Below are 72,089 nucleotides of genomic sequence, written 5' to 3'. Positions count from 1 at the left end.
AAATGTTGAACTTGGCATGGTATCATCATTCAACCCGCATAGCATGTGCAAAAGAGTAGAGAGGGTCACGGCGAAAACTGGACGCACCTCGTGTACAAACTGGACAATCTCTTTCGGAGTATCAGGGTTTCCGACGAGAACTCATCTGTTACACAGGCACTTCAATGTTTTTTAAACTTATTTGAACTCCAGCCTACTTTTGCGTTCAGTATGCATCATTCAAAGCGATGTCATCAATTTCCAACACGTTCCGACATCATTTGCTGTTTTTCAGTTATTTAACGATTTGTTTAGAGGGCTAAATGACGGTGAAATTGAAAATCGCTACAAAATGAACTCTGAAAATGTTGAACTTGGCATGGTATCATCATTCAACCCGCATAGCATGTGCAAAAGAGTAGAGAGGGTCACGGCGAAAACTGGACGCACCTCGTGTACAAACTGGACAATCTCTTTCGGAGTATCAGGGTTTCGGACGAGAACTCATCTGTTACACGGGCACTTCAATGTTTTTAAACTTATTTGAACTCCAGCCTATTTTTGCGTTCAGTATGCATCATTCAAAGCGACGTCATCAATTTCCAACACGTTCTGACATCATTTGTTGTTTTTCAGTCATTTACCGATTTGTTTAGAGAGCTAAATGACGGTGAAATTGAAAATCACTACAAAATGAACTCTGAAAATGTTGGAACTTGGCATGGTATCATCATTTCACCCGCATAGCATTTGCAAAAGAGTAGAGAGGGTCACGGCGAAAACTGGACGCACCTCGTGTACAAACTGGACAATCTCTTTCGGAGTATCAGGGTTTCGGACGAGAACTCATCTGTTACATGGGCACTTCAATGTTTTTTAAACTTATTTGAACTCCAGCCTATTTTTGCTCTCAGTATGCATCATTCAAAGCGATGTCATCAATTTTGAACACGTTCTGACATCATTTGCCATTTTTCGGTCATTTACCGATTTGTTTAGAGAGCTAAATGACGGTGAAATTGAAAATCACTACAAAATGTAACTCTGAAAATGTTGGAACTTGGCATGGTATCATCATTTCACCCACATAGCATGTGCAAGAGAGTAGAGGGGTTACGGCAAAAACTGGACGCACTTCGTGTACAAACTGGACAATCTCTTTCGGGGTATCAGGGCTTCGGACGAGAACTCATCTGTTACACGGGCACTTCATGTTTTTTAAACTTAATTGAACTCCAGACTATTTTTGCGTTCAGTACGCACCATTCAAAGTGACGTCATCAATTTCCAACACGTTCTGACATCATTTGCTGTTTTTCAGTTATTTAACGATTTGTTTAGAGGGCTAAATGACGGTGAAATTGAAAATCGCTACAAAATGAACTCTGAAAATGTTGAACTTGGCATGGTATCATCATTCAACCCGCATAGCATGTGCAAAAGAGTAGAGAGGGTCACGGCGAAAACTGGACGCACCTCGTGTACAAACTGGACAATCTCTTTCGGAGTATCAGGGTTTCCGACGAGAACTCATCTGTTACACGGGCACTTCAATGTTTTTAAACTTATTTGAACTCCAGCCTATTTTTGCGTTCAGTATGCATCATTCAAAGCGACGTCATCAATTTCCAACACGTTCTGACATCATTTGCTGTTTTTCAGTCATTTACCGATTTGTTTAGAGAGCTAAATGACGGTGAAATTGAAAATCACTACAAAATGAACTCTGAAAATGTTGGAACTTGGCATGGTATCATCATTTCACCCGCATAGCATGTGCAAAAGAGTAGAGAGGGTCACGATGAAAACTGGACGCACCTCGTGTACAAACTGGACAATCTATTTCGGAGTATCAGGGTTTCGGACGAGAACTCATCTGTTACACGGGCACTTCAATGTTTTTTAAACTTATTTGAACTCCAGCCTATTTTTGCGTTCAGTATGCATCATTCAAAGCGATGTCATCAATTTCGAACACGTTCTGATATCATTTGCCGTTTTTCGGTCATTTACCGATTTGTTTAGAGAGCTAAATGACGGTGAAACTGAGAATCACTACAAAATGAACTCTGAAAATGTTGTAACTTGGCATGGTATCATCATTTCACCCACATAGCATGTGCAAGAGAGTAGAGGGGGTTACGGCAAAAACTGGACGCACTTCGTGTACAAACTGGACAATCTCTTTCGGGGTATCAGGGCTTCGGACGAGAACTCATCTGTTACACGGGAACTTCATGTTTTTTAAACTTAATTGAACTCCAGACTATTTTTTCATTCAGTACGCACCATTCAAAGTGACGTCATCAATTTCCAACACGTTCTGACATCATTTGCTGTTTTTCAGTTATTTAACGATTTGTTTAGAGGGCTAAATGACGGTGAAATTGAAAATCGCTACAAAATGAACTCTGAAAATGTTGAACTTGGCATGGTATCATCATTCAACCCGCATAGCATGTGCAAAAGAGTAGAGAGGGTCACGGCGAAAACTGGACGCACCTCGTGTACAAACTGGACAATCTCTTTCGGAGTATCAGGGTTTCCGACGAGAACTCATCTGTTACACAGGCACTTCAATGTTTTTTAAACTTATTTGAACTCCAGCCTACTTTTGCGTTCAGTATGCATCATTCAAAGCGATGTCATCAATTTCCAACACGTTCCGACATCATTTGCTGTTGTTCAGTCATTTACCGATTTGTATAGATAGCAAAATGACGGTGGAATTAAAAATCACTACAAAATGAACTCTGAAAATGTTGGAACTTGGCATGGTATCATCATTTCACCCGCATAGCATGTGCAAAAGAGTAGAGGGGGTTACGGCAAAAACTGGACGCACCTCGTGTACAAACTGGACAATCTCTTTCGGAGTATCAGGGCTTCGGACGGGAACTCGTCTGTTACACGGGCACTTCATGTTTTTTAAACTTAAATGAACTACAGACTATTTTTGCGTTCAGTATGCATCATTCAAAGCAACGTCATTAATTTTCAACATGTTCTGACATCATTTGCTGTTTTTCAGTCATTTACCCATTTGTTTAGAGAGCTAAATGACCGTGAAATTGAAAATCACTACAAAATGAATTCTGAAAATGTTGAAACCTTGCATGGTATCATCATTTCACCCGCATAGCATGTGCAAAAGAGTAGAGAGGGTCACGGCGAAAACTGGACGCACCTCGTGTACAAACTGGACAATCTCTTTCGGAGTATCAGGGTTTTCGGACGAGAACTCATCTGTTACACGGGCACTTCAATGTTTTTTAAACTTATTTGAACTCCAGCCTATTTTTGCGTTCAGTATGCATCATTCAAAGCGACATCATCAATTTCCAACACGTTCTGACATCATTTGTTGTTTTTCAGTCATTTACCGATTTGTTTAGAGAGCTAAATGACGGTGGAATTAAAAATCACTACAAAATGAACTCTGAAAATGATGGAACTTGGCATGGTATCATCATTTCACCCGCATAGCATGTGCAAAAGAGTAGAGAGGGTCACGGCGAAAACTGGACGCACCTCGTGTACAAACTGGACAATCTCTATCGGAGTATCAGGGTTTCGGACGAGAACTCATCTGTTACACGGGCACTTCAATGTTTTTTAAACTTATTTGAACTCCAGCCTATTTTTGCGTTCAGTATGCATCATTCAAAGCGACGTCATCAATTTCCAACACGTTCTGACATCATTTGCTGTTTTTCAGTCATTTACCGATTTGTTTACAGAGCTAAATGACGGTGAAATTGACAATCACTACAAAATGAACTCTGAAAATGTTGGAACTTGGCATGGTATCATCATTTCACCCGCATAGCATGTGCAAAAGAGTAGAGAGGGTCACGGCGAAAACTGGACGCACCTCGTGTACAAACTAGACAATCTCTTTCGGAGTATCAGGGTTTTCGGACGAGAACTCATCTGTTACACGGGCACTTCAATGTTTTTTAAACTTATTTGAACTCCAGCCTATTTTTGCGTTCAGTATGCATCATTCAAAGCGATGTCATCAATTTCCAACACGTTTTGACATCATTTGCTGTTTTTCAGTCATTTACCGATTTGTTTAGAGAGCTAATGACGGTGGAAATAAAAATCACTACAAAATGAACTCTGAAAATGTTGGAACTTGGCATGGTATCATCATTTGACCCGCATAGCATGTGCAAAAGAGTAGAGGGGGTTACGGCAAAAACTAGATGCACCTCGTGTACAAACTGGACAATCTCTTTCGGAGTATCAGGGTTTTCGGACGAGAACTCATCTGTTACACGGGCACTTCAATGTTTTTTAAACTTATTTGAACTCCAGCCTATTTTTGCATTCAGTATGCATCATTCAAAGCGATGTCATCAATTTCCAACACGTTCTGACATCATTTGCTGTTTTTCAGTCATTTACCGATTTGTTTAGAGAGCTAAATGACGGTGAAATTGACAATCACTACAAAATGAACTCTGGAAATGTTGGAACTTGGCATGCTATCATCATTTCACCCGCATAGCATGTGCAAAAGAGTAGAGAGGGTCACGGCGAAAACTGGACGCACCTCGTGTACAAACTGGGCAATCTCTTTCGGAGTATAAGGGTTTTCGGACGAGAACTCATCTGTTACACGGGCACTTCAATGTTTTTTAAACTTATTTGAACTCCAGCCTATTTTTGCGTTCAATATGCATCATTCAAAGTGATGTCATCAATTTCCAACACGTTCTGACACCATTTCCTGTTTTTCAGTCATTTACCGATTTGTTTAGAGAGCTAATGACGGTGGAATTAAAAATCACTACAAAATGAACTCTGAAAATGTTTGAACTTGGCATGGTATCATCATTTCACCCGCATAGCATGTGCAAAAGAGTAGAGGGGGTTATGGCAAAAACTAGACGCACCTCGTGTACAAACTGGACAATCTCTTTCGGAGTATCAGGGCTTCGGACGAGAACTCATCTGTTACACGGGCACTTCATGTTTTTTAAACTTAATTGAACTCCAGACTATTTTTGCGTTCAGTACGCATCATTCAAAGCGACGTCATTAATTTCCAACACGTTCTGACATCATTTGCTGTTTTCAGTCATTTACCCATTTGTTTAGAGAGCTAAATGACCGTGAAATTGAAAATCACTACAAAATGAACTCTGAAAATGTTGAAACTTGGCATGGTATCATCATTTCACCCACATAGCATGTGCAAAAGAGTAGAGAGGGTGACGGCGAAAACTGGACGCACCTCGTGTACAAACTGGACAATCTCTTTCGGAGTATCAGGGTTTTCGAACGAGAACTCATCTGTTACACGGGCACTTCAATGTTTTTTAAACTTATTTGAACTCCAGCCTATTTTTGCTTTCAGTATGCATCATTCAAAGCGACATCATCAATTTCCAACACTTTCTGACATCATTTGCTGTTTTTCAGTCATTTACCGATTTGTTTAGAGAGCTAAATGACGGTGGAATTAAAAATCACTACGAAATGAACTCTGAAAATGTTGGAACTTGGCATGGTATCATCATTTCACCTGCATAGCATGTGCAAAAGAGTAGAGAGGGTCACGGCAAAAACTGGACGCACCTCGTGTACAAACTGGACAATCTCTTTCGGAGTATCAGGGTTTCGGACGAGAACTCATCTGTTACATGGGCACTTCAATGTTTTTTAACCTTATTTGAACTCCAGCCTATTTTTGCGTTCAGTATGCATCATTCAAAGCGACGTCATCAATTTCCAACACGTTCTGACATCATTTGCTGTTTTTCAGTCATTTACCGATTTGTTTAGAGAGCTAAATGACGGTGAAATTGAAACTCACTACAAAATGAACTCTGAAAATGTTGGAACTTGGCATGGTATCATCATTTCACCCGCCTAGCATGTGCAAAAGAGTAGAGGGGGTTACGGCAAAAACTGGACGCACCTCGTGGACAAACTGGACAATCTCTTTCGGAGTATCAGGGCTTCGGACGAGAACTCATCTGTTACACGGGCACTTCATGTTTTTTAAACTTAATTGAAATCCAGACTATTTTTGCGTTCAGTACGCATCATTGAAAGCGACGTCATTAATTTCCAACATGTTCTGACATCATTTGCTGTTTTCAGTCATTTACCCATTTGTTTAGAGAGCTAAATGACCGTGAAATTGAAAATCACTACAAAATGAACTCTGAAAATGTTGAAACTTGGCATGGTATCATCATTTCACCCACATAGCATGTGCAAAAGAGTAGAGAGGGTCACGGCAAAAACTGGACGCACCTCGTGTACAAACTAGACAATCTCTTTCGGAGTATCAGGGTTTTCGGACGAGAACTCATCTGTTACACGGGCACTTCAATGTTTTTTAAACTTATTTGAACTCCAGCCTATTTTTGCGTTCAGTATGCATCATTCAAAGCGACATCATCAATTTCCAACACTTTCTGACATCATTTGCTGTTTTTCAGTCATTTACCGATTTGTTTAGAGAGCTAAATGACGGTGGAATTAAAAATCACTACGAAATGAACTCTGAAAATGTTGGAACTTGGCATGGTATCATCATTTCACCCCCATAGCATGTGCAAAAGAGTAGAGAGGGTCACGGCAAAAACTGGACGCACCTCGTGTACAAACTGGACAATCTCTTTCGGAGTATCAGGGTTTCGGACGAGAACTCATCTGTTACATGGGCACTTCAATGTTTTTTAAACTTATTTGAACTCCAGCCTATTTTTGCGTTCAGTATGCATCATTCAAAGCGACGTCATCAATTTCCAACACGTTCTGACATCATTTGCTGTTTTTCAGTCATTTACCGATTTGTTTAGAGAGCTAAATGACGGTGAAATTGAAACTCACTACAAAATGAACTCTGAAAATGTTGGAACTTGGCATGGTATCATCATTTCACCCGCCTAGCATGTGCAAAAGAGTAGAGGGGGTTACGGCAAAAACTGGACGCACCTCGTGGACAAACTGGACAATCTCTTTCGGAGTATCAGGGCTTCGGACGAGAACTCATCTGTTACACGGGCACTTCATGTTTTTTAAACTTAATTGAAATCCAGACTATTTTTGCGTTCAGTACGCATCATTGAAAGCGACGTCATTAATTTCCAACATGTTCTGACATCATTTGCTGTTTTCAGTCATTTACCCATTTGTTTAGAGAGCTAAATGACCGTGAAATTGAAAATCACTACAAAATGAACTCTGAAAATGTTGAAACTTGGCATGGTATCATCATTTCACCCGCATAGCATGTGCAAAAGAGTAGAGAGGGTCACGGCGAAAACTGGACGCACCTCGTGTACAAACAGGACAATCTCTTTCGGAGTATCAGGGTTTTCGGACGAGAACTCATCTGTTACACGGGCACTTCAATGTTTTTTAAACTTATTTGAAGTCCAGCCTATTTTTGCGTTCAGTATGCATCATTCAAAGCGATGTCATCAATTTCCAACACGTTCTGACATCATTTGCTGTTTTTCAGTCATTTACCGATTTGTTTAGAGAGCTAAATGACGGTGAAATTGAAAATCACTACAAAATGAACTCTGAAAATGTTGGAACTTGGCATGGTATCATCAGGGTTTCGGACGAGAACTCATCTGTTACCCGGGTACTTCAATGTTTTTTAAACTTATTTGAACTCCAGCCTATTTTTGCGTTCAGTATGCATCATAATAAAACAGAAAATAAATAAAACAGGAAAGACAAAAACTATATAAAAAAATTACTCAAAAATAAATAGCAGAAAATCAATAATGCAGAAAAGAAAAAAACTATATAATTTTTTTTATATTCACAAAGAAACTTAATACAGCAAAAAAAACTACTCTGAAATAAATAGAAGAAAATTATGTAAAAAATTGTTGGGGCGCTGCCCAGTGGGTCTGCCAGACCTAGGGTTTGCAAATATAGGCCCAGAAGGGCCAACAGGCTCACAGGGCAGCGCGCCGAAGTTTGGCCCAGAAGCATGCTATATAGAGAAGTTCGAAGGAGCAGCCGCGACTGGGTTTATAAACCAGTGCGGCTGCCCTTCGCTCGGCGAGGTGGGACTAAACATTGTGCACCGCCGGTGGCAGCGCACAACCATTAGTACCGGTTGGTGGCTCCAACCGGTACTAATGAGTGGGCCTTTAGTACCGGTTGGAGCCACGAACCGGTACTAAAGGGGCAGTTTCCCGCCCCTTGGCCTGGCGAAAATTGGCCTTTAGTACCGGTTGGTGGCTCCAACCGGTACTAAAGGCCCCTCCTATATATATGGCACTTACGAAAAATTCAGTTTCATCGACCACCACTTCTTCTCCAACTACTTCGCGCGACATCGCCGCCATCGCCCATCGCGCGCCGCCCTCGCAGGCCCCGCCGCCCCCGCCGCCCGTCGTCGCCGTCACTGCCGTTGCCCCCGCCAGCCGTCGTCGCCGTCACCGCCGTCGCCCCCGCCGCCCGTCGCCGCCGCCCCGTACTACGTCGCCATCTCGATTGCGCCGTCGCCCTCGGCCCGCCGCTCGTCGTCCCGCCGTCCCCGTCGCATCGCCGTCTCGTGCCGCCACCCGTACGCCGCCGCCCCCCGCTCGTACACACACACACATATACACACACACATACACACACACAAAGACACACACACACACATATTGTTTTTACTTATTTTCTGTTTTCTGTTGTTTAGATTAATGTTAGATAAATTACGTAGATAAGAATGTTAGAATGTTAATGTTAGATGAATTATATGGAAAAGATGTTAAATATTAATGTCAATTTTAGATGAATTAGCTAGATATTAATTAGGTATATATATGAGATTTGAACTAGTTGAATTAATATAACTAGTTTATTTTTAGTATGAAAATTAATAGAACAAGTTTATTTTTAGTAAGAAAATTTACGTATATGAGATTATTTGAACTAGTTGAATTAACATAACTAGTTTATTTTTAGTAAATGCTTAGTTGAACTAGTTGAATTAGTAGAACTAGTTTATTTTTAGTAAGAAAATTCAGGTATATGAGATTTGACGATCTAATTAAAATATTACTATATATATAGCTACTTTATATATTTTAGTAAGAAAATTAATAGAACTAGTTTATTTTTAGTAAATTCTTAGTTGAATTAGTTGAATTAATAGAACTAGTTTATTTTTAGTAAGAAAATTTGGATATCCGAGATTTGATGATCTAATTAAAATATTACTATATAGAACTAGCTACTTTATTTTAGTAAAAAAATTAATAGAACAAGTTTATTTTTATTAAATGCTTAGTTGAATTAGTTGAATTAATAGAACTAGTTGAACTAATAGAAGTAGTTGAATTAGTTGAATTAATAGAACTAGTAAGTGTTTAATGTTTCACCTATATGAACATAGGAAATGTCGTCTGACGACGAAAAAGATTTCATTAAGTGCGAATACGGTGAAGACCAGCGCGGTCTATGCGACATAAATTTCCTTGTTGATGATAGGCGCTTCAGCATCAAGCTGGATGAGACCTTCGAAGTGGATACAGTAAGTCACAATGACAAGTCTTTTTTCGTAATTAAGCATGACTTATATATGCTTCATTTGCTTCAACTTATAATTTTAAATTTTCACTATTCTACTAGCGCATCCCCTGCCATGCAAGAATTTTTGTCTTGAATAAGATAGGTTTTAGTGCTATGGAAACTATGGAGGTAAAGAGAGTTTACCTGAAGACCGAGCATGGTTATACTTTCAACATCAAATTATACAATGCAGACCCATACACCTATTTTGAATGCAAAACTTGGCAAGCACTATGCAAGGCTTATGCATTTGAGCCTGATATGGTTATCACCTTTGATATTCGTCCGGAAGATGATATTGAAGGTAATAGAGACATCTGGGTCGATGTGTAGACGCCTCCAGTTCTACCATTATGTGAGTTTCTCAACCATATTTATGTCTTGATATTGTTTATTCAAAAATAGTTGACAACTAATTTCTATTGACAGCTTATTTCCATTCAAGCAAACATGTCCGGCGCTTGGTAGACAGGACCTACTACTGTCCCGGAGCTGAACTAAACTGCGAGGAGATAAGTCATTATGTTTCATGGCTTGAGGATCTTCATACTGTTAAGACAAATTTTCTTCCTGCACTTAGAAATGTTAGTACTCAAAACGTGCGACCAATAGTGATCGTATTGAACTACGGTCACATCTATTTACGAAAGATGGTAAGATTTTTACTATTTGTCCTCGGTGCATCTTTTGCATACATAATTTTTTTGCTAAACTTTCATTGCTAAGTATATTAATTACTATACGATGTTCTTCAACGGGGACTCCCGATGACAGTTGTGCCTCAGTGGATCGAGACTAAAGGTCACATGTCAATGGTTAGCTTATGGCCAAGATATCTACATTGCACATGAGTGCATTCAGGATTTCTAAAAGCGATGAATGCTTAATAGTGAAAGATTGGAGCAAAATTGTTAACGATCGCAGAGAAGTACTAGGGGGCAGCAATGAGAAGCGCAGCCCACGATTAGGAGACAGGTTCATCTGCATGCTCCAGTATGATGAATCAGGAGAGCTATACAAGTTCTATGCTATTTTACCTGAGAGAGAGCAGCAGGAGTGATTTAGCTAGTTCATGCTCTTAGTACTTTTGTCCTCTCATGTCCGCGTTCTTCGTCCTGAACATAATCTCAAAGGATGATTTGCTTTTGTGGTGTTATGAACGCTTATAATATGATGACCATGTTGAACTCGATGATATCTTTGCTTCTGGTACAAGTGAATGTTTTTTCTTTAAGCTAGTGTTGGTGCTGATTAGATAGCGGTAATGACTATGATGATTAAACAGTGGTAATGACGACTATGATGATTTTTAGCTACCTAATTTACTGTTGTTGATGATATGATGCAAGAGTTTTTATATTAATATGATGATGATGATGATGATGATGAGTTATTATATCATTTATAAAAGAAATCACAGATTAGTTTCAGCTGGATGGATCCTAGCTAAGTGATCAAGTATATGCCATATCCATATTATACTTGATCACTTAATAATAGGTGATTAAGTATAATATGGATATGGCATATACTTGATCACTTAGCTAGGATCCACATGCATCCAGTCGAAACTAATCTGCGGTACTTTCACCTAATGATTTAACAACTAAAATAATCACTAAATTAAATTGAAAACACAAAATTAAAGGAAAAATAAAAAATAATACCAAAACACACCCAAACATTTAGTACCGGTTGGTGTTTCCAACCGGTACTAATGTCCTGCACGCACCCGGGCCTGGCTCGTGCCACGTGGTGGCACTTTAGCGCCGGTTCGTGATGAACCGGTACTAAAGGGGGGGCTTTAGTCTCCACTCTTTAGTGCCGGTTGCAGAACCGGCACTAAAGGCCCTTATGAACCGGCGCTAAAGCCCGGTTCTGCACTAGTTCCATGGCCGCGACCTCGCCGCCGTCAGATCCCCACCCCTCTAGTACTAGTATTAACGTAGTATGTGGTATGAACTATGTTTGCAGTGTTTGATCATGTAAAATCTATGTATGAACGAGGTGCAATTTCTCCCGCGAAAGTGTTTTTTCAAATTATGTAGTCTTAGATACGGTTTCTGTTCGGCCGCGCTAGTTTTCGTCCCGCAAATGAGATCTTCGTGAAACTGCAAACGCGTTTTGCAGGTCAAGTTTTTGCGGGGTCTGCTAGATAATGAGCGTCCTTCTCCTCCACGGCGTCGTCCATGGCCGCGACCTCACCGCCGTCAGATCCCCACCACTCTAGTACTAGTATTAACGTAGTATGTAGTTGTGTTTGATCATGTAAAATCTATGTATGAACGAGGTGCAATTTCTCCCGCGAAAGTGTTTTTTCAAATTATGCAGTTTTAGATACGGTTTCTGTTCGGCCGCGCTAATTTTCAACCCGCAAACGAGATCATCGTGAAACTGCAAACGCATTTTGCAGGTCGAGTTTTTGCGGGGTCTGCTAGATAATGAGCGTCCTTCTGCTCCACGGCATCGTCCATGGCCGCGACCTCGCCGCCGTCAGATCCCCACCCCTCTAGTACTAGTATTAACGTAGTATGTAGTATGAACTATGTTTGCAGTGTTTGATCATGTAAAATCTATGTATGAACGAGGTGCAATTTCTCCCGCGAAAGTGTTTTTGGAAATTATGCAGTTTTAGATACGGTTTATGTTCGGCCGCGCTAGTTTTCGACCCGCAAATGAGATCTTCGTGAAACTGCAAACGCGTTTTGCGGGTCGAGTTTTTGCTGGGTCTGCTAGAGTTGCTCTTAGGCCTTTATCCCGCGCTACTACTAGGGCTGTCCCTAGTAGTGCCACCACCCGCTCCGGCCATGGGCGTGTGACCGGCTAGGAGGCGAGCACGTCCAGGATCTAGCGGGGGTGGAGCGCGCACCAAGTAGGGACGATATGCAACAGCCCAAGGCAAGAAAGCTCTGGCCCCAGCCCGCAGGTTTTTTTTTGCCCCCATGTTATGTCATGGAAAAATTTGCTATCTCGATTGGACTTGATTATAATGGCACAAGGATGAGATGTGTTTCTCTAAAATCTCACTACATTTGGGTCCATCCCAATTGAATATATGTACCATGCACACACAAACTCGGAGTTTACAATGGACAACAATAAAGAAGCATGGAAGTCGATGATACCACTACAATTGAAGATTTTCACATGTATCTTTTGAGGGGACTTGTGCTAATGAAAGACAATCTCACTATTCGCAACTGATAGTGAAGCAAGATTTCTAGTTTTTGTACTCACGATGCGACAATCAAATACCTCTTCTTCAGTTCAAGTTTTGCATGTTTTGCGTGGTCAATCATCCAAACGACGACCAATTTCTATCCGCAAACATAGGTGGCAGAATACTCTCCGGATCGATCCACCACCTCTTATGACATAGGCAGTATGTGTCCTTTTGCTTTGTATTCACTCGATGCTATATTTTACATTAATGAAAGCATACTTTTATCAAAAAAAAAATACTCACTGCTACAAATCACTACTAGGAGCTTCTGAAACCTTCCCAAAACCAGGTGGAAACGTCCTAAATCGGTAGGTCTTCATTGCGCCAGCCCACTAACAACTCTGGCCACGAGAATAGCTCTCAGCGGAGGCTCCTTTTTTTTTGAGGGGTAAGACCAAACTTTTATTGATCAAAAACCACAGTTTGTGGAATACAATTTGCATGGGGATAAACAAGCCAAAGATGGTGCCCTGCTGTAAAGAAAGTGATGATCTAGCTATTCTATGGGCATCACCGTTCGACAGCCGGCCTTTGAAAGTAAAAGAACAATTGAAACCAGAAGCTCGGAGGTTAATCTCTGAGATGATCGCGCCATTCTTCCCTCTATAGCTATTGTTTAGGTCGTTGATCACTTCTCTTGAATCTGAAGCTATGATAAACTGATGAATATGCAGATCTTCAGCGAGCGCGAGTGCTTCCTGGCAAGCGAGAGCTTCCAATGTCGCCACATCACACACCCCTGGGATTACCAAAGCTGAGCTGCTCAGGTAATTGCCACTGTCATCCCTGCAGATTGCCGCCGTTGTTCCTCCCCTGTTGTGCCGTGCAACTCCGGCATCGACATGGATTTTGGCAAAGCCTGCTGGTGGTGCCCTAGGTCGGGTAGCGGCTGTGGCATTTGTGTTTGCTGTTCCCCTCGTGGTACCATTTGGTTTGCTAGTACCAATAGTCTCCAGCTCCCCTAAGAACTTCTCAACGAAACCGTGAGTAGCATGAGGACTTTGGAAAATTCGTTCATGAATTGCTTGCCGAGGGGCCCACCATATAGCCCAGAGGGTCACTGATAGCTTTACAAAGGCAGAATGCAAAAGTACTTCCATCATCATGAAGAGCCAGTGTCTAGCATTCGGTTATGTTGAGATACTCAGTTGTTCAGATAGTTCAACATCAGCTAGGGCCCAAACACATCTTGCTGAAGCGCATTCCAACAACGAGTGCCGCCAGGAATCCTGTGCTCCACACAAACCGCACGAGCTTGTCATTGACATATTTCTATGTGATCTGACGTCCTCAGTTGGCAGAGATTGCCTCGCAAGTCTCCACAAAAACATCCGTACTTTGCCTGGTACTTTTCTTGTCCATAACGATTTCCACGCGCTGCCATCATGGTCCGCACTCGAAGACCCAGTTTCTTCAAGCCATGCCTCCCTTCTTCTTCTGGTAGAAACCAACATTGCATATGCTCCTAAAAGTTCATCGATTTGGAAAAGAGTTCACGAGTTTTCAAAAAAGGGTTCACGAATTCGAAAAAAGTTCACTTTTTTAAAAAAAAAGTTCATCAAGTCGAAAAAGGTTCATCGATTTTGAAAAAAAGTTCATCGGTTTGAAAAAGAGTTCACGGATTTTCAAAAAGGGTTCACGAATTCGAAAAAAATTCACCAATCATGAAAAAAGTTCATCAAAAATGGAAAAAAGGTTCATCTATTTTGGAAAAAAGTTTATCGATTTGAAAAAACTTCATTCATTTTTGAAAAAATCACATAAAATCAAAAGGTTCTTCAAGTTTGACCAAAAAACCTCACAAAACTTTCAAAAGATCATCGCTTTTTTAAAAAACTCATGCATTCGAAAAAGAAAAAACAAATCTAAAGAAATTAAAAGAGAAAGAACAATGAAATAAAAAACTATCACAAAAAGCTGTCCAGAAAAAAAACCGAGCTGGTAGCTTCCAAAGACCGAGCTTCCACGAACTGAAGACAGCATAAGAAGAAAAACGAAGAGATTAGTCACAAGCGTGAAGAAGTCGTGGTAGTTAGTGCCTTTGCATTTTTTTAGAATTTAACAGAAGAAGAAAAAAAAAGTAAGATGGGCTGGCCCATGTAGCATCGATGGAAGGAGGCGGGGTGTGCGCCCGTTTGCGCCGACGCCTGTAACGGGCGCCGTATAGGAAATGCCTTTACCACAGTACCCAAGCCTTTCATACGTATATATGGCCTGGGTCGGGGCCCCTAGTCTGGCTGGGCCCCAGGCCGTCGCCCCTGCTGCCCTGGCCCAGAGCCGGCCCTGCTCCTAATCAGTACGTTATACATCAGTATCCCAGCTGGCGCTCACGTGCAATATCGATTGGGCCGGCCCATTAGCCACCAGCACTCCCTTTGCTCGGCGGACTAGATTCCTCGGCTAAAAAAGACATACTCGATGGGTCACTCGCTCGATCCTTTGATCGCTTGTTCAGTCGTCCATTGATCGTTTGACCTTTGACCACTAACCGTTTGACCCTGCTGACCGTTGACTTGACCATTGACCATCTGAAAATGTTTACGAATAAAAAAAAATACTAACATGGGAAAAAGTTCGTAAATACAAAAAGAGTTCGCGAATTCGATAAAAATTATGTATAAAAAATCAAGAAATTAAAAAAATGTGTGAATTTCAACAAGTTTACATTTTATTAAATGTTCTTTTTTTATAGAAAAACTTCAAATCTTTTGAACAAAGATCATAAATTTGTTAAAAGTTCATGAAATTTGGTAAAAACTTCACAAACCTAAAACAATTTCAGGACTTTGAAAAGTTTAAAATGTGCAAAAAGATCAAAAATTTATACATTTCATGAATGTTTTAAAAAAACTTGTACTTTGGAAAAAAAATTGGAAAGGTTCACGAATTTTCAAAAAAAGTTTTCGAAATTTTAAAAATATGCATTTGAGAAAAATGGAAAATAAAAGAATGAAAAAGAAAAATTAAAAGGAAAAAGGAAAAAGAAAACCAAAACAAAACCGAATATAAAGAAGAAGAAGATGGGAAAAACCAGACAAAAGCCGAGTGAAACTAGAAAACCAAAAACACATAAATGAAAAAAACCGGTTGGGAATCTTGCCAAAATAGGAAGGGGCTTTTGGAAAATCTGGACTCTATGTGGTCGGCCCAGTTCGTCCGAGGAGTGAAGCTGCGCCAAGATGGAGGAAAATCTGAACTCTATATGGTCGGCCCAGTTCGTCCGAGGAGTGAAGCTGCGCCAAGATGAAGACTTCCGCCTGATGGGTGCACTAAATTCAATGTCGATGCAGTTATCTCCCACGATCATTATTTTGGTGCAGCTGCTGCAATTTGTCGCGATCGGGATGGCACCTACCTTAGATCATCAGTGCTGGTTATTCTAGGCCTTCTGGACCTGTCGACAGTCGAAGCAATAGCATGCCGACAAGCACTGTCATGGGGGACGACTTGGAAATCCGTCACCCTTAGGTGGCATCAGACTGTAAACCGTTTGTTGGCTACATTCAGAAGGGTAGGGGAAGAAGCTGTGGAGGAATTACTAAGGAGATCAAATATCAAGCAAAGACTTTTTTTTCTTGTAACTTTATTGATGAATCTGGAGACTCGAATGTAGATGCTCATAACTTAGCTAGATTTGGTCTCTCTCTCTCTCTCTCATAGCTTTGCACGTGTATCTTACTCTCGAGAAACCGATTTTGCGCCCTAAAACGTACTTTGGCATCCTTCACATCCACATTTACGTGATTACCATGCACTTAGCTGTCTCTCGGAACTGCAGCGCACATCACCCTCCACTACTGAGAATATGCAAAGGATTCGAGATCGCGGTGAGATAAGGCAACGTGGTACTAGCACAGCCATCATTGCAGTGATAAGTGCGCTCCTTAGTTCCTGGCTGACTCTCAAGCCTAGATAGCTCCTTTGACATGGACAGGGATGATCAAAAGGCCAAGCTACCACTAGCTATGTCCATACTGCTCCTTTCAGTTCAGTTCCATGCATGATGCATCACTCCAAACAAAACTTCTAGGTGCTCTCCAGTTGCCTCTTGAAAGTGCTCCAGCCATTTGCAATTTATAAAGGTGCACTACTACTGCTCTGGGTTCATAAAGATGGACAACAGACTGCAATTGATTTGAGAAGTTATGAAGAATTTATATATGCTTCAATGCTTGGTCCTTAGAGATTTCTCTATGATAGCTCCTTTATCTATGGCGGCGTGGGTTCAGGAGAGAGAGAGAGAAAGAAAAAGGATTAATAGGAGTAGGTCTCAGGTCAAAAAGAAATAAGAGCAGGACTCGTGATATAAGGGTAAATCTGATGTATTTTTTAAGCGAGATGGAAAAACGTTTTTTTATATCGTATTGAAGGATCTAGACCGTATTTACTTGGTCCTACCAGATTAAAGGCTCCTAATTACTGATTAACGTGGGCATTTTTAGGAAGTGCCTAATTAGTAGAGGTAGGTATATAGATTAGTTTTCCAAAATATTCACCATGCATTAAGCAATGTTCATGGAATGTAAAGCATGTTCGCACGGTTTATTAAAAAGTTCGTACAATTAAAAAACTTGTCACATTTAAAAACAAATTCACATATTTAAGAGTATAATCATGACATTATCGAAGAAATCATGAAACTTTCAAAAAAATTGGTGTAATTTCTAAAAAATTGTTCATGACATTTAGCAAAAATTCACTGAATTTTACTCGTGATATGTTAAAAAAAACCTCATGCAATTTTTAGAAAATATTCATTGTAACATATACATAAACCCTCTGTGCCATTTAAAAGATCATAATAGTGAAATAATGTTCACATGTTTACAAAAATATTCATGAAAGTGTAAAATTTTGTTCAGGCAATTTTTAGAAAATGTGAACATTACCAGACCTCCATAAAGACGAGTAGCAGTACCATACAATTATCCATACACTCAACCTAGCATTAACCACATAAACTTACCTAGTACTGCTAATCAAGACACGTCTTTTTGCTGGTATTAAAAAGCCGTGAAGCTGTGGAATAGGAGATTCAAAGGAGCTAGCGAGCGGCCTGCAAAGGAGTTGAGAGAAGAAGAAGAAGAAGAAGAAGAAGAAGAAGAAGAAAATTTGTGAAACAAGGAAAGCATTTGTGAGTAGGAGGCATCAGGTAAATGATAACCATTCATCAATGAGAACCATACGCTCGACGATCCCCCGAAACGCTCCAACTCCAGACTTTTGGGGCAAGGCGGCGAAGATTAGCGCAATGCTCATGTGCTTATCCCACTTCCCTGTCGGTTGACTCGGGATTTACGTCGCCGGCCAGCCACTGTAGAACTCTCGCCCGATCAGAAACTGCCACGTAGATGAACTCAGCATCACATACCGTCAAGTAGGGGGCACGTGACGGATTGAGCCGCACAGGGAGTCCTAACGATTGGGATCCTCATCATCATCCGAGTCGCTGGGCACAAGCCACAGGGCGTCCGATAGGGATGGAGCCGCAGGGCGCTCTACTGGTCATGATCAAGTACTTGTATTATTGATGTGATTTTCTGCAACTTCGTCCAATATTTTTTTCATGCTCTGACCGTCACCGGACAATCTTTTCTACCCCAGAGATCATGATCATGCTTGATTCTGCTAGTGCTAAGGGATCGTGCTGGGCAAAAGTTTGCAGATAGCTGGTGCTAAGCTCCTTCCTTGCACATAATTATATTGTTTTAATTTATTCTTGTGTGCTTACTGTGTATTGAACTGAACATTCCCTGTTTGATGATTGAAGATAAAACTTAGGGAAAGAACTGGGATCATGGGATGTGTAGTAATTTGTTCAGCTCCGTTGTAACTTTGTGATAAAATACGGTGTTTCACGAATGTTATTGGAGGGTGTATCAACTGCCCTACATTACAAGGGCCTCAATGCAGCAGCTATCGGGATAATTACACGAAGTTAGCTGATCTAGTTTTGGCCTATATGGCACGATATTTTGTAGCCCTCAGACACACCATGCACCGTTGCTGGTATTAAAACACCACAAAGCTGTGGATATAGGATATACAAAGGAGGTAGCTAGCGGTCTGGATAGGAGATGAGAGAAGAAGAAGAAGAAAATTTGTGAAACTACAAAAGCATTTGGGAGTAGGAGGCATCAGCTAGATGATAACCATTCATCAATGAGAACCATACTCTCGACTCTCGACGATCCCCCGTAACACTCCAACTCAAGATTTTCGGAGCAAGGCGGCTTGGATCAGCACAAGGCTCACGTGCTTATCCCACATCACTGTCGGTTGACTACGGATTTACGAGCGCTTCATGCACGCCGGCCAGCCGCTGCAGAACTCAAGCCGGATAGGAAGCTGCCACGCAGATGAACTCGACATCACATACTGTCAAGTAGGGCGCACATGATGGATCGAGCCGCAGGGCATTTATTGGATGGAGCCGCAAGGCGCTCTACTGGTTATGATCAAGTGCTTGTATTATTGATGGGATTTTTTGCAACTTCGTCCAATTTTTTTCATGTTCTGCCCGTCACCGGCCAATCTTTTCTACCTCATAGATCATGATCACGCTTGATTCTGCTAGTGCAAAGGCTTCGTGCGGAGCAAAAGTTTGCAGATAGATGGCGCTAAGCTCCTTCCTTGCAGATAATTATATTGTTTTAATTTAGTTTGGTGTCCTTACACTAGTAGAAAAGGGGCCATTTGTCCCGGTTCATAAGGCCCATTTGTCCCGGTTCAGGAACCGGGACTAAAGGGTCGGTACTAAAGCCCTATACCTTTAGTCCCGGTTCTTATACCAACCGGGACAGATGGGGCTCCACATGGCCGCTACGGCTTGCTCTGGCTGGGGAGGCCTTTTGTCCCGGTTGGTACCACCAACCGGGACCAATAAGCTACCACGCGTCAGCAGTTCAGGGGCTAGGGTTTTTGTTTTTTTTTTCTGATGGAGGGGGGGGGGGGGGGGTTTGGGGATTTTGGGGGGTTTTGTAGGGTTAATTTAGGTGTTTCATATATTGTGTTAGGTAGCTAATTAATAGAGAGAAGTGTCCCCTCATATCTCCATGCTTGGTCGACGCTACGTACTATACGTATAGAGAAGACTCGACACGCTAGCTAGTAAGCAAATGAAGGAAACCATTAAGTACAGAAGATCGTCATGAACATATGCATACAGAGAGAAGTGATATCGACCTCTCCTTCTCCGAGAGATTGGTCGAACAACAAGTTTTCGTATATCTATCCGACGCTACTAGCTACATATATAAATATAAGATCTCTTACAATCCCCTAACATCTGAACTCAACTTCCACATGGTATTCTCCGGCTTTATTGATGACGTGATCAAGAAAGAATCCCGCCAATTCCTCTTGAATTGCTTTCATGCGATCTTGTGGTAGGAGTTCATCCCGCATCTGCCACGTCTAATTTGAAGAAGGGGGTCAATACATATATATGACTGAAACTCAACACAAATGATGGTGTAATAAAATAAAATTGTGAATATTATTGCTTACGCACTTCAAATTGTCTTTTAGAGTAGCTCCGCTTATTCTTGGCCGTCGCGTTGTAGATGAACTCGCAAACGTAGTATCCACAATAATCATTCCCGGGTTCCTGCCACAAGCACTTTACGAGAAATAGAGGTCAATCAAACTGATAATGAAGCATTATAAATGGTATTGATGAAAGTAGCTAGACTCAACGGGATCGAGATGCACGGAACTAGCTAGCTAGTACTACTTACTTTCGGGTATGTAAATCGCAGCTCCCCCGGCAGTCCCGGAGCTTGTGCGGTGAATACTTTCCAAACCCTACGAGACAAAGAAAACAATTACTTGATATCAGGAAATGAACAAAGTTGCCGATATGGTGCGACAATGATCGATTGAACTTACTTCTTGAGCATTTTAGTCATGTCCGCATATTCCTCGGGATCTTCTCGTCTTGAGTCTAAGACGGTTACTAGTCCCTGCTCAAGCTTAATCTGTAGGAGAATATAGTGGAAGTTGCGCACGCATGCATAACTAATCAATTACATTACTATAACCTCGAGTAATAAGGGAAACCGAATATGCACAAGACAGTAACACTCACTTGAAGTTGTAAGGAAAGAGTATTTTATCTTTGTTTTGATTTATTATCAACGATCGTAGCAAGTTGGCCTCGGTGTCTTTGGCATGAAATTTAACCGTAAATTCATCTATGAGATTTGTGTTAATGAACCCAATATCATAGATTTGTGCTTTTCTGCATTCGACGATCTTCAATCTGCATAATATAGTGAGGATAATTATATATACATGCAATGAAAGAGATGAGCTATATATAGAGACTTAATGACAGAAGTAGTACTTACAGATAGTAGCAAGTGACCGTTAATTTATCGAGGGCCTTTTGATTGAACAACTGGAAGAACTCCTCAAATGGAAGAGACAACAATTCAATTCCAAAGAGGTCGTGCTCCTCTTTAACTCTCAGCGTCAAAGTATCCTTCTGCGACCTCTTGAGAACTGCGTTGGTTTTCCCTTGAAGAGGAAAGGGTGATGCAGCAAAGTAGCGTAAGTATTTCCCTCAGTTTTTGAGAACCAAGGTATCAATCCGGTAGGAGGCCACGAACGAGTCCCTCGCACCTACACAAACAAATAAATCCTCGCAACCAACGCAATAAAGGGGTTGTCAATCCCTTCACGGTCACTTACGAGAGTGAGATCTGATAGATATGATAGGATAATATTTTTGGTATTTTATGATAAAGATGCAAAGTAAAATAAAAGGCAATAAAAATAACTAAGTGTTGGAAGATTAATATGATAGAAAATAGACCCGGGGGCCATAGGTTTCACTAGAGGCTTCTCTCGAGAGCATAAGTATTACGCTGGGTGAACAAATTACTATTGAGCAATTGACAGAACTGAGCATAGTTATGAGAAGATCTAGGTATGATCATGTATATAGGCATCACGTCCGAGACAAGTAGACCGACTCCTGCCTGCATCTAATACTATTACTCCACACATCGACCGCTATCCAACATATATCTAGAGTATTAAGTTCATAAGAACAGAGTAACGCTTTAAGCAAGATGACATGATGTAGAGGGATAAACTCATGCAATATGATATAAACCCCATCTTGTTATCCTCGATGGCAACAATACAATACGTGCCTTGCTGCCCCTACTGTCACTGGGAAAGGACACCGCAAGATTGAACCCAAAGCTAAGCACTTCTCCCATTGCAAGAAAGATCAATCTAGTAGGCCAAACCAAACTGATAATTCGAAGAGACTTGCAAAGATAACCTATCATACATAAAAGAATTCAGAGAAGATTCAAATATTGTTCATAGATAAACTTGATCATAAACCCACAATTCATCGGTCTCAACAAACACACCGCAAAAGAAGATTACATCGAATAGATCTCCACAAGAGAGGGGGAGAACATTGTATTGAGATCCAAAAAGAGAGGAGAAGCCATCTAGCTAATAACTATGGACCCGAAGGTCTGAGGTAAACTACTCACACATCATCGGAGAGGCTATGGTGTTGATGTAGAAGCCCTCCGTGATCGATGCCCCCTCCGGCAGAGCTCGGGAAAAGGCCCCAAGATGGGATCTCACGGGTACAGAAGGTTGCGCCGGTGGAATTAGGTTTTTGGCTCCGTATCTGGTAGTTTGGGGGTACGTAGGTATATATAGGAGGAAGAAGTACGTCGGTGGAGCAACGTGGGGCCCACGAGGGTGGAGGGTGCGCCCTGGGGGTAGGCGCGCCCCCTACCTCGTGCCTTCCTGGTTGATGTCTTGACGTAGGGTCCAAGTCCTCTGGATCACGTTCGTTCCGAAAATCACGTTTCCGAAGGTTTCATTCCGTTTGGACTCCGTTTGATATTCTTTTTTTTGCGAAACTCTGAAATAGGCAAAAAACATCAATTCTGGGCTGGGCCTCCGGTTAATAGGTTAGTCCCAAAAATAATATAAAAGTGTATAATAAAGCCCATTTATGTCCAAAACAGAATATAATATAGCATGGAACAATCAAAAATTATAGATACGTTGGAGACGTATCACCTTCCCCCCAGACTCTCTGCAGGTTTTCATGTACCAATCATGGAATCTTCGCATCATCGTTGTTAGAGGAGGACTTCCATCTTTGACGAGAGGCTTCCCATACTGGTATTTGTGTTCGTCTACCTCCATTATATCATAATGTGCATCGTCGGGCAGGTAATCTCCAAGATTGGTACCGGGCAAAATCACCGGATGATTAGCGACGATATCGCTAGACACCAGCCGGGGGCACGATTGGTTCGCTTGTTCGCCGAGCTGGGCAATTTTTTTCCCAGCTCGTCGTTCTGCTAACCTTCGATAACTGCAAGTACTTCCCGACCGCTCTGCTTCGATATATGACCTTTCAATAATGCGCTCATAGTTGTTTTTCGGCGGAGACGGTGGTGGTTTCTTCAGGGCATCGATAGTGCGCTTTGCTTTCACCGGATCTATCTTCTCCTCCGGAGGTGGATGTTTCTTAGCTCTTTGTGTTTCAAAGAACTCCCTCACTTGGGCTTGACAGATCTCCGCGTTTTCCTTCTCGGTCATCTCGTATGGTAACTTCTTTAGAGGCTTTAGGGATGGACCGAATCTGTATTGCCTCCCGCCTCTGGCTGTACTGCTAGACACCGGAGCAGACGGAGCGGCTACGGCTGTCTTCTTTCCTTGCTTACGAGGCGGAGAAGGACTACGACGCGCCGGAGCAGTCGGTGCGGCGGCTCTCTTCTGCCCTTGCTGACGAGGCGGGCGAGGAGGCGGGCTGCTCGGGCGCACTGGTGCAGGCGGTGAAGGAGGCGGAGTGCCGGCACGCGCCGGAGAAGGAGGCGGAGTGCCCTGATCACTCACCGGAGGAGGAGGCGGAGTGCCCTGACTCGCCGGAGGCGGAGGCGTCCAGTTCGAAGGTTGATGAGCTCCTTACGCCATAGGCATGGAGTCTTCAGAGCACAACCCAGCCGAGTCTCCCCTTCACCGGTAGGGTGGTCATGCTCGAGCTCCTCAAATCTGTCCGTTGTTGCATCCACCATCACAGCAGCATATCCTTCTGGAATTGGACGACAGTGAAAAGTTGCGTCGGGTTCAGGAGGTGCAACAGAGCCGACAACCGCCTTGACTTTGAAGTTCTGTCATTGCGTCATAAGGTGGCAATGTTGAGACTCCGTGATAGCATCCACGGGGTAGCTAGCAGGAGCCATGAAGACATGCTCCTGAAGCAGCTCGGTGGAAGCCATGCTGCTTCTCCGCTGAGATGGCGGGGTAGCTTCGGCAGGTCACTGGTTGTGACCTGCTCCTCATTCCTCTAGCGCTTGTACCCTTGCGTGCAACTTCTGCAGTTCGGTCTACTCCACTTTCCTCTTCCTCTCCCAGCCTTTGTAACCGCCTGCCTCGGGAAACCCAGCCTTCCATGAAACGGAGCCTGGCATGCCTCATGTCCGTCCAGGGTGCTCAGGATTTCCGAGGGCCAGTGTGAGCTCGTCGTTCCCTCTATCGGGAACGAATGTCCCTTCCTGCGTTGCGGCGATATAGTCCTGAAGCTTCTTGATGGGTATATTCAGTTGCTGGTTCATCCAATGGCACTTCCCTATTTTAGGGTCCAAGGTTCCCCCAACCCCGAAGAACCAAGTCCTTGAACAGTCTGGCCAGTGCAATGTCTCTGGTTTGACCCCTTTATCAAGCAGGTCATTCTCAGCCATGTCCCACAACAGCCGGGCTCTGAGGTAGCCACCTGACCCCGTGCGATGGTGAAGCTCCTTCTTTGCAGCATTTTTCTTGTTTGTCGCTGACATCTTCTTGCTCTTCTCCGATGTCTTGTGGGCCACAAATGCGTCCCAGTGATCCCTGATCTTCTCAAATCGGCCGGTGAATTTTGGAGTCTTTTCTTTGTCGACAAACCATGTTTTCAGCTCATTCTTCCACCTCCTGAATAAATCAGCCATCTTCTTAAGAGCATGAGCCTTGATCAATGGCTCTTTAACTGGCTTCTCCGGATCCTCCTCTGGCACTAGGGTGAAATTTTCCTTCAGCGCGGCCCAAAGATCATCTTTCTACCTATCGTTACATAAGACACCTCAGGGTCTTCGTTCTTAGGCTTATACCATTGGTGGATGCTGATCGGGATCATGTCCCTAACAAGAACCCTGCACTGAGCAGAAAATGCTTCCTTGGTCCGGATGGGTTCAATCGGTTGGCCATCGCGCGTGATTGTTGTGATCGTGAACCTTTCATCCTGGCGCAACTTCTTCTTTGGGCCTCGTCTCGTTACCGAAGTTTTGCTCGATCCGGAGGGCTAGAAAAGAAGAAAGACGAGAGTTAATATGTGTACATACCAAAACAATGAATGCATCAATTAGCTAGTCAGCATAGGCATAATTAATACATATACCTGGCCGGACTCTGTTCGGTCACCGAGCCGTCATCACAGTCTCCTTCTTTCACCGGCATTCGGTCACCAGAGCCATCATAATCATGTCCTTCCTCCTCCATTGTTCGATAACCGTAGCCTGCTTCACCCTCTCCTTCCAGACCATCGGTGTCATTGAGATACGACATGACATCACCTGGTTGCGATTATGTCCCCCAACACCTGTTCTGCTTCCTCGTCTCGGTCGTGCTCCATAGTTTCTGCAAATATTACAACATGGCAATTATTATACAAACATGACGGATGGATATATTAGTGACAATTTTATATAATTTTAGTTTCAATAATACTAGAGGTTTATAAAACTTTTTAGTTGATTCCTTTTGCTATTAGAGTTTCATTAAAGTTTTCTAGTTCATTCTTTTTTCTATTAGAGTTTCATTAAAGTTTTCTAGTTCATTATTTTAGTTTATTATTTTTGCTGTTAGAGTTTCATAAAAGTTTTCCAGATCATTATTTTTTATATTAGTTTATTCTTTGAGCTAAATGACTCTGAAATTGAAAAGCACTTCAGATGAACTCTGAAGAGGTTGAAAATTGGCATGGTATCATCATTTCACCCACATAGCATGTGCTAAAAAGTTGAGAGGGTTACGACAAAAACTGGATGCACTTCGTGTACAAAATGGACAATCTCTTTTGAAGTATTAGGGTTTCGGACGAAAACGCATCTGTTACAAAGGGATTTCATTTTTTTGAAATTATTTGAAATCCAGACTTTTTGTGTGTTCAAAATGCTCCATTCAAATCCACATCATCAATTTTCAACCTTTTCTGACTTCATTTGTTATTTTTCATGCATTTACTGATTTTTTTTGAGCTATATGACCCTGAAAATGAAAAGCACTATAAATGAACTCTGAAAAGGTTGAAAGTTGACATGGTATCATCATTTCACCAACATAGCATGTGCTAAAAAGTTGAGAGGGTTATGACAAAAACTGGATGCACTTCGTGTACAAAACGGACAATCTCTTTTGAAGTATCACGGTTTCGGACGAAAGCTCATCTGTTACAAAAGGGATTTCATTTGTTTGAACTTATTCGAACTACAGACTTTTTGTGTGTTCAGAATGCACCATTCAAAGCCACATCATCAATTATCAACCCTTTCTGACTTCATTTGTTATTTTTCATGCATTTACTGATTTTTTTGAGCTATATGACCCTGAAAATGAAAAGCACTACAAATGAACTCTGAAAAGGTTGAAAGTTGGCATGGTATCATCATTTCACCCACATAGCATGCGCTAAAAAGTTGAGAAGGTTACGGAAAAAACTGGATGAACTTCGTGTACAAAATGGACAATCTCTTTCGAAGTATCAGGGTTTTATATGGAAACTCGTCTGTTACATGGATATTCTAGATCAAAGGCATCATCATAATAGTTGTGGAGAGAAAGTCTTCACTTTTTCTTCTCTTGTGTCCTTTGCTTATTGCGTCATAAACATGGATAATCTTCATCGTTTAACAGGGTGCTTGGGTCAGCCTTGACTTTGAAGGGAGGAATTTCATGAAACTTTTCATAATCTTCGGACATGTCTGTCTTGCCCTCCACTCCCACGATGTCTCTTTTTCCTGAAAGAACTATGTGGCGCTTTGACTGATCGTATGATGTGTTCGCTTCCTTATCTTTTCTTTTTCTCGGTTTGGTAGACATGTCCTTCACATAGAAAACCTGCGCCACATCATTGGCTAGGACGAATGGTTCGTCTGTGTACCCAAGATTGTTCAGATCCACGGTTGTCATTCCGTACTGTGGGTCTACCTGTACCCCGCATCCTGACAGATTGACCCATTTGCACTTAAACAAAGGGACCTTAAAATCATGTCCATAGTAAAATTCCTATATGTCCACTATGTAACCATAATATGTGTCCTTTCCCCTCTTGGTTGCTGCATCAAAGCGGACACCGCTATTTTGGTTGGTGCTCTTCTGATCTTGGGTGATCGTGTAAAATGTATTCCTATTTATGTCGTATCCTTTGTAAGTCAATACAGTCGAAGATGGTCCCCTGAACAACGAGTACCGCTCATCAGAAACAGTATTGTCACCTCTAAGACATGTTTCCAACCAACTGCCGAAAGTCCTGATGTGTTCACATGTAACCCAGTCGTCACACTGCTCCGGGTGTTTGGAGCGCAGACTGTTCTTGTGTTCATCGACATACGGGGTTACCAAGGTAGAGTTCTGTATAACTGTGTAGTGTGCTTGAGACCAAGAATGCCCATCCCTGCATATTATTGAGTCCCCTCCTAGCGTGCCTTTTCCAGTCAGTCTCCCCTCATACCGTGATTTAGGGAGACCAAACTTCTTAAGGCCAGCAATGAAGTCAACACAAAACCCAATGACATCCTCTGTTTGATGGCCCATGGAGATGCTTCCTTCTGGCCTAGCACGATTACAGACATATTTCTTTAGGACTGCCATGAACCTCTCAAAGGGGAACATATTATGTAGAAATACGGGGCCCAAAACGATAATCTCGTCGACTAGATGAACTAGGACGTGCGTCATGATATTGAAGAAGGATGGTGGGAACACCAGCTCAAAGCTGGCAAGACATTGCGCCACATCACTCCTTAGCCTTGGTATGATTTCTGGATCGATCACCTTCTGAGAGATTGCATTGAGGAATGCACATAGCTTCACAATGGCTAATCGGACGTTTTCCAGTAGAAGCCCCCTCAACCGGAAGCAGTTGCGTCATAATCACGTGGCAGTCATGAGACTTTAGGTTCTGAAACTTGTCTCGGCCATATTTATTATTCCCTTTATATTCGACGAGAAGCCAGACGGGACCTTCATACTGAGCAGGCATTCAAAGAAGATTTCCTTCTCTTCTTTGGTAAGAGCGTAGCTGGCAGGACCTTCATACTGCTTTGGATGCATGTCGTCTTTTTCGTGCAAACATTGCATGTCCTCCCGTGCCTCCGGTGTATCTTTTTTCTTCCCATACACGCCCAAGAAGCCTAGCAGGTTCACACAAAGGTTCTTTGTCATGTATCACGTCGATTGAAGAGCGGACCTCTAGGTCTTTCCAGTAGGGTAGGTCCCAAAATATAGATTTATTCTTCCACATGGGTGCGCGTCCCTCAGCGTCATTCGGAACAGATAGTCCGCCAGGACCCTTTCCAAAGATTACGTGCAAGTCATTGACCATAGCAAGTACGTGATCGCCGGTACGCATGGCGGGCTTCTTCCGGTGATCTGCCTCGCCTTTGAAATGCTTGCCTTTCTTTTGACATTGATTGTTGGTCGGAAGAAATCGACGATGGCCCAGGTACACATTCTTCCTGCATTTGTCCAGGTATATACTTTCGGTGTCACCTAAACAGTGCGTGCATGCGTGGTATCCCTTGTTTGTCTGTCCTGAAAGGTTACTAAGAGCGGGCCAATCGTTGATGGTTACAAACAGCAACGCGTGCAGGTTAAATTCCTCCTGTTTGTGCTCATCCCACACACGTACACCGTTTCCATTCCACGGCTGTAAAAGTTCTTCAACTAATGGTCTTAGGTACACATCAATGTCGTTGCCGGGTTGCTTAAGGCCTTGGATGAGAACTGGCATTGTAATGAACTTCCGCTTCATGCAGTTCCAAGGAGGAAGGTTATACATACATAGAGTCATGGGCCAGGTGCTGTGATTGCTGCTCTGCTCCCCGAAAGGATTAATGCCATCCGCGCTTAAACCAAACCATACGTTCCTTGGGTCACCTGCAAACTCAGCCCAGTACTTTCTCTTCATTTTTCTCCACTGCGACCCGTCAGCGGGTGCTCTCAACTTCCCGTCTTTCTTACGGTCCTCTCTATGTCATCGCATCAACTTGGCATGCTCTTCGTTTCTGAACAGACGTTTCAACCGTGAATTATAGGAGCATACCACATCACCTTCGCAGGAACCCTCTTCCTGGGGGGCTCGCCGTCAACATCACCAGGGTCATCTCGTCTGATCTTATACCATAATGCACCGCATACCGGGCATGCGTTCAAATCCTCGTATACACCGCGGTAGAGGATGCAGTCATTAGGGTATGCATGTATCTTCAGCACCTCCAATCCTAGAGGGCATACGAACTTCTTTGTTGCGTACATACTGCCGGACTATTCGTTATCCTTTGGAAGCTTCTTCTTCAATATTTTCAGTAGCTTCTCAAATCCTTTGTCAGGCACAGCATTCTCTGCCTTCCACTGCAGCAATTCCAGTACGGTACCGAGCTTTGTGTTGCCATCTTCGCAATTGGGGTACAACCCTTTTTTGTGATCCTCTAACATGCGATCGAACTTCAGCTTCTCCTTATGACTTTCGCACTGTCTCCTTGCATCAACAATGACCCGGCGGAGATCATCATCATCAGGCACATCGCCTGGTTCTTCTTGATCTTCAGCAGCTTCCCCTGTTGCAGCATCACCGTATTCAGGGGGCACATAGTTGTCATCGTCCTCTTCTTCTTCGCTGTCTTCCATCATAACCCCTATTTCTCCGTGCTTGGTCCAAACATTATAGTGTGGCATGAAACCCTTATAAAGCAGGTGGGTGTGAAGGATTTCCGGTCAGAGTAAGACTTCGTTTTCCCACATATAGGGCATGGACAACACATAAAACCATTATGCTTGTTTGCCTCAGCCACTTCGAAAAAATTATGCACGCCCTTAATGTACTCGGAGGTGTGTCTGTCACCATACATCCATTGTCGGTTCATCTGCGTGCACTATATATAATTATGTGTGTCAAAAACCATTACAGATTCACATGGATAGATAAGTGACCAAATTAATAGAAGTTCATCATCACATTAAAACCAAAGTACATACATAGTTCTCAATGAACAACATATAGCTCTCCAGAGCATCTAATTAAACCATACATTGAAACTATGTAAAACCTTTCAATGCAACAACAAATGCGATCATAATCGCAATCAAGGTAACAGTTGATCCAACGGCATAATGATACCAAGCCTCTGTATGAATGGCATATTTTCTAATCTTTCGAATCTTCAACCACATTGCATCCATCTTGATCTTGTGATCATCGACGACATCCACAACATGCAACTCCAATATCATCTTCTCCTCTTCAATTTTTTTTTATTTTTTCTTCAAGTAATTGTTTTCTTCTTCAACTAAATTTAACCTCTCGACAATAGGGTCGGTTGGAATTTTCGGTTCACATACGTCCTAGATAAATAAAATCTATGTCACGATTGGTCGGCATAATTGTCATAAACAATAAATGAACAAAATAGTTATAAAAGATAATATATACCAAATCTGAATCATAGCCAGGACGAGGGCCGACGGGGGCGGATACCAAAACCATGTACTATATAATAACAAGAAATAATAAAAGTAAGAAAATTAGACAAGTATCTATCTAATCATACAAGTAAGAATTTTTTTTCTTTCAGAAAGAAGATAAGAACAAGAGGCTCACCACGGTGGTGCCGACGACGAGATCGGCGCGGGCGATCGACGGCGGTGAAGACGGGGACGGGACTTGACGGACCGCTAAACCTAGACAAATCTCGAGGAAAATGGAGCTTGGAGGTCGAGCTTCGAGAGGAGAAAGCTTAACTAGCGTGGCTCGGACATTTCATCGAACAACTCATGTGCATAGGAGGTGAGCTAGAGCACCACAAAGTTCTCCCCTCGCCGGCCAGAAAAATAGAGCAATGGAGTGCTCTGCTCACGGGCGAGGGGGTACATATAGCCACCTCATTGGTCCCGGTTCGTGGCAGGAACCGGGACTAAAGGCCACCCTTCTGTCCCGGTTCCAGCCACGAACCAGGACCAATGGATATGGTCCAGGAGCGAGGACCATTGGTCCCGGTTCGAGCCTGGAACCGAGACAAATGGTTCCAGACGAACCGGGACCAATGCCCCACGAGGCCCGGCCGGCCCCTTGGGCTCACCAACCGGGATGTATGCCTCCATTGGTCCCGGTTCGTGGCTCAACCGGGACTAATGGGCTGGCCAGGCCTGAACCAAAGCCCTGTTTTCTACTAGTGTTACTGTGTATTGAACTGAAATGATTCAAGATAAAACTTAGGGAAAGAACAACCGGGATCATGGGATGTGTTGTAATTTGATCAGTTCCATTGTAACTTTGCGATGAAATATGTTGTTTCACGCACGTTATTGGAGGTTGTATCAACTGCCCTGCATTGCAAGGGTCTCAATGCAGCAGCTATCGGAATAACTACATGGAGTTACCTGATCTAGTTTTGCAGCCCTGCCACACACCATGCAGGCACATATATCTCATGTCCTTGTGGTTTCAGCCGGTGTTTTTCAGATTTGTAAAAGGTAGTATGAAAACCGTAGTGCAAGAAATGCAGTAACAAGACCTTGGCAAAGAAGACTGGTAAGGCTTGGACCATGGCTAAAAGCAACTCTAGTAGATTCGCCATATCGGTGATCGCCATATAAGATATGAAGCGCACTCCGCATGGATATGGAGATTGTGGTTGGGTGCAAACACAGAGTCACCATAGTGTGCCATCCATATATTTGAATTATTGATATTTTAGTTTTACATTGTCCTTAAAAATGTACGGGCATAATCTCAATTTATACATACAAAACACATGTTTAGCGTGATAACTTAATAGAAACTATAATAGGAGCGATAACCGTAAGCTGCCGCTGCTCCTCCTCGTCTATGCGTGCAGACCGTACTCATGGATGATCTGCACCTCAGTGCGATCTTGGCTGTTGGTGAGCTCAATCGTGGCGTGGATCGTGTCCTCCGGCTCCGCTTCCTGCTCCGGCTGGTAAGTGATGGGGGCGGCAACTTTCACCCGAACGAGGGGGGCGGTAGGGCCGTCGGGGACGGCACCGTATGGCTCCTCCTTCATCCAAACGAGGGGCCTGGCCGCCTGGCTCCCTTGGCCGCCGCCGCCACCTGCGCCAAGAGATGCGATGGGTCCATCATGCCAGCTAGATCTGCCGCAGGAGGAGGAGCCGGTGGCTGCCGTGGCAAGTGCACCATGGGAGTGTTCGCCCAACGTTTGTGCGACATCTGCCATGTTCAGACTATCGGCAAACTTCTGGCACGATGACACTGTTGCTGAGAGAGGAGAAGATGGGGGTGGGGGAGGAGGTGGCTCGGACTTGGGTGATGGGAACGCCTCGCCGCCTATCTTTTATCGTAGGGTATGAAGTCATGTGGCCATCCGAATGGCTGCCATGGGAATCAAGGGAGCGCTGGCCACCATTATTGGCTACGTGGTTACTGGTCATGTCTCCCACTCACCCGTGATTCATTGACACATGGATAGGCATGTACGGGCAGCGCCACGCTTCAAACTCGGCAGTGGCGTTAGGAGGAATAAGCTGAAACTTCTCTCCAACGCAAGCAGTTGGTTTATGGACAGAGCTCCATATTGGCCTCCTAGCATCCATTGGAAGCTACAAGGTTGTTTATGAGGAAACTGCTAGATTGTCATTTTGGCCCAAAATCTTCTTACTTGCAGTTTCTATGCCGATCGGGACCATATGGTGACTCTACTACAATGCTCTAATATAAAACACCGGAAAAAAACACTAAATCACTAAAATGCAGAACTACCTAAATCACATACTGGTGGCGGGTGGCTGAGGGCACCAATCACCGGTAAGGCTTGGCCCAGGCTAATCCTGCCAAAACGGAGGCCGGGCCAATCTCAGTTAAGTTTGAGCCTAGATTACCTCTGATGCGAGTAATCAAAAGCGCCACTAATATCTAACATACCAGTGGCGGGTGGTTTGTGGTACCGGCCACTACTAATTCTTGGCCAATGGCTAATCTGGAACCAAATTACTAGTGGCAGGTGTCCCGGGCCGCCACTTCATACTATCAAAAAATGTCCCAGAGCAAAGCGTAAAAAAGCCTTATCATTACCTCTTCATCATGTAATTGAAGAAAAAATACATCAATCCATGCCCTAAGATGTTTTAGAGTCTGGTTTGTGGGTGAATTCGTCACACATTTCTTGATTGTTGGCGAGGGCAGCACTGGAAAGTGCAGATATGCAGCGTACTCTTGCAGACCAGCTAAGGCGGATGTCAGTTTAGCCCGGTGAACGAGGTGCAAGACGAGCGAGGCAGCCAGCGTTAGCTAACCATCTTTTCCTCTCTATTCTGTCTCGTTGATTGGCTGACACTCTTGATCGATGGATACTCCACAGGTTGGCTATAGCGGTAGTACCTCGCTGCTCCAAACATACAAGAGAGAGATCGCTGGACTGAGTTGGTTGATATTTGATAATTAGAGAAATCGGGTCAATCTAACATAGTACATGTCTAAGATGGAGCCAGCCGTGGGACAGGTGTCCGGGTCTAGCTCTGCCCTATGAAATGCATCCTCGCTAGGGCCATATCATCTGCTACATAAAGTTCTGGCATCACTGTGAGGCCCTTATTTTGTTAACCGGACCCTTCAATTTGCACGACATATTGCTGTGATTGTGGCGGGTGATGCTTGTTCGCCCTTAGACAATGCATTGTAAAGATATCAAAGTAGATGCGCCAACGAGCATCTTATCTCCTGGTTGCCTCTCAAGCCTAGAGCTATCTGCTCCAACATGCATGCAAAATGACCATGACAATGGCTTGCCACGTTCACCAGGTTGAGTTTAGCTGCGTACCATGCGTGTTGCATCCGCTCAATAGTAAAATCTCCTAGTTGATGTCTATTAGTACCTCCGGATTACTGCTTCATCGCTTTGTAATTTATAGAGCAGCCTTGTAGCTCATATTTCACTACTCCCAACGTATGTCATAATAAACTAGTCCTTCCTTGCAAAAGCATGGGCATTTAAGACTTGTCTACCTTCCCCAACTCAGCCAGATCGATAAATCAGCGAAACGATGGCACGCTCCACCCACTCGAGCGTACAACATGCACCTACATGGCTAGGAGAGGATGGGGGCCGGGACTAACACATCACCATACATTTCCCTATATGCTTACCCCAACGTTCACCTAGATAAAAGCTACATGGTTTTGCACGCAAACTTCTTTGCTAGTATTAAAAAATTGTAGATAGGATGAGGGGAAGGAAGAGAAGTAATCGTGAAAGTACAAGTGTGTGGGAGTAGGAGGCAACAGGTAAATGAGGACCATCCATCTATATTAGCAACCCAGAGTTAGATGACACAAACAACAACGACATACCACAACAAATGACATCTCCAAGGAGAGTAGTCAATGAAACATATATCCAGGGGAGAGTTCTAGAGGGAACGGCTGAGTACGACGGAGCATTTGCGATTATTAATTAGTCCTGGTTCTCCATGGCTTGGTAGGCTTCAGCTTGTTCACCAGCAGCTTGCCCTTAGTTTTTTCTTCGAATGTACAGTAGAAGTTGGGACCAAACCAGGACTGTTAGCTGGACCGGGGCCTTTTTTTTAGTTGCTCTTCCCCGTTGTCTCGCCATGAAAGGAAACGGAGAACGAGGAATGGCATGGCCATTGATCGAACGCAGGCCCCTTTGTCTTGTCCCGCAGCAGCATAGCCCATAAAACTCCCTTCGTCCCGTCAGCGCACCCCGATTGCTCCACAGTTCTCCGATTTCCCCCTCCCCTCAACTAGAGGCCCCCCGAACCTTGATCCATGGAGACATGCGTGGAGGCAGCCCGTGCTGGGAAGGAGCGGCGCATGGAGGCGGGAGGCTGATACTGCTGATGTTGTGTGTGCGCCTTGGTTGGAGGCGTCCGGCTATGTGATGTCGCTGTCGTGAGAGATTGCAGGCGGTAGGCTATCAGAGATGAGAGAGGCTTAGACTAGGATTGGACCAAAGTATTTTCTAGCTGAAGTTGTATCTACTGGGCAAGCAACCGCAACAAATTCACGTCAAGATCCGAGCATTCTGGACTCACATGCGTGCAGTATTCAATGTATTCGCTTAGTGTATAGCAAATTTATGTTCCATCACCTGTTCTGTCACTCTTCACCCCAACCCATGGAAAATACTCTTAGTGCTTTTTATATGATCCATATATTTTAAACCATAATTTGATTTGTTGTCTTTTTTATACATTTCGAATCATGATGACAAGATCTTTCAAACAAGATCAATATCGAATATTAGCTAAGCTCACTTCAAATTTTCCGTTCCATAAAATTGATTGGAATTGAAATGGATTTACTTTTTATTTTTATTTTTTCTTCTTTTGATTGAAATTGAAAAATTCCATATATCATTTTATGTCATACATGTCAATACCTTAGTTAGCAGATGCATTTCAATTACAAAATCACTTTGTTACCAGATGCATTTCAATACCAGATCACATTATTACAAGATGCATTTCAAAACCATATACTTCACCACCATATCATTTTGTTAGCATATAAATTTCAATACCAATTGCATTTCAACTCCGAGATCCGTTTCAGTACCGCATCCATTTCAATTAATGTGAGCCTGAAATTTCAAATTGAAATGCTACTGGTGTATATAATGTGAGACTGAAATATGAAATTGAAATTTCCAAACCGCATCATTTTCAATTAATGTGGGATCGAAATTTGATATGGAAATGCAATTGTTATATATAATGCGAGACTGAAATTTAAATTAAAACAATAGAGTGAGTCCATTTCAGTTACAAGCCCGGTTTCAGTACTGCATCCATTTCAAGTAATGTGAGATTGGAATATGAAATTGAAATGGAACATGTATATATATAATGTGAGACCGAAATATGAAATTGAAATTTCCAGAATGCACCCATTTTAATTTTCAGACCAGTTTCAGTACGACATCCATTTCATCACCCACATTTTTTAATTAATGTGAGACTGAAATATATAACTGATTTTTCACATCACAACTATCAATGTTGAACTGAAAATAGTGAAAATAAAACGACTCTGAAATTTATCCAAATTTCATGTTCTTTGAAAGGTCTTGTTGCCAGGATTTAAATATAAAAAAATTGATAATCGAGTTTTGGTTTAGAAGATATGAATGTTTCAAAATATCACATAGGAATAAAAGGGTTTCTTTTTATATAGGAGAGGAAGAATATAATGAATGCATGCATTGTCCTTCCGCTAGAAAATGCAATTCGCCCGGATTCAGAGTTTTAGGGATTATCTATTTCTTTTTATGACATAGATGGAGGGAGGTGCTTATTACTGTGATTTGTGATGGTGGTGTTGCAAAGGAAGGGGACAACAAACGTAGAGAGTTAAAGTACATATTTGTGAAAATTCTACATTTCTAAATTTATGATTTCTGTTGTAAAATAGCTTGACAACCTGTAATTGTGATCTTAGTTGCATTTTTCACGTTGTGTAATTGGTTTCCGAGCATAATTTATTTTATGCTTTAGTGTCCATGCCACTTTAAATTGTTTTTTATCCTCCGCCAATACTAACTGGTCCACGGACGGATATGGAGAGTCCGTGTTGGAAATGCCGTGAACAAACATCTGCTTGGAATATTAAGAGCGTTTTTGAGGGGTCGGAGGTGTTGGAATAAGCCACGGCGTGTGTGGTCGGGCTCGTCGGGCGCGTCGGGCGCGCGCGGGACGGGCGGGACACACTGATGCCGTCGGGCTCGTCGGGTTCGTCAGGCGTGTCGGTGATGCACGGGACGGGTGGGACGTGTGGGACGCAGCAGCGTAGCGTGTGTGTGTGTATGGCGTGATGGTACAGTCACGTTAGCTAGCTAGATGCATTGGCAGTTCCGTTGCGGCCGGACGCGGTGTGCGCGTGGGAGCGCGTTGCGTACGCATGGAGTTAGCTGGTAGTTAGATCGTGGGCTCGTTCGCTGCATGCTAGGTCGTGTGGGTCATTCAGTTAGTGGCTAGCATGACGGGCCGGCTACGCATGCGTGAGTCTGCTACTTACGAGTTGTACCATGTTTGCTTGAAAGTGTGGCAGGAGAATAGAAGTGAGAAAAGGCCGAGGCTGTGTGTGCGGCTGGCCACCAAAAACTATCTGCTTGTACTCCTTCGTCTACCTCCAGTCATCCGTGTGAGAGAGCGGTTCCAACAGGAGGGAGTATTGTAGTGCAGAGCTATGGTGGTGAATGGGACGTTGACGAGTCAGTGCAGCCAGCGGACAGCAGGCCATGTGCATCAACAGTGACGACACAGGAGGGGGCTATGCAATGGCCTACACCACCACAGCCACTGCACGAGAGAACAGTGCAGCCAGTCCACTTTTACTGTTTCCATGTGGCTCCCTGAAATTCCACTCTGCTTTCCCTTCCCTTGCATGCTTTCCTCCGGAGTTCTTTCCTCTCCGCAGCGCGTGGCTTCCTTCCAATGGCAGCCTCCCGATTCGTTCGCGGGCGACCGGCGGCGTGGTGAGCAGCAGCGACGGTGCCGGCGAGTACGCGCCCAGCCAGAGCGAGCGGCAAGGTGAGCACCATTTTGGCCTTTTCTTTCTCCGCAGGTTCATTACTTCCACAGCTGCTGCACGCAAAATCTGTGTGAGATCCATTAAATTACCCAGCAAGATTTGACTCTGTTCTGCATTTTTTCCCTTCTTCTTCTTTTCACGCAGGGATCTGCTGCACTCCACCCATAATAATTTTTCTAACAACCCGTTTCCCTCAGCTCCAGATCTGCGTCCATCGTCGTCTTTAGTGGAGAACAGAGCTTCCGCCATCTTACTCCAACTCTGGCCACTGCTCAAGTAAGTGAGAATCCCTCTCCAAATTAACCCAAACGCTCTTAGTTTGCTCTGTAGCTCAGGCTCTCAAATCGGTCAACACAATTTGTGCCATTGTGCGTTCAGTGTTATCTACAGATTCATTATTCAGGCTACATATATATCTAACCCCATCATGGGTTCTGGCATGTATATATCTACTTTTTTCTTTGAGGGGATATATCTTGTTATATTAATCTTCATACATACTGCAGGTTCAGAAGGCAACATGTAAGCAGAAGCAAGTATGACTAACTAGCTAGTAAGCCAGACAAGGTAACTCACTAATTAAAGAGATGGTAGGAGTCATGATGAGCACTTCAACTGGCGCCATGAACTCCCTCCTGGGCAAGCTGACCACCCTCATGGGGGAGGAGTTCGCCAAGCTCAAGAATCTACGCAAGGAAGTGAAGTTCATCAAGGATGAGCTTGGCAGCATGAAGGATACTCTTGAGGTGCTTGCAGATGTGGACAAGCTAGACCCCCAGACCAAGAGCTGGAGGGACACACTAAGGGAGATGTCTTACGACATTGAAGACATCATTGACGACTTTATGCATCACATTGGGAAGAAAAGTGAATCTGAAAACCAAGGGTTCGCCAAGAAGACTGTTCGGCTCCTAAAAAAGTTGAGAGTCCGCCATCAGATTGCCAGTCGGATCAAGGAGATCAAGGAACTTGTGCTTGAGATAAGTGCGCGGCGCCAACGGTACAAGCTTGATATTTCCCCATCAAAATATGTGGAAATTGACCCACGAGTTGCCATACTCTATGAAAATGCAGCCAATCTTGTTGGTGTGGAAGGGCCAGCGGAGGAGCTTGAGAACCTGCTAAAAGATGAGAACGAGAAATTCAAGGTGGTGTCGATTGTGGGATTTGGAGGTCTAGGCAAAACAACACTTGCCAATGTGGTATATGGTAAGCTCAAGAACAGTTTTTCGCACTGTGCTTTTGTGCCAGTCTCTCAAAAGCCAGACATCACGAAACTTCTCCATGGTTTAATGTCCCAACTTGGATGTACACCATCTTCTCATCATTGCGGCTTAAATGTCATGTTGGACCAACTTAGGGAACATCTACACAACAAGAGGTATCCATTTTACTTTGTGCATGTTGTTGTTTGCCAATGTCTTTGATATGTTTCAAAATGCTATATATTTAGCTTCGCCGGTTAATATTTTTTGCAACAAGCTTTGTGCATTAGTTTACATAAAACTGTATGTTCTTAGAGTATTAGAACTTCAGAGAAAATAATAGCTGTTCCAAAAGAAATGCAAACAATAAAAGAAGTGTTAAGAAGAATATGCATGCAGATTAGTCAACATAATTACAGACTTCTAATTTTAAAATCTTATGTTGCCAGCTGAATCCTCTTTTTAAAATATATGTTGTCATGTCAAATGTTTTTTCTTGACAAAATCCTTATGTGAGGTAAGGTGTAACACATTTCCTCGGAACAGCCCGTCTTGGAGTTAATTTTTTTTAGAGAATTTGAATAGAATAAATGATGCATTACATGAAACATGGTAGGAGGTAGAACTCTCTTAGATAAAGAGAAGGACAAAATTCTTTAAAATGATCTTGGTTTAGAGCACTGAGACAAAGAGAAGGAAGAAATTCTTCAGAAAATTTGCTGGATGTAGAGCTGGTGCCTTTTCTAAATGAAGTCTTTTTGTAGAAAAGAAACAGTCTTTTCAAGTGCAAATAACTAAAAGCTATAGCTCAACCTGAGGTCAATTTAGTCGCATGCATAATCTTGGGCAAATGATTGATGGCATGCCAATTTATGAGTTTGTTTACTTATTCAATCAGAACTACTTATTGACTAATTAAAGGTAAAATTCTCTGGTTCGACATCTGAGATTAGTATTTGATAATTTTCTGCTACTTGACTTAACTTTATGCTAAATGTTTGGCAGGTACTTGATTATAATTGATGATCTATGGGGTGTATCAGACTGGGATATTATCAAACGTGCATTCCCAGAAAATGATCTTGGCAGCAGAGCAATAGTGACTACAAGAGTTCAGGAAGTGGCTGCAGCATGTTGCTCCAATCATCATGATTATATTTTACAAATGAAGCCTCTAAATGACAAACACTCGAGAAGGTTGTTTTTTGGCAGGATATTTGGCAGGGAAGATGCTTGCCCTAACACACTCAGAGATGTTTCGGTTGAAATTCTCCAAAAATGTGGTGGCTTGCCTCTTGCAATTATTAGCATAGCAGGCCTGCTAGCAAGTGAAGGTCCCAACCAAGAGGAGTTGGAACATGTTCGGAATTCTTTGGGCTCGATGTCTGGAACAAAACTCACACTTCAAGGGATGAGACAAATCTTAAACCTCAGTTACAAAGACCTTCCATGTCATCTGAAGACATGCTTGTTATATCTTGGTATGTATCCGGAGGACTACACAATAAAGAGGTCTGATCTGGAACGCCAATGGATGGCGGAAGGTTTTGTTAGTAAAGAAAATGGACAAGACATGGAGAAAAATGCGAGAAACTATTTCAATGAGCTTGTCAATAGGAGCCTTGTTCAACCTGTAGAATTTGACAGCAGTGGGTCGGTGACAGAATGCAAAGTACACGATATGATGCTCGATCTTATCCTGGTTAAGTGTGCGGAAGAGAATTTTCTCACTGTAGTGGATGGTTCACAGGCCAATACAGCACCGGAATACAAGGTTCGTCGTCTGTCTGTTCGCTTGAATGATGCAAGTAATGGAACATTATTATTGGGGAAGATTAGTTTGTCACAGGTCCGGTCCGTTATGATCTTTGGAAGATCTGAGAATCAGAATATACTTCCTCTGTCGAAATTCAAGTTCCTCCGAGTTCTTTTTATCAAGGATTACCCTACATCAATCGACCTCACTGGGATGAACGAACTGTATCAGCTAAGATATGTACAGATTGATGGCAGTGGTGACGATGTGCACCTACCAACACAGATTAGAGGACTCCAACAATTAGAAACATTTGATATATGGTACTGTGCCAGTGTTCCATCGGATATAGTTTATCTGCCACACTTGTTGCATCTGAGTATTGGACGTCTTAGAGGGCTGCCTGATGGGATTGGCAAAATGAAATCCCTGAGATCTCTTTGTGGATTTAATTTATCAGTAAACTCACTAGATAACATCAAGGGCCTTGGAGAGATGACCAATATGAGAGATCTAGCTCTCACCGGCCACATTGCTTACCATGATCAGGACGGCATCATGGATGTTCTAAACTCTTCTTTGAAAAAACTTGGTAGCCTTGAGTTCCTGCGCATATATATCCATGGATGCACGGATGGCTTGTCTCCTCCGTGCAGCCTTCAAAGACTCGCCACAATGCAGTTTCCATGGGGGGATTCTTATTTTTCCAGGGTCCCTAACTGGCCGAGGGAATTTCATAACCTGCGTGTGTTGCAGTTCATTGTTGATGAGCTGCTCACGGAGGATGTTGGTATTGTTGCGGATTTGCCCTCCCTCACCGACCTTGATTTACATGTCCGAAGACCCCCAAAAGAAATGATTGTCATCTATGGAAGAGGAACATTCCCTGCTCTAAAGCAGTTTACACTCAGCTTGAGTAACGCATCATACCTGACCTTCCAGGCTGGGGCGATGCCCATGCTCCAGAGGTTCAAGATAACTTTCAGCGTCAAAGGTTGGAAGAAGAACGGGGCTGGACCAGCCGGCATCGAGCATTTGCCTGCACTTGAAGAGGTGTCTGCATATATCGAGCACAACCAGGCTACAGAATCTGAATGGAGCAGCTCTGAATATGCATTTAGGAGTGCCGTCGAAATGCATCCTGGCAATCCCCGCATTGAAGTCGAACATTCTAATTGGGTTCGTTTTTTTGACAAATAATTTCTGCTTTGACTCCGCATCACGCGGCTATCTTTGATAGAACCTCGACGGGTAAAGTTCCTCTAGCTTGCTTCACTACGATCAGTAGTAGTTTCGTTATTATAGCAAGGTTTATCTGCAGTGTTATGTATGGAGATTTCAGAACTGAGTTGCCAGATTTCCACCAAAATTTCAGTTAATTTTAATTTGTAGTTAGGATTTTCCTTTATAGATTGAAACTACTACCTCCATTCCTAAATATAGTGCCCCAAGGTCTTATATTTAGGAATGGAGGTAGTAAATGGGTGTATGCTTCTCAAGTTCACATTCCAGGTTGAAGTTTGAGCATAAGATGCTACGTGTAAACAGTATGAAGAAAGATTATTTTGACGGTTAAAATGAAGAATAATGAGTTACAGAACCTCTTTTTTGCTAATCAGATATTCAACATCAATTTTTTTGTTTAATTACGTTGTTGCTAAACTGTATATACCGGGATATTTTGCTGAGGTATTCTCTTCAAGCTTGTGTGATGCATAGTTTTAGCCTTTGATTATTGAGATAGCTTTCGTTATGGCTCTGTGATGTATAGTATAGTTGACCGTGATCTTTGTGGTATTCTTTAATTTCTTGTGGAAACTCTTTTATTGTTACATAAGCGTGAGAACTGAACAAGTATGTGGTTGTGCTGAACTCCCTCCCCGCGTAATTCCAGAGTTTTGACCAGTCTGGATAGTATTGGTTTTCAGGCTATGAAGTGCATCAACGCCAATATCTGTTAAATTGTATAGCTTTGTGAGGACTGAACAACGGAATGCTGCATGCAGATGTCTATGAAGATACATGTCATAACAGATGGAGATGGGCTGCTGTTTCTCCCAGCTGGAAGATCGAGCTTCACGGTCTTCGCTCCTTGTGCCACCTAATTCCATTTACCCTTTGTGAACATTCATTTCATTATCTCAGAGTTCCGTTTCGTTACCTCTCTGAGATGATGACCACGCTTTGATTCTGCTTGTAATAAATAAGGCTTGGTGCTGGGCAGAAGTTTGCACTCATAGATGGTGCTTTGCTCCTTCATCCCAGCGTTTCCAGCTTCGGATTATCTTGTTCATTTATGTTGGTGTGCTTACTTTGTATTGAACTGAACGTTCTTATTTCAAGATTCGAGATAAAACTTGTTAGAAGACAATTTACTTGAGATGTATTGTAATTTGCTTAGTTTCAATGTGAATTCGCTAAGAAATGTTGTTTCACTCATTTTATTGGAGGTTTTGGCACAAGCCCTGAATTACAAGGCACCCTGAACATCATATGCTTGTGATTTCTGACTGTGGTTTCAGCTCGTGTCACATCCAATGTGCTTGCTTAGTTTCTAGTTGATGCATTTTCTTTATGAGCTAGTCTCTCCCTGGTCAATGCCAACCACACCTCCGCCCGCTTCCGCGCCAGTTAGCCTTACTTACCACATTTCATTGAACTGTTTCTTCTCCTTTGTTAATCTGATTCATCCGCATTCCATCAAACTGTTTCTTCTCCTTTGTCAATCTAATACATCATTTCTCAGTGTTTCCTCTTTGAGATGATGGCCACTCTTTAATTATGTGTGTATTGAGGCTTGGTTGTGGCCAGGAGTTTGCACTCAAAGATATGGTACCTCGCTCCTTCCTCCCAGCTTGTCCAAGTGTTCGGTCTCCTCTGTTTTGGGTGTTTGTTTGCTGTTTACTCTGCTTTGGGTGTTGGAGTATCTAATAAACAAGCGGCTAGATGAAACGACATTGTGCTCCAGTCTCCAATAAGAGCCTGGCGGACTATATTATTACAACAGGGCCAGTGTGACATAAAAACTCCAAAAGCATGCAGCACAAATCCAACCACTTCAACGTGCATGGCAATGAACATGTCCTCCCTCCCCAACATTGCCAGGCGTATTTAATATACTTTTCATCTCTTGCCAGATATATTAATTTGGAATCACCCCAGTGTACATGGCGCGTCTGCATGAAAAAAAAACTAACAGAGCAATATTCTTCTTCTTATAAATAGCAGTAGAACAATGGCACAACCAGAGCTCCATACAGTCTTCTACTAATCGAGACACGTCCCTTTGGTGATATTTAAAGGCTCTAGATAGGAAATAAAACAAAGAGTTAGATGGCAGCCTGGATAGGAGGTGAGAAAAAAATCGTGAAACTAAAACCATTTGGGAGTATGAGGCATCGGGTAAAGGAGGACCATTCATTCATGAGAACCGTCATGTACTCTCGACGATCTCCCGACCCCAAATTTTGACAAAAAGGAGGACCTTGTGTGTATCCAAAGCCCCTGTTGGCTGACTCGGGGTATAGGAGGCGGATCTGATCAACCGTGAGCACCTCCTCAGGGCAGGACGTCTCGCCGCGGCAGAACCCTCGATGGATCGGAAGCCCCCACAGGAGCGAACTCTGCGATCTCACCGACTGAGTAGCCAACGACGAAGGCATGGCATACGAGCCCATATATGCTCGCCTGTCCGAGCTCGCCGACAGCACAGGGCACATGAGCGAGCCCTGCAACATAGTTGTTCGTGCATTGTTGATCGTTGGGTGCGCCTGTCCTTTATTTTCTCCATGTTGTACCTGAGTTGCTAGCTGAGTTCTCTCTCTATTATTTTTGGAAAAAATAGACAATATATTTTGAACAAACATGATCACTAATTCAAAAAATCTGAACATTTTTAGAATTATATTAATTAGTTTTAAAAAGATATCACTGTACATTAAAGATGTTCCTGGAATATAAGAGACTTTTTGTGCAGTTTAAAAAAATGTTTGTACTATCACAAAATTCGTGACATCTAAAAAATGTTCACACATTTAGAAGTTTGTTCATGACATTTTTTAACAAGTTCATCAAAATGTAAAGTTTTGTTCGTGTAGTTTGTAAAACATGTTCATGTCGTTGAAAACATTGTAGACAACATTCAAAAACTTTGCACCCGTTTACTTATATATTAATAAGATCTTAAAAAATGTTCACGATATGTTAAAATTTATTAATGCAATTTTTAGAAAATGTTCATAACATATAAATAAAATTTGTGTCACATTGAAAAAAAAATCATAATAGTTAAATAACATGCACATGTCTTACAAAATTTCCATGAAAACGTAAAAAAGTTGTTCAGGCAATTTTTAGATAAAATGTAAAAAGAATGATGTACAGTAAAATCAGGAGGATTAAAAGTTGGATAATTCGAAAAGGATATTATTAGAAAAAATTGAAATAGTAAAAAAATGTCCAAAAATAGTAGAAATGAACAATCCATAAAAAGGCAAAGAAAACATCAAAAAGAAAAACCCAGATGGAAAACATCAGATGGGCAGGCCCACTCGGGCGGTCGTTATAGGTGCTTGTCCCCTAATAAAGGAGATGACAGCTCGTGTCCCATGCTTAACCAGCTTTATAGTGAGCAATTACGCACCTTCTAGATCGCGGAGTAAATGAAGACACAACCAAAGGTTCATAAAAAGACAAGTGGCGCTACCATACATTTCTCCATATCCTCAATCCATCATTCACCATATAATCTCACCATACATTTCTCCATATCTTTTTGCTGGTATTGAAAAGCTGGAAAGCTGTAGATATAGAAAATACTAAGAAGCTAGCTGGAGACCTGGATAGGGAGTAAGTAAATAAGAAAAGAAAATGTGAAAGTAGAAGCATTTGGGAGTAGGAGGCATCAGTAAATGAGAACCCTTCATCCATGAGAACCATCGCGTATGCTTGACGATCCCTGAAAATCTCCAACTCTAGATTTTCGGGTCAACGAAGCGTGGATCAGCACGGGGGCCCATGTGCTTGTCCCACATCCTATCGACTGACTCAGGATTTACAACGCGGGCAAGATCAAATGCGAGTGCCTCAAGCACGCCGGCCAGCCGCCACAGAACGCCCGATCAGAAGCCACCAGTGGGACTCAGCATCGCATACCATCATGGAAGGTATCCGAGATGGATCAAGCCATTCATCTATTAGAACTGTCGCGCACTCACAACGATCTTCCAAAACGCTCGAACTCCAAATTTTGAGAGTAGGAAGGCCATTGTGCCTATCACAAGTCTCTTTGCCGACTTAGCGTTTAGGAGGTGGATGAACCGCGAGCACCTCTTTATGGTACCATGCATAGTTTTAAATAGCCGGCTATAGCCCAGCTATAGCTCCACTATAGTTGTTTGAGCATGTTGCCGCTAAATGATTTCATGTACAATTTGCCGTTATAGTCTCGCTATAGCCCACTATAGCCCAGCTATAGCTGTTTTTAAGGGTCGCCGCTATATGCCATAGCCCGCTATTTAAAACAATAAGAACATCCGGTCGCTGCATAACCCTCGCTGGATGAGAATCCCCCATAGCGACGAACTCAATGATATCACCGACCGAGTAGCCGGCGAGAAAGGCATCACATACAACCGCCTCTATAGCTCGCGTACAGCGTAGAGCACATAGACCGGACCAGCAACATAGTTCAGCGTGGATTATTGATTGCTACGTGCACCTGTCCTTTAATTTCTCTCGTGTTGTACCCGCGTTGCTGGCAGTGTTCCTTCTCAATTCTTTTAGAAAAAAAATATACATGATCAACCGCAAAAATAAAATAGATATTTTTTAACAATACATGGACACTTATTTTAGATGTGAACATTTTTAAGAAATTGGATTAATTATTTTTCCAAAGTATTCACCACAGATTATGCAATTTTCATGAAATGTAAAAGCATGTCCGCACGGTTTATAGAAATATTTCTAAAATTTAAAAAGTTGTGACATTTAAAATATGTTCACATGTTTAAATGTATATTCATGACATTTATAAAAAACATTATTTTTTAAATAATTTGTAAAAAAATCACGACATTAAAAAATAACTCAATTTTATTCGCGATATGTAAAACAAAATCTCGTGCAATTTTTATGAAATGTTCATAACATATACATAAATTCTCTATGCCATTCAAAAAATCACAATATTGAACCAATGTTCACATGTTTCAAAAAATATTCATGAGAGTGCAAAATTTTGTTCAGGCTATTTTTGGAAAAATTTCATGACATGTAAAAAAATATTGAGACACAAAAACCAGGAGGATAAAGTTGGTGTATTTGAAAAGGATGAGAGAAAATAAAAAATAAAACAAATAAGAAACATAAGAAAAGAAAAATAGAAAATGAAAAAATTGGTAAAACCGTAAAAAAACATAGAAATAAGGAAGTAATAAAAACCAGACGAGGGAACCTTCAAGGACTGGTCTCCACTGTACATAAAGGCTTCCCAAAACCACTAATGGGCGAGTGATCAGCTTGCTAATAAAAGAGATCAGACCTTTGTCTCAAAAAAAAAAAGAGACCACCTGTCCCGTGCTTAACCCACTTTATAGTGAGCAATCCTGCACCTTCTAGATCGCTGAGTAAAACAGAGCTCCATAAAGACGAGTGGCAGTACCATACAAAGGCTCCATATACTCGACCTAGCATTTACCATATAAACTCACATGTCATTGCTACTCGAGACACATCCTTTTGCTGGTATTGAAAAGCTGTATTGCTGTGGAATTGGAAATACAAAGGAGCTAGATAGCGGCCTGGATAGGAGATGAGAGAAGAAGAAGAAAATATGTGAAACTACAAAAGCATTTGGGAGTAGGAGGCATCAGGTAAATGATAACCATTCATCAATGAGAACCATACGCTCGACGATCCCCCGTAACACTCCAACTCAAGATTTTCGGAGCAAGGCGGCTTGGATCAGCACAAGGCTCACGTGCTTATCCCACATCACTGTCAGCTGACTATGGATTTACAAGCGCTTCATGCACGCGGGCCAGCCGCTGCAGAACTCAAGCCGGATAGGAAGCTGCCACGTAGATGAACTCGACATCGCATACCGTCAAGTAGGGCGCACGTGACGGATCGAGCCACAGGGCATCTGATTGGGATGGAGCCGCAGGGCGCTCTACTGGTCAGGATCAAGTGCTTGTATTATTGATGTGTTTTTTTTTGCAACTTCGTCCAATTTCTTTTCATGTTCTGACTGTCACCGGACAATCTTTTCTACCTCATAGATCATGATCACGCTTGATTCTGCTAGTGCAAAGGCTTCGTCCTGGGCAAAAGGTTGCAGATAGATGGTGCTAAGCTCCTTCCTTGCAGATAATTATATTGTTTTAATTTATTTTGGTGTCCTTACTGTGTACTCCCTTCGCCCGAAAAAGCTTGTACCAAGCTTGTCCCTTAAATGGTGCTAGATACATCCATTTGAGGAACAAGCTTTTTCAAACGGAGGGAGTATTGAAACTGAAATGATTCAAGATAAAATTTAGGGAAACAACAACCAGGAACATGGGATGTGTTGTAATTTGATCAGTTCCATTGTAACTTTGCAATGAAATATGTTGTTTCACGCACATTATTGCATGAACTGCCCTGCATTTCAAGGGCCTCAATGCAGCAGCTATCGGAATAACTACATGGAGTTTCCTGATCTAGTTTTGGCCTAAATGGCACAATATTTTGCAGTCCTGTGACACACCATGCAGGCACATATATCACATGTCCTTTTGGTTTCAGCTGGTGTTTTTCAGATTTGTAAAAGGTAGTATGAAAACCGTAGCGGACGAGATGCAGTAGCAAGCAAATCGTAACTGGGTGTTGGTGTGCCCTTCAGCGTGATTGCAGCTGGTTAGAGTGGCCTCCCTTCATATGAATCTTGTGAGCCCTGCACTCCAACTTTTCTCAGTGAGGAACTTCAGTGAGGTGCCCGGTCTGTAATTCATTGAAAGCTTGTCGTCAACTAATATGCCAACACTGTATGCCAGTGAGCATCTCCAAGTGGTGGAGCAACTGCTGATTAAGATCTGTTTGACTCTGAATTTTAGATTTTTATTGCGTTGTTAAAATCTGATCAATTAGTGGTTGATCCTTGTGTTGTGAATGTTGACTTGTGCTTGCAATTTTTCATTCCTTCAAATGGGCAAGCTCACAATGGTGTGCTCATATGTAATGCATATAATATTGCTCAATAAACGGTTTGCAATACTCATTACTAACACCAAAATATTTTCAACACCTCATTACTTGTACTACAGCAAAAATACAACTTACGAAACCTTCATCGACCAATCATCTATATGTAATGACTGGTAAGTCTTAACTGGTGCGACAACTCCAACCACTCTAATGCACATCGCGATGGAGTTGTCCTCCCTCTCCAACATAGCCAAGAGACAAGAGTATATAACACTCTCCATTTCTTCTTGGCTCAGCTCAGGCAACCATTCTTATAAATGGCGGTAAAGCAATGGCATAACTCCAACCACTTAGTGTACAACACAGGTCTATATTTAGAAATGACGGTGAAACAATGGCTCAACTAACTTCCATAGAAACTATTAGCTTTACCATAAATTTCTGTCCATGGATTCGACACACAACTCACCAAAATGAAAGCAACCTAGTTCTTCTAATTGAGTCATATTATTTTGCTAGTATCGAAAAGTTGTAGATAGGGAATACAAAGGAGCAAGTGGCCCGAGCATAGATGAGAAAAGAAGATAAAATATCATGAACTATAAGAGTTTGGGAGTAGGAGTCATCGGGGACACGAGGAGCAATCTTCCGTCTCAACAACCTAGAGCTAGAAGACAACACCGATGCCAGGATGTCCAAGATAGAGGATGCAAAATTGGTAGCTGCACCAATAAAGTCGTTGAGGAGAAGAGTCGAGCCAACACAGAGCCAAAGGAGAACGATGGAGAGGGTCGCTTTGTCGACTTGGCCAATCACGGCCGATTACTTGGTTGCTATCGGGTTTTGTAGGCTTCCAGTTCACTTGTGGCACATTGCCCTTTGATTTTGTTTCGATTGTAGCTTGGAAAGAAAGAACTAAAGATAATCTCACTTTGCTCAAATTCAAATCCCTCCTAATCTTATTCATCACATTACTCACATTGTATATTCCTTATAGTGGCTAGGTACACCCTCTGGGGTGTGCGGTCAACAATGTATATTGTAACATGTAACTCTTACTATGTTTTGAGCAAGGATTTTATCCCCCCATGTTAGGGTACACCTCATGCCGTCAGGGTCACTAAATTATCAAGAGAACAAAAGGAAACTTAATTGAGAAGTGGAGAGAAACAATACTAATTGCTTGTGATTAATAATTCAAATGCGCTACAACCTCTGGAGCCCGAAAACCTCACGCATAGCGGAAGGTAACCTAAATAATTCGGCGAAATGGGGATTATCCTTAAGAGCTTGCACGCCTCAGTTCCTTGTTGGTAGATGGACGCCTCAGTTCCTTGTTGCTCTCAGTCTGAGCTAGCTCCTCTTACATGATGGAGCGAGAGATCAAACGGCCAAGCCAGTAGCTTGCCATGTTAATTAAGTTCGGGTTTGGTCCAAGTGTACCAACTCCTAGTTGCTCTATGATATCTTCTCAAAGTTACATCTCGATCCGTTGCAATTGATAGAGCTGTACTATTGCTGACGTTTCACTATTAATGCATACTGGCCAATATTTACTCTGTAATTATGAAGATTTGTACCTTTGACCAATAATTTGTCTGGCATGCTGTGCTGTTAGAACCACATTTTTTTAAGGCCGGTAATAGGTGTCGGTTGCCCGATGTGGCGACAGATGGGCAGATCTGCCACATTGCGATTTATTGGATTAAGCCATTCCCAGCCATTGAATTCGCCTGGTCATGTCTCTACTCAGCCCGCTCGACAACTTGCATGGAAGAAATCCGCATCGCCACGCGTGTGTACCTGCGGTGAGGGTGGCAGCGCACCGGCGTCACTGCTTGCCCGGTTGCAGCCCCCACTCGCCGCTAGCCGATGCTCGCAATCAGTCCACGGCTTGCCTCTCGCCGGCTTGTCGTGTCGCCTTCACCGGCTTGCACCGCACACCAGCCGCAGTCATACCACCGTCCGGCCATGGTTGCAGCAGGCAGCACAAACCCGCATCGCCGTCGGGGTGTCGCCGCCGCTGGTTGATCCACCGACCAGCCTGGACGGACTTCTGGCAACACCATTAAATGGTCGCAGCTTAGGCCGTGGCTGGTTGCAGCACCCGCCATCCGATGCAGCAGTCCTGTTAATGCTTGTAGCTCCGTCGTCGCCATTCCAGCAAACATAGGCCAGTCGATTCTACCACCTATGACCCCCGGTCAGCTGTAGCACCGATAACCACTGGTTGCAGCACGAGCATCAGGTGGGCGCTTGTCTCTAGCACCGACAACTGGCGGTTGTAGCACCAGCTACATGCAGACGAACTGCAAAGTGAACTACAGTAGCACCCTTCAATATCAATGCTCCGAGTGACACCTGCACAATGTATTTCACTGAGTATGAAATAACAGTGTCCGTTATTGGAGACGCTTCAGGGTTTACTATAGGGTGTCTTATTTCCTGATTGCCTCTCAGACCTAGCTAGTTAGTAGTTACTCTTAACATGCATGTAGAGATCAAAAGGATTCGTCCAGGTACCAATTATTCAGGGTTCAGTTTGTTCCATCCATGCATGATGCATCACTCAAATGAAACGATAACCCCCTAGTAGTTTCTGCTGATTTTCAGATACTGCGTCAACGTTTGCAGTTTATAGAGCCGCACTACTGCTTGTGTTTCATTAATGGAAGCAGGCACATGATTTCTCTGGGAATAATGTAAATGTCATACTCCTGCCGCTCCCGCTGTGCATGCCTTGCACGTGCACCCCGCGCTACGACACCTTCGTAGCGATTTATTCGTCGCCATCCCCAGCTACATCCGGCTTTAACATTGGCAGACAACGTCCAGTCAGCCCCTCCACCTCTTTGCTGCTGCTGGCGAGAGAGAAGATGCTTGTAATTTATTTTTATTTTTCTCTTAAGTGTGTCTCACGTGTCAGGATGGGTCAAAAGATCACTTGGCAATGCTGACTCAGCAGTCATTTTGTTTTTATGCGACAATTGCAAAGTTGCTCTATCGGGTGAGCCATGCGCATCCGGCAGACAAAAACACAGGGAATATGTTCGCTACCAGAGAATGCAAGTTTGCCTAGTGTCTATGCCTTTGCCGATCGACTTCATTCATCGGATTATAAACGGGAGCCTAAATCCATCACATTACATATTATTAGCAACTACAAATGTCGGTTTAACGATAATTTCAGCCCCGACACTGCTACATAAACAATCAACACTACTAGGTGGCCGGCGGCATCTAATCGTCCTCCCCTCCTTTGCGGATGAGATATTATTCATCCAGTCATAGAGTCGTAATCACAAGCTTCAGCCGCTCCTCCTTGTCGGTGCGCCCGTTGTCGTACTCACAGATGATCTGCACCTTGTTGGGAGCTTGGATGCTGGTAAGCTCGAGCAGGCACGGATCGGGTCCTCCGGCTGCCCTTCCAGCTCCAGCTCCATCTCCGTCTGTGACGCGATGGGGACGACAGCCTTCATCTCGGAGAGGGGGCGGCCAGGCCGCCGGGAACTGTGTCCTTCGGCTCCTCCTTCATCTAAATAAGGAGCCTGGCTCCCTCATGGCTGCGGCTGCCGCTGCCAGCACCAAAAGATGTGATGGGTGTGCCTGCCAAATCTGCCAGTGCCACACGAGTAGGATCTGATGACTATCGTGCAAGTGCGCATCGGGGAGTTTTCGCCCAACATTTGCATGGAATCTGCGATGGGACGTTCCACTCTACTGCCACATTCAGCAAATTCACAAAGTTCCAGCCGTGTGACAATTTGAACGACGGCCTTGGGAATCCGCGGGCGGTGGCCTTCATTATGTCTAGGTGGTTTCATCCAATGAATTATTGAGGTGACATTGGAGGATTAAAAGCCAGTTACGCAGGAATGTTAGGTGGTTTAATCCATGATTCCTGCTGATGGGATGCCATTCAATGAGGCTAATTGAAGGTGGAGGTGGTGTAGATAGATGAGCAAAGAAAGTGAAATGGCCAACATATATTATATATTGAGGAGCAAAGAAACAATGATACACATAGAAGTTGGCAAATAAAGATAGACTTACTACGAGACCAAGCTGAAGGGCCTACGTATAAATGACATATACACCAATAGGAATGTAAGTAAAGAAAACGAAACTTCGAACTAAAAAAAATGGAACTTGAACTAGATTTACATATGCAGAAACAAAATGATGACACATTACATAATCTAGATCCATAAAGACTTCTGCTAATCGAGACACATCCTTTTGGTGGTATTGAGAAGCTCTAGATAGGAAATAAAATAAGGAGTTAGCTAATGGCATGGATAGGACGTGAGGAAAGAGAGAGAAAATCGTGAGACTAAAACCAATTCATCCATGAGAACTGACACGTACTCTCGACGATCTCCCGAAACGCTCAAACCCCAAATTTTGAGAAAAAGGAGGACCTCGTGCGTATCCCAAGTCCCTGTTGGCCGACTCAGGGTATAGGAGGCATATCAGATCAACCGCAAGTACCTCCTCAATGTCAGGTAGGACGTCCCGCCGCTACGGAACCCTCGCTAGAACCGAAGCCCCCACAGGAATGAACTCCCCGATCTCACCGACCGAGTAGCCAGCAACGTAGGCATCACAGCACAGGGACATGAGCTGTCGGTGCATTGTTGACCATTGTGTGTGCCTGTCTTTTATTTTCTCTCGTGTTGTTCCTGAGTTGCTGGCTCTTTTCTCTCTGTATTATTTTTGGGAAAAAATACATAATACATTTTGGGCATACTTGATTACTAATTAAGAAAATCTGAACATTTTTAAGATAGCTTTAAGAACATATCACTGTGTATTAAAATGTACGTGGAATATAAAAGAATGTTTGTGCAGTTTCAAAAAATGTTTGTACAATTAAAAAATTGTGAAATTTAAAAAATGTTCGCACATTTAGAAGTATGTTCATGACTTTTTTTAAGAAGTTCTAGGAAATGTGAAGTTTTTTCGTGCAATTTGTAAAAAATGTTCATATCATTTAAAAAATTGTTCACAGCATTCGAAAACTTTTCACATGTTTAGTTATTTGTTAATAAGATTTTAAAAGATGTTCATGATATGTTAATGAACTTATTCACGCAGTTTTTAGTAAATGTTCATTACATTATTCACACTGTTTTTAGTAAATGTTCATAACATATAAGTAAAAAATTTGTAGCATTTAAAAAATCAGCATAGTTAAATAAGATACACATGTCTTACAAAATTTCATGGAAATGTCAAAAGTTGTTCAGATAATTTTTAGATAACGTTCATGACTTGTAAAAAAATGTACAAATAAATATACATGCTTATCTTGTACAAATAGGTCGTGCGGTTGTACTTTTACGTCCTTGTATCCATTGTTATGCTCCATCTAGCCGTTCTGATCTAAGGGTTCTACCTCATTGTTCACCTTGTTCTTCCTTGTTCACTTGTTCCAGTCCAACGCCTCCGTCCTTTTCTCTTTTGCGTCACGTGCATTCTTTCTTTCAATCATGTAATCATCTTTATTCTGTATTGCTTTTTATGCTATTCAATATATTTGCTTGACCTGATATATACTCACCAGTTCATGTTGTTGTATCCTTTCCCAAATTCATCCAATCGTTTTTCCAATGAATATTCCATACACTATTTTTTCCTACTTTTCATTGTTCTAACATACATAATATCGTTAGTCAAATATCTATTTTTCCATTAGGTAATTCAATCCTCATGCGACCAAATCTGAATTTCTGGAACCGTTCAATGGCTTCTGCAAAAAAAGAATTATTTGCACATTTCGTTCTTCCAACTGCAATGACTTCCCTAACATTTGATTTCAGTTTCACTCCTATGGTTCTGTTCTGCTTTCTGAAAATCACCTCGACTGCCCGCATCGAGATATTTTATTCCTTCCAGCATCGAACCATTCATCTCGAGTTAGCCAACATTTACTTTCGGTTCTGTAGTGCCCAGATGTCTCAACTTCTGTGTGCTACTCTTTTACGCTGGTCTTCTTCCTTTCTACTCTGATCCTATAGATCTACTTTCTTGTGCCTCCTACTTCACGTTCCTCCTATGGGTTGCTCGAAATCCACATGCTCAACCGAAGACAGAACTACAGATGCCGCCGGTGGTTCAGTGAGCTCTGCCTCGCACGAGCGCCATGGGTCCTGTAGTCGTCTTGTAGGTCAGATCTGGAGCACAGAACCTGACCGGATGTGGGTACATGTAGCCGACGAGAAACATGATGGGCCACAGTAGCACCGTTCAATTCAGAACCAATGCACCAAGTAAGATTAGCACCCTGTATTTCATCGATGATGAAATAATAGTGTCCATAGTTAGAGGGGCTTCAGACGTCAGTATAGTGCGTCTTAATTCCTGATTGCCTCTCAAACCTAGCTAGTTACTCTGACAAGCCTGGAGAGATCAAAAAGATTATTCCCAGTACTAGCTATTCCTTTATTTCATTTTGGTAACATGCATACCATGGAGGATGCATCACCCAAATGAAAAGGAATAACACCTAGAAATTTCTATCTGCTAGCTTACCAAAACTACTCCAACGTCTGCAATTTATAGAGCTGCACTACAGCTTGTGTGTCATTGATGGAAGCCCAGTCTCCGAGAAGTTATGTAGACTTGGTAGTTGGCCTTTAAAGCAAGTATAATAAGGCTGACTCAGCTGGCTATAAGCCCTTCCACGTCAGCCAAATCACATCTGGAGGGGAGAGAAAGAGGGAGAGAGAAGCGAACGGGCGCTTCGTCAAGCGCCGGGCTGCGGCACAAGATACGAGAGCTTTGCGCCCGCTTGCAGCCCGTGGCGAGCGCTAGAGCCGGCGCTCTCGATCCCCTGCGCCTGTCCCGCCTCCCGCGCTTCTCCTTCCTCCTTCGCGCGCGAAAATCAGCCCGTGTCGTCGCCCCAAATAGCTTCCTCGCGCCAAATCAAGCCTTCCAAATTTCCCCAAATCGCCACCTCTCCCGAACCCTAGAACTGTCGCCGGCGCACATCAAGGAGATGGGTCAGCAGTCCAAACGGACGCGCGCGCCGGCACCTCGTGAAGCCCCTCCACCAGCGCCTCTGCTCACCCCGCCGCCAGCGCATCTCCTGGTCCCGCCGCCGGCGCATCTGCTGGTCCCGCCGCCGGCGCATCTGCTGGTCTCGCCGGCGCCTAAGTCCGCCCCGCCGCCGGGGATCCCGTCGGCCTTCCCTTCAAAGCAGAGAACAAGCACTTGGATCCCCCCAAGACCACAAGAGTCTCTGGCGGCTAGTCTGCAGCAACCAAGTGAATCGGGTCCTACGGCTCAAGGTCCTTGCTGGGCACCACCTGCTTGCATCGGTGACTCTACATCACCTTGGTACATGGCTGGCAATATGGACTACTCTGATCCACAAGTATGGTATGAATTTTCTCCATTGCTTATCTCAACTCTGAATCGTGGTGTCATTTCTTAGAGCTGCTGACACACTTGTATGATATGCTAGTTAGATGATACAACATCAGAAATCTATCTACTACTCTACTGTCTATTTTCAGAGTTCATTTTTAGTAGCTTAGTAATGATAGAAAAAGAAAAGTTTCTTCTGCTAGATGATCTTTCTTTGATGTACAGGAGCACGTGACTTCTCGTTTGCTGAATCTTGGATTGCAGTGTAGTGCAACTTTTCAGTTCCACATGATAGTGTGTATGATATATGACTGCATAAACTATTTTTCCTTTAAATAGTTGCTGTGATCAATTCAGATTTTTCCTTTAAATAATTGTTGTGATCAATTCAGATTATTTTTCCTTTAAATAGTTGCTGTGATCAACTAGTATGCATCTCAAATGTATTGTATTCAGATTTTACAAATTTGAGTATATACTTGCATGTAGCTCGGTGCTGATCACTCTTCGTTTCTTTATGTCGTTGAGCAGGGGAGTGGATTCTCACCCACCTGGTGGTTACCTTAGTTACTTTCAGAACACGGCATTGATTGCTAGGAAGTATTGATTGCATGCATTGGCGATGGGAGAAGTGTCCTCTTGCATGGAGGGGGCAATTCACCCGCGGCGATTATGGAGTACCAACGATGATCCTAGAAGCCGTTGCTTCCCAGGACCTTCGTATTTGGCATGCTTTTCTTGGAGTTGCTGGGTCAAATAATGATCTGAATGTGCTCAATCAATCCCCACTGTTTTTTGATGCACTGAAAGGAGAAGCCCCTCAAGTCCAATTTTCTGTCAATGGGAATGAGTATACCACAGGTTACTGCCTTGCTGATGGTATATACCCAGAATGGGCTGCCTTCATGAAGACTATACCACTTCCCCAAATAGAGAAGCACAAGTTGTTTGCCCAGAAGCAAGAAGGGGCAAGGAAAGATGTCGAGGGCGCTTTTGGGGTATTACAGTCCCGTTTTACCATTGTCCGTCGGCCTGCACGTCTATGGAAGAGAAAGAGTGTTGGAAGGATCATGAGGGCTTGTGTGATTCTCCATAATATGATAATCGAAGATGAGAGAGAGCAAGCAAAAATTCATATTGACTTGAATGAGATTCCGGGGGCTTCATTTGCTCTACCTCCCGAAGTGAATGTTGGTGGTAATCTATGTTTCGCAGATGTGTTGCGTAGAAAAGCTACTATTCGTGCTCGTCCACAGCATGCCCAACTTAAAAGTGATTTAGTCGAGCATATCTGGCATAAGTTTCAAAACAGCCATCATAATTAATCATGGTGGGATATTGATATCTGCATGTTCATATTCCTTTTTTTTTACTGTAACCTTGATATCTTACATGCACTTTTATTTCAGGAGTGAGCTGTGATGTGGTGATTGCGGCAGCTGTTACTTATAGGTATGCTTTCTCTGATCTTAAATTGTTCTTTTCGTTAACCAAATAGTTCTGTACTCTATAGTTTAGTCAGTGTGAATGTATTAGTGCTCAAGAAAATTTATTTGATCTGCCAATATGCTTGTATAGAGAGTGAGATCTTCTTTATAGCTTGTTCCTCTTCCTATTGTTACAGTATTTGTTTTTACTGAACCTGTGTAGCTATACAGGATTTATAGAAGTGATTTTCTCCAGCATTACTACTCAGTGTTACTTCTTGATGTCACATGCTGTAAGTTTGCATTGGCTAAATTTTTAAGCTTGACCCGGTTCCTTTTCCATACAGTGGTTGAAGGTTATTGATGCAAATGAGTGGTTGCTCCTTTCCAGCGAAGTACCCTCCATGCTTTGTGACTTTTGTTATCGTCCAGATCAAAACTATGATTGTTGCTTGTGGTCGTGAACGGCTTGTTTGCCAGAGATGTTATCTATTATGTTTGCTGAATGCTTTCTTAAAGACTTAAGTAATCTTAAGTAATTACTCATGATGCTATGGAGTAGTATGATGCTGTGTGACATGTTTGGAGTACTATGATGCTGTATGACATATGTTTGTTGCCTAAATGCCAGTCAGTCTTCCTATTTCCTGGTTGCATGGATGGCATGTATATGTATGCTCTTTGAAATGGCCACAAAGATGTTGTTTACTGTAGATCACAGCAGATCATATGCACCTGCAAGCAATAAATACTTCATATTAAATGGAGCCATGCTAATAGCCAGCCAAAACGCCAGACTACTATATGAGAGAAGGCTTTATGATGACGTGGCATTGCTATATAGCCAGCAGCCGGCTGTGCTATTATCTTTGCTCTTAGTGTTCTATACTTGTAAACTAGCACAACTATCCCAACCATGTGTATCGGGCGGATGATAACACATAGGTCGATGGTCTTCCAAATAGGCAGTGTAGGAAGATAAGTCAGGTTGGCACTTTTTTTTTTTGAGGAAATCGGGTTGGCACTTTTTTTTTGAGGAAATCGGGTTGGCACTTAAAATGGTGCGTACATGTTGTGGTCACAATGAACATAAAAGCTAAAAAGATAATTAGGCCTACCCACCTGGCGGCCCATGGTCAACCGTCGACTAATATGTCCTAGCTAATCTATGCGGCTACCCCCCCCCCCCCCCCCCCTTCCCCTCTCGTTGGGGTTCCAACTCCTCTGATGGCACCTGGCTCCGCCATGGAGAAACCGATTCCCTGCCCTGTCTGTCAGCTGCTGATAGCCGGCATCTTCGGACCCACGGCTCTGGTTGCTAGGGGAGGCGAGTCTAGGCTTTTTCCCACCAGCAGAACACATCTCTTTACGGGGAAGATATAAAATGCAGGGCTCGACTTCGGCATCTCCGTCCAATCCATCCCCTCCCGATCTCCGTCCAACATGTCCAGCATTGTAGCCACACGGACAGATCCGTCGACGCGTGGGATACATTCCTCCGCGACGCGAACGGCGACAACGACAACTAGCCCTCCGCATCACATTGCAGCGATCGCGGGTGAACATGAGCGGCAGCTCCAGATTTGCTCCGTCCCCACTCACCCGCCAACGCAGCACTGGCGTTGGAGCTGGCCCTTCCCACCCCACGAGCAACTCCACGCGGGCAGCTCGCTCCGTGCCGCCCGTTCGTCGATGTCTTCCCCCTCCGGCCACTGCTCCTCAAGGGCAGTGGTGGGTTTTAGTGCCCACTCCGTCGGTGTTGCGGAAGCGCACACCCGAATAGGAGACATGTGGCGCCCACCGCGAGAGGCAGCGGGCAAGGGAGACTAAGGGCTCATCGGATGCAGCCGCATAGTCCTCCAGCCACCCTGCAGATTGTCGGCGGTGCCTGACAAGGAGGAGGAGCTGTTAGCATGGGTCTACTGCCACTCACTTATGACGGTGGAGACGAATGCCTGCTGGCTCAAGAGAAAAAAAGCGAAGGCACACCAGCTGGGCTTGGAGCAGTCTGTGCGTGAGGCGCGAAGGCGATGAGAGTGGCCAAGCTCACGCAGAAGCAGGACCGGCACGTCTGACCGATGAATGGCTACGTTGTCTCCTTCTCTTCCTCCGACCCCATAGATGGCTCCGATGATGGCTCTCACGACTCCTACGATCCAACTCCTGCAGGGACGCCTAAACATATGCTGGTGACTGGAAGGGACTTGGAGAGGAAGTGGTGAAGCATTTTCGCCCTCCGTTTTCGGGAAACTGGCTGGAGCTCGGCCTTTGCATTAAGAAGAAGAGAATTGGCCAGTTTATAGGGAAACTGGACAGAAATCGATATGACAAAACACACACCATCCCCTGGTTACAACAAAACACGGAAATTAAGTTGACTTCCATGTTGCCCAAACAACAAGAGTTACCACCCCACCACACGATCTGGAGCCGCCACTTCGGCTTACAAAGCTCAAGAACTCAGACACGCCGACCCGAAATCCATACTCTACACGAGTCGACGACTCTACTGCCCACGCAACTTAACCAGACACTCCATATCACAGTGATGCTCTCTAGAGCCGCTAGTCTGACTTCCCTGCAGGCCCTAAGGCCACGCCCACCGAAGCCCCAAGGATCCTCACATGCCTGGCCGACGATAAACCCACAAAGCCATCGAAGCCGCAACAATTTGAAGAAGGACCAGACGTCCAAGGTGTCGCCCCCAAGAGGGAAGCGACTAGTACGCCGCTGACTCCCGCCCTGACAAAGGTTGAAACTTGTGTTTTCACCTCGAGAGCCCAAGACCGAAGCGACAATGGTGGTGAAGGGGCTCCATGACGACGACTCCAAGGAGGGAACGACGTCCTAGGACTCCGCGACACCGGCATTGACCTAGGTCGGGCTAAGCTTTCCCCGGAACTCACCAAATCCATCATCACTACGTCCTACCCCAAAAAGCATCTTCGGCAACATGATAACAGTCCTCGCCCAAGCCACATGACCAAGTATGCAAGGCAGCTCACCGCAACCCCGCTTACTCCTCAATGGCACCGCTGAGACCACATAGTCCATATACAGTCGGATCTGTGCCCACAATACAACAAACCGCCACCATGGAGGCCCCCTACAAGTCTTCGCCAGCCGAGGCCACCCGCTGCTGCTCACCATGCAGGGCAGAACTGCTACTGCCCTGACCTCACGCCACCTCCCCACCACCCCTATGGACCAGAGCAGGTGGTGCCTCTATTGGACTGCCAACTGGCAGGCTACCATCAGGCCACCTCCGAGAGGGAGGTTGCACGAAGACACCGCTGCATCGTGGGGTTGCTGCCCCAGTGTTCCATCACCAGCAAGACAGTTGATATCTTCCCAACTGATGAACTGAAATAAATGTCGCCGATGCAAAGATCCTCCCCGCCACCTTTGGAAGTGGGGTCCACCACCATCGTGGCAAAAGACTGGCAGCAGAGTTGGAGAGATACGACAGGACCTAGGTGAGTGCTAGCGGCACGAGTGTTTCGCCCCCGGTGCTATGCTGATAGGCGACACCGGGGGAGGGGGGGTGATGGCCGCAGCGAGAGGGAAGTGCTCTCTCCCACACCAAACTGTGGTTACCTTGTTGGGATTTGGCTGTTGTTGACCAGAAAAATTCCTTAGTTTTATATTATCGTTTTTAGTTGTTTACTTTAAAACCTGCCCAACGATGAACTGTTATTATCTTTTGGATGATGTGAAGTGGATTATGTGCATTTCAGTGTCCGTTTGCTGCGGATTTTTATGTCCGTCTCTTTCGTTGATCGTATGCGTAGACTGGTTTCATGTTACATGCTAATTACGGATATAGGGTGCCGGGTATGAGGTATGCAACTGTGCAAGTGAGAATACAACGTCTAACCGATCACTGTCCGCGGATCTATAGGGCGCTAGAATTGCTAATCATGGTTGTAGCTCTAAATTGCCTCATTTTCGAGTGGATGATCAAGCATCTCCTCCGCTTAAACAACAGCCAATACTGATGATCAATCATGTCTTCCGCTTAAACATGAACCAAAAAGCATACACGAACCAAGAATCCCATAAAAAAAACTGGGATATGAAACAAGGTACGTTACTGTGCAGCAAGCAACCTAACAGAACAATGCACCCTGGTTTGTTGATATAGTATAAGCAGTGAAATTAATGATGCTGCATTTTTGTTGCCCAATCTTTCCCACTGCGATTTCAGCAATACGATATGAAACGGGATTTTGTAATTGCATAGTGCTTGCGGTCTTGCAGATGCAGTAGTTAACCCATAAACAACAAGCACCTCAGTAAGTGGAAGTAACAAGCCAGCCGAAATTGAAACATAGGTATCAATCTCAAGCCAAAATCGCAAAGCGTCCATGGCATTTGAACAAATAACCAGTCACTGCTCGCTGATGCCCCAAGTTTCTGTTATGTTCGACAATGCAAAAAAACCTATAACACCGTGGCTGACTACATGAGGCCTAGCCTCCTTATCCATAGTGCATGCAGGCAGCACAGTCTAAGCCCAACTCGCAGTCATGTAGGTCAACAGCTCGAGACATGTCACAGGCATGCTCTCAAGTGACCACTCATCCCATTTGGCTCCTTGCGTGTTGACTGCTTATTCCATGAGCTCTACCTCGCAGTGACCACACATGGATCATGCAGTCGGCTCGTAGGTCTCCTGTAGACCAAGAGCAACGGGAACTGATGGAGTAGCACCGTTGTGTTTAGCCCAGAGTAGCACCGTTCCCTAGTAATACACCACGTTAACACCAAAACGTTGTGTTTCGCCGACGATGTATTAATAGTCCATAGTTAGAAATTCCAGCAGGTTGGACTCTAGCGAGTCTTAATTCCTGATTGCCTCTCAAACCTAGCTAGTTACTCTGACATGCATGGAGAGATAAAAAAAATCATTCCCAGTACTTGCTAGTCAAAAGTTTCAGTTTGGTTCCATGCATACCATGCACGATGCGTCACCCAAATTTATAGAGCTGACGTTTGCAATTTATAGAGCTGCACTACTGCTCGTGTTTGATTGGCGTGGATGCCAGTCTCCGAGAAGTTATGTAAATTCGGTACTTGGCCTTTAGTGTTCCTTCTACGATACTTGAAAAGTAGCTCAACATCCCGAACCATGTGCATCTGGCGGATATTGACACATGGTTGTTGCTCTTCTAGATAGATATTGTTGGAAGATTAGTCTTATTGGCGAAAACTAGCAATGCGATCATTATAGGAAGATTTGATTTTACAAAAAAAATGAATCTTAATGTAGGCATTTAGAATGGTGCTTTCATGTGGTGGTCACTATACGAATGCAAATAAAGGCTATACAAATAATTAGGGCCGAGGCCCGTAGCCAACTGTCCAACAATATGTCCTACCTAATCTATGCGGTTCTTAAATCCCTATGAGATTTTCCTTGCCACTTTGTGCAGTTTTGGTCTTCTGTGGCCGTGACAGCACAGAAATAGAGAGATGCTTGATCGTAGGCCGGCAGCAGAATGGAAACACAACCACCGAACTGCCGCCTATGGCAACGAAAGATGGCATGCAGTTTGCCAGGTTACTAAAAAATGTGACGACAACTTGTATGGTGTGAAAAACCAAACAAACACGTCTTGTAGTAATGCCGTTAGAAATTTTGGATATACGACGATTAGGTTGTCGCGTTACACGTTCGCCAGGTGGCCTGGAATGATACTAGTGTGCCTGACACAGTTAGAGGCAAACTGATTTGATTGCGACTATTGGAATGATGTTTCTGGCAGGTGCCACATGTCGTCCGGAGGAGCGACGATCATTAAACATTAATGGTCAAAAAACGGCAATACATTAGATCTTAGTTAGCACGACTAGCCTTCATCGTTTCTGGAAGGGGCAAGCTGAGTAAATAAGTTTTCCGTGGGTTCATGGGAGTGCTTAAGTCCTAAAAAGGGCTGGCGAATAAATACCTGTTCCTCATGGGGCCTGCTAAAAATAATTGTTGATTGATGTGCATAGTGTCCCAGCAGCGATTGTAAAAAACATAAAGAGATAAGTTATTCTTGACACAATAGTGCTCCCACCGTATGTGTTATGAGCCCCCCCTCGTATTTTGGTGCAACGCATAACGACCACCAAAATATATTCAACCCATAATAATCATACATTAGCTCATACTAGTAGAAAAAAAATTAATCCCTGGATTAATTAGGTCTAAAACAGCCAAAATACGGCTTACGATATTCATCAAAGTAGTCATAGCTTGTGCGACATAACCCCGAAAAGCATGCAGCACAAATCCAAACTGCAACATACTCTACATGACAATGAACATGTTCTCCCTCTCCAACATAGGCAAGCGTATTTAAAACTTTTCATCTTTTGTCAGTTTTATTAACTAGGAACCACCCCAATGTAGAAAGCATGTCTGACAGAAGAAAAGCTAACCAATCAATGTTATTCCTTCTTATAAATAGCAATGTTATGGCACAACCAGAGCTCCATAAAGATGAGGCGCATTACCATACATTTCTCCATGTACACATACACCAAATAAACTAGCCCAGTTCTGCTAATCAAAGCACATCTTTTTGGTGGTATTGAAAAGCTGTAGATAGGGAAAACAAAGGAGCTAGCTAGCGGCATGGATAGGAGGTGAGAAAAGAGGAGATGAATTGGTAAACTAAAACCATTTCGTAGTTGGAGGCATCGGGTAATGGAGGACTATTAATCCATGAGAACCATCACGTATTATGGATGATCTCCCTGAATGCTCCAACTCATAATTCTGCGGGAAAGAGAGCTCTGGTGCATATCGCATGTGTGTGTTGGCCGACTAAGGGTTTAGGAGGCGAATCAGATCAACCACAAGGACCTACTTAGTATCAGGCACAACTTGCCGGCGCAGGATCGATGCCCCAAAGGAGGGAAGTTAGCTATGTCACCGACCGAGCAGCCGGCGAACAAGAAGGCATTGTACAGCTGCAAGTCCAGCTCGCCTACAGATCGGGGCACATGGGCTGGCCCAACATGTAGTTCAGCGCACTATTGATTGTTGCGTGCGCCACTCCTATTACTTTCTCTCGTGTTGTACCAGTGTTTCTGGCCGTATTCTGTGTCTATTCTTTCAGAAAAAATACACGATATATTTTAAAGATACATGAACACGTCTTTTAAAAATGTGATTTTTGTAAGTACTTTAATTAGTTTTTCTAACTATTCACCACACATTAAAGAATATTCATGGAATGTAAAAGAATATTCACGAAGTTGTAAAAAAAATGTGTACAACTAAATATTGGTGAAATTTAAATTTTTTTACACTTTTAAGAATATGTTCATGGCATTACTAAAGAAGTTCATGACTATGTTAAATTTTGAAAGTGTAATTTTGAGAGAAGTGTTTTACAATTCAGAAAATTGCTCACCACATTTTAAAAATGTTACACACATTTGAAAGTTATTCATGGAATTTTATATTTCCTTTATTATATATAAAAATTTCTTCACGCAATTTTTATAAGATGCTCATAAAATTGAAAATTATATATTCATGCCACTTAAAAAATGTTTATAATACTTAAATAAAGTTCACATGTTTAAAAAAACGTTGATGAAATGTAAATTGTGTACCACATGTTGATGGACCTACTGTCCCACGCGTAACCCGCTGTATAATGAGCAATCACGCACCTTCTCGCTCACCTAGTAAAACGAAGGTACAACCAGCGCACCATAAAGATGAGTAGAACTACCATACATTTTTTCCATATCCTCGACCCAGCATTTGACATTAAACTCACCTAGTTGTGCTGATCGAGACACATTTTTTCCTGGTATTCAAAAGCTGTAAAGCTATAGATATAGGAAATACAAAGGAGCTAGCTAGAGACATCGATATGAAATGGGTAAGGAAGAAAATAAAATGTGAAAGTAAAAGCATTTGGGAGTAGGAGGCATCAGGTAAATGATAGCCATTCATCTACGCTCGACGATCCCCCAAAAACCTCCAACTTCAGATTTTTGGGACAAGGTTGCATGGATCAGCACAAGGCAAGCGTCGTTGTCCCACATCCCTGTCGGCTGGCTCGGGATTTAGGAGCGTCTGTAGAACTCTCGCTAGACCGGAAGCCGTAGCATCGCATACCGGCTAGGAGGGCATCGGAGACAGATTAAGCTGCTGGGAGTCCTATAACGATTGGGACCCTCGTCATCATTTGATTCGCCGGACGTGTGGACAAAGGATCGCGTTCTAATGGTCATGATGATTTTTTGCAACTTCGTCAGACTTTTTTGTGTTCCGACCATGACCAGACAATCTTTTCTACCACAAAGATCAAGATGACACTTGATTCTGCTAGTGATAAGGCTTCGTGTTGGGAAGAAGTTTGCAGTGATAGATGGTGCTAAGCTCCTTCCTCACAGATAATTATATTGTTTTATTTTATTTTGGTGCGCTTACTTTGTATCAAACATTAAGACCGCGGGCTAACCCATTTCATGGCTGGCTCATGCAAATGCTACAGCCTCTATAGCGGGAGACAGCGGCCACTAACCCAGTTCATGGGAACAGTAACATGTGCATGTATATCCCACATCCCAACTAGTACATGTGCATATTTCTCCCAAAAAACAGGGGATTTTCGGCAAAAAACAGAGGATTTTCAGTATAAATTCAAACATAACAAGTACTCTCTCCGTCCTATAATATAAAAGCGTTTTTGAAACTAATGTACAAGAGAGGTCTGCACCAGTTCAACACATAAATATCAACAAACCATAATGTAAAGAAAAATCCCCTCAAAAAAATAATGTAAAGAAAAATTTGAGGGCAGATCTGTATAATCTACAACCTGAACCTGAACCGATATACCTGAACCTAAAAGTTTGCAATGCAATCCCAAGAGCCTGTGTGCTGCTTGTGTCGAACCAAATCGGAGGACTACCTCCGGGTGATGAGCTTTGACTAGGTGTTGGAACCATGTGAGACTGAGATGTCGTCGTGGTCGCGGGGTTGTTGTCGTGCAGAGGCCCCTCGTCGCCGGCTGCATTGCCGTGGTCGTTGTCTTGCTGCCTTGCCGTGGTCGCTGCCTTGCTGCCTTGCCACCTCTCCCGTCACCGGATCCGGTTTCCGGCGAAGCAGCAGCCGGCCTACCGACCGCAGCTAGGAAGATGGGAACAGCTGCAGCAATCATTTCGATGGGAGGGAGAGAAGCGAATGGAGAGATGTGATAGGTTTCGTGGAGGAAGTGCTATCTATCTGCAGGGATTTGGGCTGGCCTCTATTTGGGCCTCTGTTTCAGAATTCCAGCCCATCCTAGCGAAACTATAACAAACACAAAGTGAAATCGCGTTGTTTGGCGGGCGATTGGCGGCAGTTAGTGTTTTTTCAGGCATTACGGCGCGGGGAGGCTCTAGGACGTGATTGCGCCACGATAGCTCACTTTTCGCCGGCGATCTAAAAGTTTGCTTTGTATAGAACTGAACGTTCCGTGTTCGTAGATTCAAGATAAAACATAGCGAAAAAACAACTGTGATAATGGGATCTGTGGTAATTTGCTCAGTTCCATTGTAACTTCGCACTGAAATACTCCCTTCGTCCCAGAATATAATATCGTAATCAAACTAACTGCGATGGAGGGAGTATCTTGTTTCACTCAGGTTATTGGATGTTGTAACATCCGCCGTGCATTACAAGGGCCTCAACGAGGCAGCTGTTGGAATAACTACATGGAGTTCCCTTATCTAATTTTGGCCTAAATGGCACGAAATTTGTAGATCTGAGACACACAATGCAGTCACATATGTCTCATGACATTTCTAGTTTTTCCCGCACAAGGTCTGCGATCCACTCCTCGCGTCCCTCCCCTCCCCTCGCGCCGCCTCCCCTGGGGCGGCACCAGGGGCCCCCGATCCCGCGCCGCCAGCCCCTCCCCGCTCCTCCATCCCCAGCCGCCGCTACCGCCGGCAAGGGCCGCGGTGCCGGCAGGCCCTACACCGCAGATCCAAGGCGGGTGGTCGCCGTGGCAGATCCGGTGAGGCGGTGGCGGCGTCTCATGGGAGGCCGGGGGCGGCAGTTAGGGCGGCGCCCCTGCTGCGCGGCGGCGATGGGAATCTACATGGCCGGCGGTGTGGCGGCCATGGGCACATGGGTGGCTCCGTTGGCTGCGGATCTGGCGTCCTGTCCAGATCCGGTGGCGTGAGGAGGACCGGTGAGGGGCGGCTGGAGGCTCCCTGCAGGCGTGCCGACGGCGGCCCTCGCCTCCGCGGCGAGGCTCCGTTCGGTTCCAGCCAACTCCGAGATTGGGGGGATGCGACTTCCAGTGAAAATCACGCCGACTTTAGTCATGGCGTACGATGGCGGCGTGTATGACGTTGTTCCCTTCTCGAGGCATCATTGTCGTAGGTCGTGGCAGCCCACTCGTGATGCTCAGGGGAAAACCCTAGATCTGGATCTGTCGGATCAGACGATGATGGTACCTTTGATGTCGTTGTCCCTCCCGAGATCATTGTTTTGGAGCAAGTGCTAGTTGGACGGGCGAGCGGAAGAGCGGTGTCTCATCCACTGCAAGGCCGACCGCGGATCTCGGTGGCATGGTGCTGCGGAGATTCGGCGACGGGCACGTGTGGACGGATTCGTGCAGGATGGTGGAGTTGTCTGGCGTCGACAGCAGGCCAGGCAAGGTCGATGGGTCAGTTGCTGTTCTGGAGATGGACCGGTGGAAGATGGTGGCGGCAGCCTCTGAGAGTGCGTCGGTCCGGTATGGGACCCAGTCCCGGTGTGTGGCTGGGCTGGGGCATCCAGCTTTAGATGTTAGGGTTTGTGCGATGTCTGTTTGGTATTAGGCCCGGATATTCGGCACACCTTCATCAATGGGATAGGAGTAGCAACAGGTGTTGCCTAGATGGTGGCTTCAGGCTCACTGATGTATTACTTTGAATGGTCTTTGTGAATAATTAATAAGATGATCGCATGCATCGTCTAGATGCAGAGGCCGGAGGTTTATCCTCCTTTTCCAAAAAAAAATTCACATATGTCTCATGTTCTTGTGGTTTCAGTTGGTGTTTTTTTAGATTTGAAAAAAGTTGTGTAAAGACCGTAGTGCAAGAAATGCATTAAGAAGCAAATCGTAATTGGGTGTTGGTGTGCCCTTCAGTATGTTTGCAGCTGGTAAGAGTGGCTGTCCTTCTAGGAATCTCGTGAGCTTCGTACCCCTGTACTCTACCTTGTCTCGGTGAGAAACTCTCTTGGGGTAAATCAGGGATGCAACTTCAGTGACGTGCTAGGTCAATATTTCAGTGAAAGCTTGAGGTCAACTAATTAATATGCCATCACTTCAGCGACTGCTGATTAAGATCTGATTGACTCTGAATTTTAGATGTTCATTGCATTGTTAAAATCTGATCAATTGGTGGTTGATCCTTGTGTTGCGAAAGTTGTCTAGTGTTTGCACTTGTTCATGTCTGCAAATGGGCAAGCTCACAATGATGTGCTCAAATGTAATGTAGTGCATATAATAAGAGTATAGTGTTTTGGATATCGGCCTCCATGGAGTATACATGACCTCACTAAATACATCTAACTCCATACTACCTCAAAATACACCACACAAGCTTCATCAAAGAATCATGGACATGTAAGCGCTCTTAACAAGTCGAGATAAACTCCAAAAGTGAATACTAAAACTCTACGTACATCGCGATGAACTTGTTCTTCCTCCCCATCATAGCTAATGTCATTTAAGACATTTCATCCCTTTTCGGCTCAACCAGGTGGGTCAATCTTATAACTGTAGTGAAGCATTGGCACAAGCTCATCTACTACAATGTACAACACACACGTCTAAATGATAGGACTACAAAAAAGTAGAGCAATACCATTATTATAAATACCGATAAAAAATGGCACATCCAAACTTCCACTGAGGAGAAGACCTATACCTAGGAGGTACATGATGCCACTGACGATGAAAACCTATACCTAGAAGGTTCACGTGGCAGCATCACGAATATCATCACTGAGGAGGGGAGTCGAGCTACCACCAATCAAATAGAGAAGGCGGAGAGATTCGCACAAATGATTTGACTAGTTGTGATAGACTAATTTGTGTCAGTGCTCTGAGTAATGGTGCCAACAAAACAACTAGGGTCCCAAGAGACTTGTTTGAAGTTGGCATCTGGCTATGTTGAAAACAAGATTGGCATTGTTCTTCATTTTTCATGGATCTTCAAGGTTTCCCCTAAGTCTGTAAAAAAATGCCTGTAAGTGGAGCATTGCTCTATTTAGCGTTAGCAGCACAACTCTCAGGATTAATCTAATGGCGTTCCCGACTGAAACCTGCTTATTTGGTTTCACAAATCTGGTCCTTTTGACAGACTTTAACAACATTGAAATTTAGTTTTGGCTAGGAGCCGTCCGGACGTGCATCAAGTTACTCTCTGTAAAGAGAAAAACCCTGTTCTGCTTGTATTTTTGATGATTTTTGTTTGTCTGTTTTGTAGCGCGCACGGTACCGTGTGCAACACTGTATGGGTGTCCCAGGCAGCATCAATGGCAATGAATCATCGTGGTAGGCGGTAGAAAAGGGGCATTTCATAAAGAGAAGTTATTGACTCCGTAGTCAGTACACTACCGTCACCGGCTAACTGCACTGATCACGCGCATACAGTACCGCAGCAGTGGACCCCAAGTTAGGTGACACTTCCTTTACTAAATGACCCAAGCGGATCTTATTTATGAAAAACGGTTTCCCCCGCTTTAAATTATAAAGCACAACCACCAAGCATCCAACAACAAAGGGTAGCACAGTGCAGAGTACAGAAAGCAAATAAATGAGGTCCGGCTAGGGGCACAAGCCAAAACAAGCCCCGACTACAAGGAAAGGAACTCTACTCAGGCCCCGGCGGCGGTGGTGGTGAGGACGGGGACATCGCGCCAGCCGAAGAACGAAGACCGGCAACAATGGAGTCGATGTAGCCACGATTGTACAGCTTGCTAAGCGGTCTCCAGAGCTGTAGAAATCCACACATTTTAAAGACAGCGTCAGTGACACGGCAAGGAATGACGTGCTCGATCACTAATTCATTGCGACAATTCCAGAGGGTCCACGCCAGGGTGCCCACAGTGACCCAAAGGGACGGCCTACTAATAGGCGGGGAATCTAAGACCTCCCTGAATAGGTCAGGGAGGTTATCATGGCACCATGATCCACCCACGACGTCCCGGAAGCAACTCCATAAGAATCGCGCCGATGGGCATCGAAAGAAGATGTGGTTAGAATCTTCCGGGATGCCACAGAGGGGGCATAGGCCCGTCACCCGGGCCATTCCGCTTCTGGACCTCCGTGCCCGAGGGCAGACGGCCACGAACCCACTGCCACATGAAGATACGTATCTTCAGTGGTAACTTGATTTCCCAAAAAACCGTAAGTTCATTGGGACCCGGAGGCGGCAAGATTGCCCGGTATAGGGACTTAGTCGAGAATGAGCCACTCGACTCAAGGTGCCAGGTCACAGAGTCAGGTTCGAGCGAGGGGTTGTGCAAAGCTATGCATTCCAAAAGCTCGTTCCACTGTGCTCGCTCAAGATCCCCAAAGGTGCGACGAAAGGAGATGGTGCCAAGGTCCTGAAGGGCTGCTCCCACCGAAAGCTGTGGGTGGGAGCAGATCGAGAATAAGGCATAGAACCTTTCCGCGAACGGTCTGGTTCCCGTCCATCGATCCAGCCAGAATAATGAGTTAGAACCCGAGCCCACAACAATTGTTGTGCCGATCCGGAGGACCGGTAGCAGTTGAATAATGGACAGCCAAAACTTGGACCCCCCAGCCCTAGGGGCAAAGGTGAGTGGTTGTCCATGCAAATACTTTGCGCGGATAATATCCAACCACAGCCTACCGGCACCGGTCTCAATGCGCCACAGCCACTTTGTGTGAAGAGCGATATTCATGCGCTTGGAGGAAATCACACCAAGGCCACCTTGATCCTTGGGTTTGCAGATCTCAGACCACTTGATCAAGTGGTATTTCTGCTTATTGTTTTCTCCCGCCCAGAAAAACCGGAAGAGGTATTTGGCGATCTCCTGTTGAAGGGATTTATGAAGACTACAGAATCCCATCATATACATGAAAGGCTAATAAGGGATGAGTTCATGAGAACCACCTGAGCTGCTTTGAAGAGCCACCGTCCTTGCCACGGCTTCACCCGGACTTGGAAGCGGATCTTATTTTGTCCGTTGACCCCCGAAAAACTTATTTCTTGGCCTGACCTCCTACAACCACGCCAAATCATTTGACCATTTTAATACACTGGATGCCGCGGTCCATCTGACGGCAATAAGTCTGCGCTGGCAGACACGCCTGTGTGGAAAGAAAGGTCAAAGATGACTGATTGATTAGCGTATCAAACTATTTTGCAGAACACCCGTCCTTTATGGGAGAAGTGCCCGATGTGGATTTCGTCTCCCTAAGCCACCCCTATGCCATATCACGCCATTGCTGCCACCACCCACCTCAAACAAGCCCCCGGTCTGGCGTCCTCCATCGCCGAAGCTCCTCCGCCCAGGCGCCGGCCCGACTACTTTTCCGTCGCC

At 43.8% G+C, this 72,089-nt stretch overlaps 2 protein-coding genes across 6 annotated transcripts; both read left to right on the top strand.

The window, feature by feature from the left end:
* Positions 1-37,334: 37,334 nt before the first annotated feature.
* Positions 37,335-42,974, top strand: LOC109734444 (disease resistance protein RGA5). Of its 5 annotated transcripts, none has more exons than XR_002225857.4 (5): positions 37,335-37,573; positions 37,719-37,850; positions 38,081-38,955; positions 39,785-41,786; positions 42,542-42,974. XR_002225857.4 is itself a non-coding variant. In XM_020293652.4 (5 exons), the coding sequence occupies exons 3-5, from the start codon at positions 38,162-38,164 to the stop codon at positions 42,638-42,640; spliced, it is 2,823 nt and encodes a 940-aa protein (XP_020149241.1). In that variant the 5' UTR covers positions 37,335-37,573; positions 37,719-37,850; positions 38,081-38,161; the 3' UTR covers positions 42,641-42,974. The 5 variants fall into 5 exon arrangements, 3 of the variants coding, with proteins under 3 accessions (XP_020149241.1, XP_040247507.1, XP_020149242.1); XR_002225858.4 differs by having other exon boundaries at positions 42,464-42,974; XM_020293652.4 differs by having other exon boundaries at positions 39,785-41,714.
* Positions 42,975-55,370: 12,396 nt separating this feature from the next.
* Positions 55,371-58,163, top strand: LOC109734425 (uncharacterized). The gene is made up of 4 exons (XM_073500771.1): positions 55,371-56,105; positions 56,625-57,423; positions 57,503-57,545; positions 57,868-58,163. The coding sequence occupies exon 2, from the start codon at positions 56,705-56,707 to the stop codon at positions 57,416-57,418; it is 714 nt and encodes a 237-aa protein (XP_073356872.1). The 5' UTR covers positions 55,371-56,105; positions 56,625-56,704; the 3' UTR covers positions 57,419-57,423; positions 57,503-57,545; positions 57,868-58,163.
* The last annotated feature ends 13,926 nt before the right edge of the window (positions 58,164-72,089 follow it).

The sequence above is a fragment of the Aegilops tauschii genome, chromosome 6 (assembly GCF_002575655.3).
Source record: "Aegilops tauschii subsp. strangulata cultivar AL8/78 chromosome 6, Aet v6.0, whole genome shotgun sequence".
Classification (NCBI taxonomy): Eukaryota; Viridiplantae; Streptophyta; class Magnoliopsida; order Poales; family Poaceae; genus Aegilops; species Aegilops tauschii.
Note: the sequence above shows the minus strand (reverse complement) of the source record. Positions and strands in the feature narration are given on the sequence as shown.

What these genes read in the sequence shown, in the direction of transcription:
- LOC109734444 (XM_020293652.4), top strand. Translation starts at nt 38,162, where the DNA reads ATGGTAGGAGTCATGATGAGCACTTCAACTGGCGCCATGAACTCCCTC. An exon ending in GAACATCTACACAACAAGAG is followed by an intron (nt 38,956 to 39,784) that starts GTATCCATTTTA and finishes AATGTTTGGCAG; the next exon opens with GTACTTGATTATAATTGATG. An exon ending in AAGTCGAACATTCTAATTGG is followed by an intron (nt 41,715 to 42,541) that starts GTTCGTTTTTTT and finishes TGCTGCATGCAG; the next exon opens with ATGTCTATGAAGATACATGT.
- LOC109734425 (XM_073500771.1), top strand. Translation starts at nt 56,705, where the DNA reads ATGCATTGGCGATGGGAGAAGTGTCCTCTTGCATGGAGGGGGCAATTC.